This window comes from Sceloporus occidentalis, unplaced genomic scaffold, assembly GCF_023333645.1.
Source record: "Sceloporus occidentalis isolate IW3139 unplaced genomic scaffold, rSceOcc1.0.p SCAF_13, whole genome shotgun sequence".
Classification (NCBI taxonomy): domain Eukaryota; kingdom Metazoa; phylum Chordata; class Lepidosauria; order Squamata; family Phrynosomatidae; genus Sceloporus; species Sceloporus occidentalis.
The window spans coordinates 7,011,451-7,072,398 of NW_028316993.1; the positions used below are offsets into that span (position 1 = coordinate 7,011,451).

The window sequence follows — 60,948 nt, forward strand, 5'->3', positions numbered from 1 at the left end:
TTGGTTGAGGCTTAATTTGAAGTCATAAATTCATTATTGCATTTGAAGATTCTTGAAGATGAACAACAGCAGAGGAGATTAGTTGTTTTGAAAGGTCAGCTGGAGTAGCTGTTAAATCTTCACTGGATGCAAGGGCTGGATGGACATTATTAGCACCGGGTGTAATTTCCTCAATGATTTCCAAAGTTGGATGAACACAGCTAACATTTGAATAAATGGGACCGTATATGTTTAGTGATCACTTGCTTTGAATTTTTGTTGTTGTTGTATCAAACTATTTTCTTTATCTTCTAAATACCCCATTTCTGACCATGACAGCAGATTTGTCTCTGCTACAGTCATATTTTTAATTTCCATCCTTTCATAGATATGGTTAGTAATTTCTTCAATGGTTTCTAAAGCTGGTTGGTCACAGTCAGCATTGAAAAGTGTCAAAACTCGTGAATTTATGGATGTGAGGGCGATCTGGCTGCGACATCTATCACCCCATAGATTGCCAGGGTTGATTCAGCTGATCTGGCTGGCTAGCAGGGACGTAGCCAAGGGGGGGTTCTTGGGGTCCGGACCCCCCCTTCCATTAGAAAAATGAATGGTGCGTGCTGCTGCGCCGCCGTGCCCAAGCCCCATTATAATGGTGGCACTTAGTCTGGACTTCCTAAAATCCTGGCTACGTCCCTGTGTCTCCTTCCCCCCTCACCGCCCCATGTGCGTCCCTCCTGAAGCTGTGCGTTCGGTGGAAGAGGACGGCCATCCCAGATAGAAGGAGTGCACCGTTCTTCGGTCAAGGGTATATGATATAGCTTACAGCACCTGATATTCATTAGCAGTCTCCCATCCAAGTACTAACCAGTGCTCACCCTGTTTAACTTAAGAGATCAGAAGGGATCTGGTACGTTTTGGGTAATTAGGCAATTCTGCTGAAGATAAAACCCACATTTTACTCCACAATAGGAATTTAAATCCAGCCACAGATGCTGGTGAAACGTCAGGAAGAATCTCTTCTAGAACATGGCCACATAGCCTGAAAACCCTACTAAAAAAAGTTTGGATGCTGGCTATGAAAGCCTTCGACTCTACATGCAGTTTGTTTCTTTGTCTTCTTCTTCTTTATGCTATATGGTTTAATAAAGATCATGTAAGCCCTGCCCTCCATAAGACAAAAGCCAATCTGCCCTTAGAGATGCATCATCTGTGGCTGGGATCTTGTTAATAACATACTTTTGCCCAATTTGGGGTTATTCCGATGTATCCCGATCCTGCTGGAAAAGTGCTTTCCCTCTGCCAAGTCTGCTATATTAGGCATGTGTCCATTTCTTTGGCCATTTAACTGCTGGGGGATCAGATGGGTATTTACCAATCTAGGGCACAGGGTACTTGACCGGGATCTGGCTACAGCTGGAAGCAAACAGAAAAAATTGCCTTCCCAGTTGCTCTTTTCTCCCAGCTGCTGAATGTTCCCTGGGACCCTTGCAGCCACCCACAGCCACTAAAAGGGTACGAATGGCAGCCCAATGCAACTCCAGAGGAGCCTTACACTGATAGCAAAGAGCAGCACTTTCTAGCTCTGAATCTCATTACCAGCTACTTGATTGTTTCAATAATTAAAGGAAGCTGCTTTAATCTGACTCAGAGCTATCTTCCATCCAGCTCTATACCATCTGTGCCCCTGTATAGGAATCTATGGCCCATGGGCCACATGTGGCACTCCCAGCCAGATTATTAGGTACCCCAATTTCCCTTCCCCTTTTCTCCTTGATTCCCAAGCCTTCTCTTCTATTTGAGTCCCAAAATAAATTCTAAAGCAACATTTCTTCATTTCCTTATAGAATATTTTTTTCTCTCAAAAAGATGAGGATCAGAGAAAGTGACACATCACTTCCTGGCACTTCGTAGCCAGGCAAGTCCAGGACTCTTTATATAGGACTCTCAGCCCACCAGCAACCAAGAACTTGTAGGGTGCCAGGTGCTCTGAAGGTTGTGCCAGCTTCTTAAAGGGCTGCCCGCTCAAAGTATTCAAGAAAGCCTCAATGGCCAGTAATAGTGAACCAGAGCATTCACATACAGTACCATTGTCACTAATGTATTGCATGTTACAATTATTATGGCATTATAATGCATTACAATTTTATAAGGAACTAACACTGTTTGGGGGGAAATTCAACAGAATGTAATTAATGAAACTAATGAAATAAAAAAATAAGTGTATTGAAGGACTAACAACTCTTTAAGGAGCTCTTTAAGGAGCTTATTGCATAAGAGATAACAGTGCATTCTATTTCATCCTCCTCTGTGACTTTGTCACCATTCTGTGGGAGGCTGAAGTAAATGTGAGCTCCCTTTAGTGCTGCTGTCGCATATGATTTGCAATGCAAGAGTTCCATAGCATTTTTGTGCCAATTTTGCTTGGGTGGTTGGGGAAGCTATTTTATGAGGAAATCATAGTGAGATTCAGCCTCCTTCCAGATTCTTCATTTCCCCCCATATAAATTTGAGTTTAGATTGCTATCTATCAAATACAGTAGACCCTTGTTATATGGTGGGGTTTGGTTCCAAGATCCCCCGTGGATAACAAAATCTGTGGATGCTGAAGTCCCATTAAATATAATGGCATAGCAAAATGGTGTCCCTTATAAAAAATGGAAAATCAAGGTTAGATATTTGTAATTTATACTTGTGTTGAACATTTTCAAACCGTGGATGCTTGAATCAGTGTATAAAAAATCCATGTATAAGAAGGGCTGACTGTATACATTTTTATATACAGTAGAGTCTCGATTATCCAACCTTCGATTATCCAACATTCTGGATTATCCAACGTCACTGCTCAGTGACTTCTTTACATTTTCAGAGGACTGAACTGTTTATACAGTACATATTGTACATCACAATGTTGATCAGTGATTTCTTTACATTTTTAGAGGACTGTTTATACATTACAATGTTATTCCTATAACGTTACTGCAACGTTACTTTTACTGTTACTGAAATAAAACTTCAATACGTTTGCAATTCATAGTGATTTTAAGGCTTTTCTTGGACCCTCCGGATTATCCAACATTTTTGGCTATCCAACTATCAGCCCACCCATTTATGTCGGATAATCGAGGCTCTACTGTACAATGTATTCAGTTCTTATTCCTCTGTCCCATCTACACTTTGTTCTCCCCATACATGAGTCAAATATATTTGCAAACTCGTTTATAGTTTTCCATGGAGGCATTTTGAACCAAACAGGTCAACTGATGCTTTTTGCAGCACAGTTTGCAGGTAGGATGGGACCGGAAGCACTTTCCTCAATGCTCCCCACTTGTCAGTGCCTCTAAACACCTTCGTAGGTGCAGCTGCCTGGCTTTTGAGGAGGGTTGCAGCTGTGGCACCGATGCCACAATTTTAAATATGGATAGCTAACTTAATGAGCTTGTATATCTAGCTTAGAATCTCATAAACACTGAACAAGATGCCCACTCATTTATTTCTTTATTGGATTCAGATCACGTTTTCCTATAAATGCAGGTCAGGAGGACATCCAATAAAGTGCAGGTGTTTTTTTTTGTTTTGTTTTCCTTTGATCTATGGCTGGCTGGTGACGTATGTGTGAATATCCTTCCAAAATTGGAGAAATTAATGTTTGGAGAAGAGGATAAAATATAATAGGAGTTGAAGGCTTTCATGGCTGGCATGCATAATTTTTTGTGGGTTGATGCCAACCACAGATGCTGGCGAAACATCAGGAATAAACTCTTCTAGAACGTTGCCATATAGCCTGAAAAACCCACAGAAAACTATAATAGGAGTTATTTACAAAGCAGAGGTGGTCCATTGGTTCCCCACCTCCACCATCTGAAGAGATATGGCACCTCATCTCAGTTTCTGAGTTCTGTGACATATAGGAATTCAAATGGGGACTGAATGCCACTTTGGCACTCTTATAGGCAGTGTATGTTCCAAAAAGGATGTGAACAAGACAGATTACAAAGCATAGGCATGATAAAGAGGATCCTTGTTCTCATTGCCTCCTCACATACATTTTGTACTTGCACATATGGCCATTGCTATTAATATAATATACCTCTACATATGTTACTGTTAGTTATTTCCTTGAAATCCATGCTTCGTGGTGAATAATATTATGATTGTTGTTTTGTCCTTTTTCAATGTATTCCATAGGAAAGTATAATTTTTGTCACCTGCTACTTGCTCCTTTGCTTTTCCCCCCTATTATGTTTTCTCCCTCCCACTTTGTTCTTGGAAACCCACAAAAGGACTACATGTCCCCTAGGTCTGGGTGAGCAAGTTAAGCCCATGCTTTGTTCAGGATGTACAAAACACTTGCTTTGTATCTGTAGATCTGAAAATCAGGCTTAAAGATCTAACCACCTGTCTCTCACCATTTTGGCCAAGGTCCAATGCCACCACTGGGAATGTGTGCCTTTCTGCCAATGTAGTTTTCACAATGGTTCAAGGGGTGACTCATTTCTTCATCGTCCCAAAGGCAGAAGGCCATGAGGGTGCAGCCAGGAGCTATTCGACTGCCCTAACAGAAGAACCAGCCATCCGCTTTCTTGGGGAAAGGATGGAAGCTCTTTCTTCATTCCTGGATGCCAGAAGGACAAGTGGAGAACTCTCAAGGGCATCCACAAAGCCAACCACTGTCTTGGAGGAGAAGCTGTGCCCATGAGCCCCTGGCTGCCCAGCTTGATCTCAAGAAAGGTTAATTTTCTGTTGCAGAAGTTGAAATTGTATTACTAGCCTTTTATTGTTCTTTGTCCCTAGTCTTCCCATGGCCAATAAGGAAAGAGGCTCTGCTAACATTGAAAGCCTTCATTTCCATCTTAACTGACCACATCTCAGACAGAACATAGACCTGTAACTCCAATATCATCACCACTTTTCTCCCGTATGACTTAAACGTCTTTGCCTAATAAAGAAGCCAGTGAAGCTTTGAAAGCTTGCATAATGTATCTTTTTTTGCTTTGGAGTTGGCCCAATAAAGGTACTATTGCTTGTGGGTTCTGGATTTTGTTGTATTTTACATTGGATGTTAATATTTCCTTGCATTTGAACTTCATTAAGGATATTATTACAATCGCTCTTTAGATCAGATCAATTTTGAATACAATAAGTAAAGTCCATTTCCTCCTTGCCTAAGTGATATCTAGATAGGCAAAAGGTTTTGCAGGTTGTCATTGTGTGTGAAAAGCATGTGTGAAGTTTTTGGGGGAGAAGTGCACAAAAAAGAGAATTTTTGGCAAAGAAATATCTGCACAGAAACCAAGTTTCTGCCTGGAATATGTAGATAGATAGATAGATAGATAGATAGATAGATAGAGAGAGAGAGAGAGAGAGAGAGATTTTCTAGACAGAGGATCCTGCTTCTGACTCTGCAGAAAACATGTCCACACAGAAAATGATGTTCTCTCTGCAACAAACTCACATATCATTTTTTGGGGGGCAGAATAGACCCTGAACAATGAAAAGAGTACACAAATAATTAAATTATAGAATCATAGAATCATAGACTCATAGAATCCAGTCTAAACCTCTGCCATGCAGGAACTCTCCATTCCGAAAAAACTGGAAAGTTCAGGAAAGCTTTAGAAAAATTTGAAAGTTGCAGAAAGTTCAGGGAAAATTCAAAAATCTGGAAAGTTCCAGAAAATTTTGTAAAAGCTGGAAAGTTCAGGAAAAAAAATCATATATTATTTCCCTTCCCATCGTGTAAAATTACCCATTATACAGCCCAAAGTCCTATACATTGGTGACAATTCTGTATCATGAAAAGGGATTATAATGTCTGGCTGCGCTGTCCCTGCCAATTCAGGACAGTTGGAGGATATTGGTATGTATTTGCAGAAGAGAACTGAACTTTCCTTTATTAAACCAAGAATGATAATTGGAGAAAGACATTTTTGTTGGCTTTTAAACTATTTTTATTGGTCATCATAGGACAGAACCAACTGGAAATGAAAGCTCTAGACACAAACAAGTTTCTCCTAACAGAAGTTGTCTTACTATCAGCAACATGCAGTGATTGAGGAAAAATTCAAGCTGCAACGGAAGCTAGGGTACAAGTAGCTTTAACAATATCAGTATGACCTCCTGGAGAAGCTACTTCCCCATCTTTTGTAGCGCACAGAGCTTCTGTAACACAACCCTTCATGGTGACATCGATGACAAATTTACCTGGAAACGAAATTCATGGAAGATGGTTAAAAAAAGAAGAGTGGACACTGACCTCACATTCATTCCTCATTCAAGTCAGCAGATGTGAGATTTGCAACCTCACAACAACTTGAAAAGCCCACGTCCCAATCTGTATGAAAGTAATCTCTAGTTCATCAAAGTAAGAAAAGGAAATAAACCGAAATTTTCTGTTTTTCACCACCATCTTGCTATCAAAATTTGGCGATGCAACGGCAGCAATCCATGGCTACAACAGTGGATGCAAAGTTGGACTAGAGGCATGTGACCTCTAATATGTGTTACTGTGATGTTCTGGACATATGCAGCAATCCAGTTTGAAACCGCTTTAACTGCCCTGGCTCAGTGCTAGTACATCCTGGGAACTGCAGTTTTGTGAGACGTTTAGTTGTCTCTGTCGGAGAGCTCTGATGCCACAATAAATTACAGTTCCCAGGATTCCCTAGCACTGAGCCATGGAAGTTAAAGTGGCCTCAAACTAGATTATTTCTGCAATATGTTTTGGACCAAAGATTAGTTAAGAGTCAGGGTCAGAGTTAGGATATGACTGAGGGTCAGTGTGAGAGATATTGGAATATAAGTGAGAAATGTGAGAGATATTGAGGTTAGGAACAGAAGGGAAAGATGTGATTTAGTGTCAGCATCAATCAGGATTTAGATTGATGACAAACCAAATTTACATAAATGATTCATGGCTGGTGCCATCTGTAAAATGCTATATCTAAACTTTCTCACCATAGCAAGGCAAGATATTAGTTAACATTTGTGATAAGCTCAGTCTCTTAGTAACTAAAAAAACCTCCTGGGGTGCATCTACACTGTATAATAATGAAGTCTGACACCACTTTACGTGTCATGGCTATATCCCACAGAATTATGGGATTTATAGTTTTATGCGCCACCAGAACTCCTTGGCAGAGAAGGCGAAAAGTCTTGCAAAACTGCAACTCCCAGGATTCCATTGGATGGAGGTCCAGCTCTTAAAGCTGTTCATGCGGAGTAGATCCATTCTCTGATACCAGCCACATTTTTCTCTTACAGATCTTCAATTCTGTAATTACCGTATGTTACTTTTTCCACCATGTCAAGGCAGTAGTTCTCAGGTCCAACACAATCCACCATCTCTGTTTCACACCCATTGAGAGAGAAGGAATAGCAGACTGGGCATTGCTTCCCGTTGGGTTTACTCATGACCGGTGGAACTGAAATCAAAGAGGAGGAACTAATGAGCTGTCCAGGCAGACACAAAAGTGACGGTCGATACAATAAAGCTAGGCTGCCAAGAGCAGTGAAATGGCCAGTTCAAGCAACACAGCCTTGTCTTGTTGGGTGGTGGAAAGAGGAGAGATCTCAGCTATCTCAAGGGTCCTATCTGCACTGGCAGGGGCAGCCCACAGTATTCTGGCCCCAGAGCCCCCCAACCCTCTTCTATTGCAAAGCTCCTCCATTCTGGCACCAGGTAGCTGTTTGAAATCTGTCCCACTGCTGCTGGTCATTTTACTCTAAGGTCAGAATGAGGTGCCAAGCCTCAATTACATGGCTAGGCACATCATTCTGACCTCAGAGCAAGTGACTGGCAGCTGCAATGGATACACCAGGCTCAGTGGCATGTGTTTCAAAAAGCTGCCCACTGTCAGAAGAGAAGGCTCTGTAATATATTCCCAGAAGATCCAGAGCAACGGGTGAAGTATTTTAATTCATTTTCATTCATTTTAAGGGGTTGTACCCCAGTTCTAGTGCTGAGTGGGCTGACCATCATCTGGTCTGTTCTCACTAGAACTGGGGTCCCAACCCTCCTTTAGCTTCAAAAATACTTACATTTTGGATAAGCTGTTTTACAGAGATCTCCCACACAGCAGGCCACACTTGACTGTACATATCTCCCTCTTCCTAAATTCATGTAAGTCGGGGGCTGGTTGCACACGTAGGAGGACTCACAGGCCTTTGTCACTGTCAAAGTCGGCTCCCCAGCTTTAAAAGAAGTGGGAAGAGGTCTGCATAGTGGAACTAGGCCTGTGCAAATCTAGTGCCATTACTCCCACCCTGGAACCAGTCAATTGCAAACAAAATGTCACTCTGTATATCTTTTCTTATCCAGTCTTGTATTCCACCCCCACACGTGAGGGGAATACACACTGATTTCCATGCGCCAGACAATGCCAGATCAAAAGCTATGCAGCAGTGACATCTGTGCACCTCTGCAGGCCAAAAAGGAAAAAGAGAGTAATACACACACATCTAAATATGGATAGGTGCCTATCTGATACTTATCGAGTGCCCCATTCTTTTTATTATAATAGACTTTACCTGTCCATCTGCTCACTCTCGGTCTACTCCCTAAAGAGAAGCACTTTGTGAAGTGAATACTTGAACCTGATCCCAGATTTTTAAGAATTCATAATGGGAACTGCAGTCCAATGAAATCTGTCGAGTTGCACAATTCTTCTTCCCCTTTCTCAAGCATGAGCACTAACCATTCTCCCACCACATCTCACCTCCTCCATGTCAAGGCCAGTCTTTACCAAAGAACTGTCTTTTTTCTAACAACCTTCCCTTCCTGAATCTTTTCCCAGATCCATCGCTAGCATAAAGCTCCCTTCTTCTTCTCCTTTCCTCCTCAAGCAGAAATACAATCCTTACTGCAGGTTACCCAGGAATTAATGAGTTCTAGCATTAAGTCCTATACACAGTTTTCAGTGCATATGGACTTAATGCTAGAGCTCAAGATACACAAGTCCAACTTCCCATGTAAAGAATATTGCAGCTGTTTGAACTCTGCCAGGTTACCTCCCCTTTCTGATCAATAAATGCTTTCCTCTGCCTCCTTGCAAATCTTTGAACTTGCCTCTCCCTTGAAGGATAAAGAGAATCCTGTTTTTACAGAGAAAGCTGATCCCAGCCTGCAAAAGTTCAGGCACGTATTCAAATAAGAGAGAAAAGTATTTAAGATTGGAGAAAGTGCATATCCATTTGGGTTCATTCCAAGAGATACTTTGTGTGCTACTCTGGCCTAGGAAAGAAAGAAAGAAAGAAAGAAAGAAAGAAAGCAAGCTTGTGTTGCCTTTCTTATTGCTGCCTCATTTTCACATTTATGTAATCAATGGTTGAGGATCGGGATTATGTATAGCCATAGCATGAGATCTATGTGCCATACCTCTTCCCATCCCAGCAGCTGCTTAGCCAGTGCTGCTGCTAAAACTGTTAAAAGGTTGAAGGGGGAAAGGAGAACAGAAGTGATTGGTGAGCAGGGACTGTTGATGTTGTTTCTCTCCCTCTCTCTCTAGCAAACTGCAGAAGAATGGGACCATGTCCTCAGTGCTAGTCTCCTTTTCTAACATAGCTGCAGCCCCACTACGCTTAGAAGCCATATGGCAGTGCAAGGTTTGAATGTATCACCCAGATTTAGAGAATAGCTCCCTGCTTCATGTTCAATAAAAGGCTTCACACACATGTGAGTCACACATAGATACTAACAGGATTCCAGCTAAGAGAATGCCTTCCTGTTGCCTCCACGACCCTGTTGCTTTTCAGCAAATTCTCAGATCTTGAGTGGTGCATATCTCTCAACTCAGCACATCTGTTACGGCCTGACTTTAACAGTCATACAAAAGATTCTGCAGTGCAGGGACGTAGCCAGGATTTTAGGAAAGGGGGGGGGGGTCCAGACTAAGTGCCACCATTATAATGAGACTTAGACGCAGTGGCGCAGTAGCACATACCATTCATTTTTTCTAATGGAAGGGGGGTCTGGACCCCAAGGACACCCCCCCTTGGCTACATCCCTGTGCAGTGTCATCTGATTCCTATATAAAGTTTTGATCTCTCTCTCTGTGTGTGTATCAGATGAAAAACAGTCGGGAGAAATTTACTGCTTCCCCCCCCTCTTTATCTCAGTCTATTTGTATATTGGGATCCCCTCAAAAATATACTCCTATACCATTTTCCAGTGCCATGCTTGAATGAAGAGGCTATCTGTATGGCTTCCAATACTACTCATGCATCCAGAGCCATCCCTACCATTACACAGAGCAATCAGATCTTTAAAAGATGATGTTCTGGTCTAGCATGACCAGAATTCCCATGTTGGCTGGCGAATGCTGAGTACTGTAGCCCCCCAAAGTCACTTTCCTAAGCTTTGAAAGCGATGCTGGGAGGCAGAGGTGGGAGCTCAACCCCATGAATTCTTCAGCTCTCTTCTTCAGTTCTCCTCTGTTGGAGAACAGAGCTCTATATATCATACAGTTTTGCTATTCCTCTAAACTAGTTTGTCCATTCCCAGACTTGAAAGTAAGATTCAAGTGCCAGGCCAGCTTTTCCATGTAGACTAGAGAAGGTACATCATTTTTTAAAAATCTACTATGGGTAGCAAAACGTCTTGAACCAGCTCTGCACCAACCTAGTGAATTTGCAGCCAATATAACTGCACAGGTATCTTGGCCATCTTCACACGTCTTCATTTCGCCAGTACAACTGCTGCCTTGGCCAGTGCAAACTTCACATTCCAGAGAACTACCTGAAAAGGAAACCAGATCGGTATCAATTTGTGCTGATGCATATAGCTTTCTTGCATCCTAAGAGTGCTTCATTCAGCTCCAGAATCCTTAACTGACATGATCAGTTGTTGCTGTATTAATGGAACTTCTGAAATTGATACCAAATTGATTATATTCTTATGCTTTCCAGACAGAATCCTAGGAAAACTGAGACTAACAACAAGCACAACAATAATTGTTATTATCATCATGATCATCGTCATTGTCATCATCCTGCTTTTTTCCCATTTCAGGACTCAATGGCATACAACAGAATGAAACCATAAAACTCACCTAAACCATCAAAAGACTTTTGAAACAGAAAGGAACTTTTTATAGAATGTTACTAGGATCCTACCAACATTGAACAGTTAATTTCACAGTGCTTAGGTTCTCAACATGAGTCTGAAGAAAAGGAATGATTGTTGGTTCAGTTTAAGTCTGCAAATGAATGTTCTTAAACTAATGCTCTTAAACTAGATGGAGAACCGGCTTCTCCTGAAAAGGGAACAATTTTCTTTTATGGTTAGATCATGATGCCTTTTCTTACCCATTGGTAGAAACACAGAGATGAGGAAGATTCCCAAAACAATCTGCATGTTGATGAGAAATGATAACAAGGAGCAAGTTACTGAAGTATCTGTAATGACATTATAATTCAAGTTAAACATTGTGCATGAAAACCCATCTAGTAAGTCCTGAGTCTATCAACCACAAAAAAATTGGTTGGATCCAGACTTTATGGTTTCTAGGCTTGTTCATATTTAGAGGAGACGTTCTGGGTAAAATAGGGCTAAAGCTAGCCATGACGTTCTATCGATTTTATTGCATCTACTTTAAATATGGGACCAAATCTTTCTCTTTCTTTTTTCCCAAAGTGAAAATTTGTTTGCAGTTGGAGAAGATGCACAATGCAAAATGAAAGGGGTTTTTAGAAACATGGCAAAATTCAACACGAAAAGCTAGGACTGGAAAAGGACTGGAATATTCTAGGATTGTGAAAAGTGAACACGCAAAAGTTGTCTTGACACCAAACCATTTAGTGAGATCGAGAGGTGTGTGTGTGTGTGTGTGTGTGTTAGAGAGAGGGGTCATTGCCTATCTCTTGTAGACTCACAATCTAGGAAAGAGCTCAGTCCTGTCCAATTTAACTTTATTTCTATGGAAAACTTAGTATCCCAATGGAACCCTGGTATAGCATAATGCACACTTTCTGTTTAAGCAAGCAAGCTTCCAGCAAGATACACAAGTCCAGCTTGCCATGTAAGCAATCTTGCAGCTGTTTGAACATTGCCAAGTTACTTCACCTTTCAACAATTGCTTTCCCCTGCCTCATTGCAAGTCTTAGTACCTTACTCTCCTTTGAAGGATAAAGAAGATCCTGTCTCTACAACTATATGTAATCCTAGCCTACAAATATTCAGGTGCTTACTAGAAAAAGGGAGAACACAAGATGGTGTAGGCTATACTTCAGAGGAAGGCGAAACATCTCTGAGTCTTCCTTATCTGTGGCTGTTGCCACACTGCAGTTAATACAGTGTTGCAGACTTGCATCCCTGCATTATTCCAAGACAAGAAATACAAATCTTGGCATCATGCAAGAAAACTACCATCTCTAGTTTTCACTTCTTAGGTATGGTTTCAAAGCATAAGGTGCCCAAACTGTCATGATCATAACAGGTGATTAGAAATATGCATAAAGGAGTTACGTTTCTTTATTGAACTCATTGAAAAAATTGAGGAAATTTAAAGACAGAGGGCTTTGCTGAAAGTATTTCAATGGCAGAATTGGACTTACCAAGAGTTTCAGCCTATTACAGACAAGCTGTTTTTCGTCTGCCAGGAACAGCAGCTCTGAGCATCTCTATATTCCAAGTCTTTCCTGCCTTGGCTCTGCCTTATAAAGAGGGAGTGTGATTTAAAAGGTTCTTGGGTTTTGTTCTGACACCTTAACGATGACGATTGTGATATATATATTTTTCTCCCTTGGCCCCTTTTGTTTTACAATTGTACTGCCCTTTTCCATTCTTGCAAACAAAGAGAGTCAGCCAATGTCATGACACAATGAAGGTGCACAGCAACAGCCCTGGGGTCATTCTCATGACTTGTTATCAGCTTGTGATAAGAGAGAAGGAAGAGGAGGAGGATGTAAAGGTTTGGATGCGATTATGGATTTGCAAGAACTCTTTCTGAGTAACAGGTGATATATTAAACAATGTTGCATCCATCACTGATGTTAGAAGGTTTTTTTCCCTTTTCCAAGATTCATTTTTCTCACATTCGTATCAACCTGTGTACTAGACAAACAACTTTGGTGTGTTGCACTTGAACTGAGTCTATTCAGATGTCAACTGATGAACCTCAAAGTCAAGAGGAGCTGCCTTACATTAGATCATATCAATAACTTTAATAACTTTATTACGGCCAATTGGCCAGCACTTAGATCATATCAATGGTCCTTTTAGGTGAGACAATCCATATCATGGGTGGGGAAAGTATCCCCCATGGACTGAATATGGCTACCATCCCCATTTTTTATAAGACTCAATCTTCCCTTTTCCAGAGTAGTTAAGCTACTCTGAAGTCCGAAAACTGAAACCAGACATTAAATGGTTTCATGGGGAAGTGATTTAATTGTAGGATGGTGGGGAGTCCAAGGAGGCTGGAAAGAACAGAGTTATGTTTGGTGAAACTTTACACTCTGCCAGTGCTATTTCAGTGCCCTAAATCTGATGTCAATATTTTCTGGAGTGAAATTTCTGCATCAGTATTTTAGAATATGAAATTAACCGTTCCCCATTTCCATCCTTTGCTTAATTTCCCCCACAAGCTTATATATGTCAAACCACCATCTTAATTTCCTTGATTTCCCCATGTATGAGTCCATGCAATGAATCAGTTCTCACATTCCTTGGTTTTTAGTAGAGTTGTTCAACAAAGAGGGAAGGCGATAAGCTTTTACATACACTTTAAACATGTGGTTTATTGTCTGTGACCTACTTTTCTGAAAGCTGGTTCCTGTGGCAACTCAACACTCCCTCTGTCCTTACCATGCAATAAAGAATTTACTTTGGCACTCGTTTGGTTTCTCATTCCCAAGTGGAAGATTGAAACAAATGGCTTTTCCCAACCTGGTGGTCTGGTGGTGTTTTGGACTATAACTCTCAAAATCCCAGTGCCAACATATTTTGTGGGGAAGGTAGCCAAAGTTGTCAGAGAATGACCATGAAGATAGGCAAGCTGGTGCTACCTGGGTCCTCAGGTAGTATAAGCTAAACTTTAGTTGCACTGTCTGCCTTTTTAATTATCTATCTATCTATCTATCTATCTATCTATCTATCTATCTATCTATGTCTATTTCATGTTAGCTTTGTCAATTCCTGTAATTTTCTTGACTTTGAAATAAGTTCCACCCAGTTGAACCTTAATCCTGTTACATGTGGATAAGGTCACAATAGCAATGTCATTTGCTCCTCTTGAGTATCACACAATGACTTAAGCGGTATGAGGTAGACAGTAGGGATCAAATTTAATCAATCAATTAATTAATTAATCTTTTTGAAGGAAGCAATTAATTTTAGCAAAATTGCAAGAAAATCTTTTCAAAGCCTACTCGCAATTAAGGACTTATTCTGTGATAAATTCACCCTTTGGTGTGTGTGTGTGTGTGCAGAAAACAGCATTTTCTGCACTTGAAACAGCATTTTTGCAGGGGGGAATAATATTGTATATCACATGCAGTAGTGTGTGTGTGTGTGTGTGTGTGTGTGTGTGTGTGTGCAAATCAACCATGTGAAAATGTTCTGCAGAATAAGTCCCTACACTATAGCCAAAATCTATGCAGGGGAATTTTACTTAGCTGAATCGGAGATGGGTTGGCTACAAGGACCCTACAAAATGTCTCCCACCTCTATACTTAAGGGCTGGTGGATCTAAGAAATGGTGCAGAGGCAGGAGTCTCCAATTAACTGTTTTTTATTTAAAAGAGAACAATCACGCAGCAATTCACTATCACACACTCATTCATTCAAGGTTCAGGAATTCAGGGGTTAGCTTGGAATAGTTTGAGGCAGAACTGTGGGAAATACTTACTATAGATGAGGCTTACTTCTGGAATCCAGCTGGGTGAAGTAGGTACTGGATAGTGGCTAATCTATTGCAAAATGGCTAAGCTTTTGAAACATTACAGCTCGACAATCTTATCAGTGTCGGTTATGCTTGCTTTTCTCCTTGGGGTATTTTAAATCCATCAGTAACCTTCACAGGTTGCTTTAGCACTGACTTTGTGCCAGAGCTTCATATCTCTCCCTGAGGTCCTTATTGCCACACACTCCAGTGACATCGCTCCCTGCCACATCCTTCTGTTTATCAACCTGATAACGTCCTAAGTTGCTAACCATGGAAATGTTTTGCCAGCTATGGCAGGGGTTGAAAATAATGACAACAGAAAGAGCTGTTGAAAAGCTTGTGGAATATTTGCCATTTCTACTGAAAGAGAAAGACGTTTAAAGAAATCTTGTAGCGCCATTGAGACTAACTGAAAGAAAGAAGTTGGCAGCAGGAGCTTCCATAGACTGAAGTCTACTTCCTCCACCAGATGCATTTGAAGAAGTAGACTTAAGTCTATGGAAGCTCATGCTGCCAACTTCTTTAGTCTCAAAAGTGCTACAAGAGAGTTCTCCATCCTTTCTTTCAGATTGATCCAAAACAAACTGCAGAAACAATCCAGTTTGAGACTGCTTTAACTTCTGTTTCCTGCATAGAAACTCTGGAATGTTAACTATTGATTCTGAATGAGTTCTATGTAATTCGCAGGCAACTTTTCTCCCCTTTCCCCATAGTAGGCAATCCTTCTACTACAGTTCAACCAAATTTGAAGGTTTCAGGTGCTAGAGGCTAACTGCTATCTGTTGCAGAACCACCTCTTCTGTCAGTGCATCCTTGCTCCAAAGGTAGCTTTCCAAGCTACTCTGGCTAAATCGATCTATATATCATTTTGATTCCTCAGTGCAATTCTAGGCATAGTGGTCACTGGTGCTTCCCATCCAAATTTTATTCTCAGTTTCAAAGGAACTTCCCAAGGTCCAAAATCTATTGTGAAAATAGGTTCCAGCAGTTTGGCTGGCTACTTTAAAGTTCAAGTACAACTTTAGAGTGGATTCTTAGTAGAACGTAACCTCTGTTTTGTTCCATCAGTCCAAAGTTACAAAAGGAAACCTTTTCCTTATATGTCATTTGATTTTTATTCATTTTACTCAGAGTTCAAAGAAGACATCCAAGAGGTTGGAACGACTTTGGGAAAGGTCACTGGTGAATTATACGTAAACCTGGACACATAGCATAATGCAAGTGGATTACATGAGGATTGTTTCCAGAAGGAGGCAAGTGATATTGAGCTTGTGGTTGATCGTGTCCACCTTTCAGGATGAGCCGGAGGGTGCTTTGCATTCAGCCTTTTTGACAACTGTATGCACCCCTTGCATTTCTGTTTCACCTGTTTTTAGTTCATCGCAAGCCGACTTGCTGACGCAGCCCCTCTGAAAAGTGTTGAGGACATGAGTTCCTGGATATGAAAGATCATACAAAGTAGTTAAAAGGAGACACATGTTTTTATAACAGCTGCCTTCTAAAGAAGACCCAGAGAACATTCCCCATTCTCCTATCAGCAAATAGTGATTTCTGGTAGAATAGTTTCCCTTTCCAGCTTAGAATTTTGAAAGAACAATGTGAGCATCTAAACAATGACATGTTTCAAAGACTCCCAATTATCTAGATGCTCTTCATGGCAAACTAAAGTCAAGGGGAACTTTATCTTCCTACTCTAGCTGTTTCTCTCAACTGTGGGTCTGAACAGACAGGCCAAAATAAAGCTGCTTCGAGCCACTGTGGAAGTATGCTGTTTAAATGCTGCATGTATCCTAAGGGGCCAGAAAGCATGCCAAAGGACTGGAGCGCAGCTTTAGTGCAGCTTCTAGCCTCTTAAGATGTGTGTATGTTTTGGCTGTGCATGGAATGAAAGTGGTATAAGACATGAAGTGGCACTCAAAGCGCTGTGCAGAAATGGTAGTGTGTAGTGCCATGGGTAAAAGGACTTCCATAAAACAGCAATTCCATCAGAGAAGCATGACACTTCAAGCCCACTCCCCTTGCCCCCAACCACAACAGAAGAGTAACAGATACATTGCACATGGACCATGAAATCTGAGTTACCGTAAGTTATGGTCATAGCCAAATCAAGACAACTGTTCTCTGGTCCAACACAATTGACTCTCTCCCGATCATTGCAGCCACTGTCTGACAAAGCATAGCAGGCTGGGCATTGTTTCCCATTGGTCTGGATGATGGGAGGAACTGTAATGAATCAAGAAAAGCCCATTATGGGGGATGAAGCAAAGGAAGAGGTTAATGTAACAGATAAAGATATGTAACAGATAAAGTTGTCTCCCTGCTAAGGAGGGCTTGCACAAGGTTTTGTACACTTTTGGATGATATTTCATATTTGGCAACTCTTCCCCCCCCCCTTTTTTTTTTTTTTTTTTGCAAAAAAGTAACTTGCCTGAAAACTTGCAGAGAAAATGGTATATTTTGTGTGTTTATTGCCCAAAGGATTTTGATTTTATTTCATGAAAAAATGTTGTTTTTGAATTTTTGTGAAGGTTTCCCAAAAGTTCAAAGTGTGAAAACTCTCATAAAGTGTATTTTTGTGTGAGTGTTTTTAAAATAACAGGTGTCCTAGGAAATCATATACTCTTAATGGACATCTCACTTCTCACTTTCCCCCACAAAGACTCCATTGATCACTAAACACACAAAAATATATGAATATTTCTTATATTACTGTCAGTAACACAGCTAACATTTCAATTTCGCAGTTCTCAGAATGTTATGATGCCATTCTCAGCTAAATCCAGCACAACCTGAAGTCAAATGTGCATTTTAGGAGGAACATGCTTAAAGGTCCATCGTTGGTAAGACAGATGCAATCTTTTAATTTTCATATTTTTATAAGTAACTTATTAAAATATTTAAAATGTCTACATTAAATGAACATATTTAAGTGACATTTTTTCTGTGCTTTCCATGAACAAACATACTTAAAATGGACATGAGCATGGAAAGGATTGTTCCATCCAACCCCAAATAAGGTACGTAGAAATGGCTATAAAGAAACATGAACGTTATGGCATGATAAATATGCATTAGACAGGAATTAGAACTTACTCTGAGGCACTGCAGTTCTGCAGGCATCCCCCACACAACAAATCATGCTTGATCTTATTATCTTTCCTTGTCCTAAATTCATATACTTTGGCTCCTGTTTACACAAACTGGAATTGGCACAGCTTTTAGCAATGGTGTGAATTATGTCTCCAGCTGCAAAGGAAAAGGTGAGAAATGGGGTTATTGGATATAGAAGAGGAGCCGATCTTGACTGTGAAGGTTTCTTCCCCTCTCTCTGACAATATATGATGCTCAAAGCCGGGTAGTGGAGACCCAACCCATGGCAGTATTCACTCACCTATCTTCTCATGCATCCATATTTCTTCTAAGACAAGGTTGGAAATCTCTCCTAGAATCCAGTTCTGACCTATCCCCAGGGCTTCTCTAAATGCCCATGCTTCTTTGCCCATGACACAATCATTGTGTGTGTTTCTGTGTCTGTGTGTGGTTCCTCCTACCCTTCATTTTTAAAGCCTCTTTCATGGTTTAGTTACTGGCAATTAAAATGAGTTAAACATTTGGTTTTGGTCCTGTCCTTTTGATGTTGGATTCACTCACTATTTGAGCTGAAAAGGTTTTCCGAAACTTGCATGAGAGATGTTAGTGTCTTCAGGCAGACAACTTGTATAGCATTCTGCCCCCAACAATACACCTTATCAGGGAAAACATAAAATGCATTAGACTCCATAACTGTTTATTGGTTGTTTTTTTAGGGTGTTTCAGGCTACGTGGCCATGTTCTCGAGGAGTTTATTCCTGACGTTTCGCCAGCATCTGTGGCTAGCATCTTCAGAGTGTCTTTCTCTTCAGAGCATCATTCTCTGAAGATGCCAGCCACAGATGCTGGCAAAACGTCAGGAATAAACTCCTATGGCCACATAGCCTGGAAAACCCACAAAAAACTATGGATGCCGGCCATGAAAGCCTTCGACTTCACATATTCATTTGTTGTCTCTTCCTGGCATGAAACGAACAGGTGAGCGCGTTAGGTCCAGATCTTGCACCCAAGAGTAGCCTGTCCTATCCTGCCTAAAGAGAGAGCAAAAAACAACTGTTTCCAGGATTAGCATTAGTGTGGTCCTTCTCACCAACCTAGTGAATTTTCAGACACAGCGATGACACAGGTATCTTCATCCGCTTCACAGATCTGGAGGCTACCCGTGCAGCTGGTGCCAATGCTTGAGCAGACTTCACACACCAATGCATTGCCTGGAGAAGAGGCAGTAAAACAGCTCATGTTGTTGTTGTTGTTATGCACCTTTGAGTTGACTACAACTTATGGCAATTCTGTTATAGGGTTTTCTTGGAAAGATCTGTTCAAAAGAGATTTGCTGTTGCCTCTTTGTCAGTCCGAGAAAGTGTGATTTCCCTAAGGTTACCTAATCTGGTTCCATGACTGAGTGAGGATGAAAACTCTGGTCTCCTAGACTCCTAACCCTAACGCAAAACATGACACCATGCTGACTCTAGAAAAGATCATACACAATTTTATTTGTGAGCCTCTCCCAATTTCATAAATGTAATACAGTGGGCCCTTGGCACCTGCTGAGGTTTGGTTCCAGGATCTCCCTCGGATATCAACATCTGTGGATGCTCCATTCTAGGAAATGGTCTACTAAAATGGTGTCCCTTATATAAAATGACAAAATCAAGGTTTGCTTTTGGGAATTTTTTGAACATTTCTTTCAAGCCCTAAATGGTTGAATCTGTGGATGCAGAGTCAGTGCTTATGTCAGGCTGACTGTATTTCAATCACAACTTGAAAAGACAACTTTTTTGGACTGTGTCTTCCAGAGATATTGTATCACATATCCTTTGGAGTACGGATTAAAACTCAGAGCAGGTTTGCCATCCCACTAACATGGAAGCTACCAGCTGTCGAAATAAACATAAGAAAGAACAAGAATGTTGGATAAGACCAAAGCCCCGTCTTCAGATTCCCATAAGTTAATACGTTTTCCACGAATAGCTATAAGTCCCTTATTACCTGAAGCAGCAAGAAGAAGGCAGACTATGCTTCCAAAGAGGAACTGCATGATGATGTCCAAAGCAGAAGATTAAGTTTGGAAGCAAACTGTACCTGTGACATAAATGAACGCTATTTATTTATTTATATTAAATTCTTTATTCAACTCAAAGAAACAAGAATAACATAACATAGGATCTTAACTTTTGTGGTATCTCTCCACATTGAGATTCTTGCTATTTTAAACCTATTTTCCTAAGCTGTGCATACATTTGTACAATTTACCCAAGTTACACGAAATCTCTCTGTTAACAAAAATATCTCCCTGCTCAATTTATGTAGGCTTTTAAAACATGTGCACACTATTGTGTACACTTTCTCTTTCTGAAAAGCCCAGTAGAGTCTGGCAAACATGGGAATGTTTGAGATGAGGTGCTCATTCCCTTCAGCAGTAGCCAAATAATACTTCCATCCAGCTTTTTCTTCTTCCACAAAGCCTTTTTACAGCTCAGCATCCTAATAAGGTGGTAGACTTTTTGTTCTCTATTAAAAAGGATCAGAAAGCCTTTGCGGTGATCTACTGCAAAGCAAAGATTTATCCACAAGTCCTCTTCTGCCTTTGGTTCACCTCTATAGTATATAAGAGACATTGCAGATTAATGGTAGTGACAGACTTACCAAAAGTTCTCAGCTGTTTCAAGGATACTATAGGAAGATACAAATCCAACCGAAGCTTTAGAATGTCCTCTCTGCTTCTTTAGCTTACTTCTTCTTCTTCCTTTATATAGAAGAAATGTGAGCACGTTTTCCTAAGCTCACAGGTTGCCACACCCATTGCAGAACTTTCATCAGCCTTATCTCTTTAGTAACTATAGTAAAAGGGATTCATTTCTCTCTTTGAAATGCTGGGGCTGAAACATGGAGTTGTCACAATCCCATCCGCTTACTTAAATGTAGGTAGCATCACTATCCATTGCTATGTTAAGAAGCAGATGACACCAAATTAGGAGGTGCAGCTAATACCCCAGACAATTGGATCAAAATTCAAAATGATCTTAATAGATTAGAAAGCAAATACTAGCATAATGAATTTCAACTAGGAGTAATGTAAGGTACTACACTTAGGGATACAAAATTAAATGCACAGATGATAGGATAGGGGATACCTGACTTGACAACAGTATGTGTGGAAGGGACCTAGGAGCCTTAGTTTTTCCGATGTTCCCACCAGCTGAACTGGTAAATGGAGGTGGGATAGAAACAAAGGGCTTCCAATCAAAATATCAAAAAATAGACAGGTTCACATATGGGGAAATACAGTTGTTTAAATAACCTGGGTATGAGCCATGTAGAGATTTATAACCAACATTTTGAAGTGTGTCCAGAAATGGACCAACAGCCAGTGGACCTGTTGCAACAAGAGAGTTGTGAGCTCACTGTATCCAGCCCAGTTTAACAGTCTGACTGCAGTTTTTTGGTCAAACTGAATTTTCCAAATGCTCTTCAAAGGAAGCCCAGCAAAGAGCTTGTTACAATTATCTAAATGTAACTAAAGCATGTGTCATAATGGCCAGATCTAATGTCTCAAGGAACAGGTAAATCTGCTGCCCAAACCTTAAGCTCAGCAAGCTGAGGATCAGAGTTGGAAAGAACATGCAATGTCATTTGTGACAGGGGACCAACCAGCTTACATTTAAAAACAACTAACAAAGGTCAGTCTGTCCATTACTTTCAGCAGCTATCTGTTCCATTAATCCACGTTCTATTCTCTGGAGCAGCAGAAAACAAGCTTGCTCCCTCCTCAATATGACACCCTTCAAATACTTAAACAGGGCTATCATATCACCTCTTGACCTTCTCTTCTCCAGGCTAAACATACCCAGCTCCCTATGTCTCTCCTTGTAGGGCATGGTTTCCAGACCCTTCACCATTTTGGTTGCCCTCCTCTGTACATGCTCCAGCTTATCAACATCCTTTTTGAATTGCAGTGTCCACAACTGGACACAGTATTCAAAGTGAGGCCTGGCCAAAGTAGAACAGAGTGGCACTATTACTTCCCTTGATCTATGCTTCTATTAATGCAACCTAGTGAGCAGTGTGAAACATGGTAACTCACCATTAGAGGGGGGGGGGGGAAACAGGAGGAAGGAACAGGAAGAGGAAGTAAGGCGATTACATATAAGAAAGTACAAATGGGTTGTCATCAGAGGAACTTGGGAAATAAAGAACAGCAAATACACTTTTCTTGAGGACAACAGGTTCTGAAACTGTATCTGGGTGAGGCAGAGCACATGGGCAGGAAATGGCTTTCCACATCCTTCTTCCTCGAGGATGCCATAGACCTCATTATGCAACATTGAGGTCCTCACTTCAGTTCCGTCACCAAGTGGTAAAAGCATGTATCTAAGCAAACAAGACCACATTTGCAGGATTGCTTCCATTTTACTGTATATGATTGATTCTATTGAGTCATTAGGTTAGTCCCTAATTCAAGAAAAGTCTTGAGAGAACATACCAGCTCTAGGGTTGAATCTGCACTGCAGAAATCATGCAGTTTGACATTGCTTTAACATTGCTTTAACTGCCATGGTTCAATACTAAGGAATTTTAGTTTTCTGTTTTTGAGAGCTCTAGTGCCACCACAAACCCATAATTGATCAAGATTCCATGGGATGGATCCATGGCAGTTAAAGTGAGGTCAGATTGCATTATTTCTGCAGTGCAGGTTCATCTCCCTCAACTCCCATCCATCTGAATTAGTCCAGTCCAAGGCCATAGTCAAGCGCACCTGTATTCTCCAGGTCTGGGTTCCAAGAGATGTATTGCCTGTATATGACAGGCAGCATGGCAGCTGGTTATAATAAATATAACTATGTAAATAATGACCACAGAGGAGCATCAAAAATTCAATATAGACAAAGAAGTTGAAATATACTTTGAATAAACCATTGATCAGAATGGGAATCGCAAGCCAGATGCCAGAAGAAGACTAGGATTGAAAAGGGTAGCTATGAAAGGACTAGACAAGATCTTATAGTGCACTGAGTCAACCTAGAACCCTCTGGGATCAAACTCACAAAGTTGTAGTTGTAGTAGTAGTAAAATTATATTTGGTCATTGACCAATACAAAATACCAATACTACAAATTGTAGCTGTAGTTTAACCACCGTGCCACCAGGCCTTGAATTTGGGATGAGTGTAGAAAAGAAAGGAAAGGAAAAGAAAAGAACGGAGACAGAAAACTGACCGATATTCTTATTTTGACCAGTGAGCCAAATGTGAAAGTATTGCACAAGAAATTATAGGATATATCCTTCTGCAATGTCTTTTAAAGTAAATTATTATTATTATTATTATTATTATTATTATTATTATTAGTATGTATGTATAGCCCGCCTGTCCCTGAAGGACTGAGTAAGTTAATCTGTGCAAGCCATGTGCAAGCTGAGCAAAATGCATACAAATTCCCATGCGCTCCCCCTGTACACTCAAAAAAGATTGAAAAGAAATGAAGATGTGGAATCATAGTACTGTACTATTTGAAAGGGTCCTAACAGACAAGCATTGGAAAATCTAATCAGCTGCTCCTGCAGAGTCTGTGAATCCATTCTCTGCTTTACAATAACTTATTTCACTGTTACTCTGGATTGTACAGGAACTTTCCCAAAGCTGGTCAGGGATCAGATGAGCCACCTGGATCGCTTCCATACAATCCAGAGCAGCCAGAGAAAGAAAAGCCATAACTCCAGCAACATATCTACTAGCTGCTCCTTGGTTTTGGAAGCAAAACAGAAGTGGCACTTTTGTCTTACCATGATATTCAAGGACTTCAGGCAAGGTGCTCCTAAGTGATAGACCTGAGAGAAAGGAAACCTCTCCTGGCTGTAGAGGTGTACACGAAGTTTGACTATGAATAGATTCATACTGCTTTTAAGAAACAGGGAGAGCAATGTAGGCAACAGTCTGTAAAGATTTATACTTTCACCCATGCAACTCCAAGCATCACCTAAACCTAGTAAATGTCTTATCTTTACATTGCTTATCATAAAATCTATAGGGCTGGTCACTGTCATGGCTTATTCTCACGGGTTCTGCAAAGAACACTCAGCCTTGATTCATAACTGACTTATGAAGACTCAGAGTTGCTGGATGGGGTGGGGAGCTATGTACACACACCACATACAGAAAGTACATAAGTGAACACATACAAAGAATGTGCCCAAAGATCAGGCCTGACCTTCCCTGTTCGGAGTGGCGCTTGCAATTTTTGATCTATAAGTCAAACATAATACACTTGGCACATGTTTCAAAGCCACTTACACACCTTTCCATATGCAAAAAAAGTACTTCTTTTCCTATCTGTTTGCATTTCTTTCATCACTTCCCTCACTTCCAAAAGTGACACAATGGCTGCCATTTTATTCAGTGATTAAGATGTTGTGGGTCTGCCTTCTTAGGCCATTATAGTAGCTCCACAAAGGATGGGAGGCAGTTTAGACCTCAAGAGGAGCATCTCTTTCTATCTTGGAAATGGAACTTTAAAATTCTTTATGTCCTGGAGTACCTCCATGGTCAGAAGATGGATTTTCCTACAGAACCATCTGAACTGAGAACAGCCACATCTTGACAAAATTCAGGCTTGGGACTAACATCATCTTATTTCTTTTTCTCCTGTTTTATTTTTAACATCTTTGCCTAATGAAGTAGCAAATGAAGTTTCAAAACCTTGCAACATGTATTTTTTTGCATTTGGTTGGCCCAGTAAAGGTGTCACTGTTTTGTGGGGTTTGGATGTTACTGTACACTCATCCCTCCATATTTGCGGCTTTGATATTTGCAGCTTTGATTATTCACAGATTTGACTAACATGTTCTCTCTAGGAATATCTAGTTCCTCCACCGCAACTCTATGGTCATCTTTAACCAAGAGTCGCACCGAAAGACCTAGATTCCTAGAGAGGACACTCCACTAGGCATTTGTAGCTCCTCCAATGCAATTCTATGGTCAGTGTCTGTTGGAGGTTGATCACAGAGCTGCGCCGGAAGACCTAGAGATTCCTAGAGAGGTGTCCTCTCAGGTAAAAACATGGTGTTTTTATTATTTGAAGTTTCCCATATTCACGGTGGTCTTGCGCCTCTAATCCTAATAAATATGGAGTGACAAGTGTACTTTGCTGCATGATCAACATTGTCAAACTAACAATATGTAAGCCACTCTGAGAGCCTTTGTGGCTGAAAAGCAGGGTATAAATATTCTGAATGCATAGATAAATAAAATATTGCCCCTCCTCCCTAATTTTCTTTTAATATCCCCCGAAGAAGGCTGAAATTTTTTAGGCTTCTCTCTTTCTTTAATTCTGGAAGATTTAAACACAGGGAGGGTTTGTCTCTGATGCAAATCCTTTGCCTCCATTCCTTTGGGCAGTCAGTGGTGATATATTGCTTGGGGGAGGATGGTGACAAAAGGAAACCCTGGCCACACCTTTTTGCAGAACAAAACAACCTGGTAGATCTATGACATGACAAGCCACAGAGGCAGGAAGAATTGCTACAAGGCATGCAACAGAGGAACAGGATGTGTGTGTGTGTGTGCGTGCCTGTCCACTTATGGTGACCCCATGAATTTCATATGATTTTCTTAGGCAAGGAACACTCAGAGGTGTTTTTTCCAGTTCCTTCTTCTGAAATACAGCTTGGAGCAATTGGTATTCATTGGCAGCCTCCCATCTAAGTACTAAACAGTGCTGACCCTGCATAACTTCCAAGATCAGATGGGATCTGGTGCCTTTAGAGTATTTAGACTGTCTGAACAGGTTGTCTTTTCATGTGGTTGTTTGCTGTCTAAAGAAGCCTTTAGAGACAGGCCAAAATAAAGCTGCTTCGGGTCACTTTGGAGGTATGCTGTTTAAATGACACACGCATCTTAAGAGTCCAGAAGCTGCACCAAAGCTGTGCTCCAGTCCTTAGGCCTGGCTTTGGCATGGCTTCCAGCCTCTTGGGACACATGCATCATTTAAACAGCATACCTCCAAAGTGACTCGAAACAGCTTTATTTTGGCATGTCTGTTCAGGCCCTTAGTCTCTCTTTTATTCCTGATTCATTGGATATTTCCAGTGTTCTTTTGCTTAGCCTGATCTGGATATTTTCCTATCAATAAGGTAATACCAATTTCTAGATGAAGGCCGCAGGGAAAGAGCCTATTGTCTGTGTGTGTTCACGCCCAACAGTCCACTGGGTTTCTGAAATATCTTTTATCAATTGGGGTGGATGATAGGATTTGAGATTCATATCACACCCATGCTCAACTCTTTGAGCCTTCTACCATATCAGAGTATAGCTCTGATTTCAACTCGGTCTTATCCAAGAAACTACCAAACCACCTTGGACAGTTTTCCCTTAGTGAGAAGCTTGCAAGATCAGATGATCAGATCAAATCAAGTACAAATACATCAGGTACAAATACAAGTCTTGGAAGTATGTTGTAGCTTCTTCACCCGGTCCATACTCCCCAGTTAAGTTTGACTAACAATCAAATTTATTTCCACCTCAAACTAATCATAGTGGTGAGAATGATCCTTCCAAGGCTAGAGTCTATGATTTTATGAAATGCCTGCTTCTCCTGTCAACTATTCCCAAGTGAATTGCAGCAAAAGAAAAAAAAAATGAAAACAGTTGAATTCTCATTATTGTTGTTGTTGTCCAGCTGGTTTTTAATTTGTTTCCATTCAGAGGTAGGGATATTCAATGGAAAAAGAGGTAAAGGATCACCTTTAGAGATGGCTGTATGTATGTCAGTAATGAGGAGTCCTTCCAGGCAGGCATACTTCCAAGAGGGTGCATTAGAAGAAGAACTTCATCACCAAAAGGCCAAAGAGACCCAGCAAGAATGAAGCAGAAGATCTAGAGAAGGAAGGAGAAGATCCAGGCTGGGAAGGGGAAGAATCGCTTCCAGGTGAGCCAGGTGAGGTGGGTTCAGGAAGGTCTACAGTCTTGCTACATGCCACTTCCTTAATAACAGACCCTTCTGGAAAGCTTCCATATTCTTCACTTACAACTTGCCCCGTGTCTCGTTTTAATTTTGCACACATAATTGCTGACATGCAGCCCTTTATGAAATAATGAGAAGGTGTTCCTATATACAACAAGCAAAGAGAAGAGATCTGTTGTTCAGAGTCATTGTAAACAAATTCAACTCCAAGTTGCATCCTACCTGTCTGTGGGCATGCTCACAGTGACTAACTTAGGCCTGTTACACATGGGTGCTTTGTGACAACCTGAGGCCAAAATTAGGGCTTGATAGGGCTGGTTGTCCAGACATGCCCAGCCCTAGTGATGTCACAGGTGCGCGCACCCATCCACATGGCAGGCACCGCAGCTGCGCAACTGTGCGGCAGCATATAAACACCTCTCCACAGAAGTGGTGTCATAGGGCTGCACTGACCTTATGACACTGCAAAAAAAAAAAAAAAAAAGCCGCTCTAGGCGGCTCCTTTTTTTTAGTGTGCATCTGTGCAGCATTTCTCCACCTGTGTGTACCAGGCCAAAATCTTAATTAAAAAAACCTTTAAGAATAGCAATATTCCTGCCATTGTAAGTATTGCTATTACTATCATTTACATTGTTTTACATTTGTCAGATTGGTTTTATTGTATGCCACCCTACAGCCTCTAAATAGTGGGCATGATCTAAGCATCTTAATGTGTAATCAATTCCTGGGGCTTTGTCCATGTTAAGTCCAGAAATGAGCCTGCCAATTTCAGATGATGAAGCAAGGGGCCAGTCAGGAAGGCCTTCAAGGTCTTGTGAAGTTAATGGATCCCTAGCTTGCCTGCCTTCATAGAGAGTACTAAAAATGTTTCCCAGATCTTCACAGGGATCTGTCCATATAGGTTGTTTTGCCCTCCACTGGACACTATTTTCCAGAAAGTGGCTGAATCATGAGTCCATGGTGCAGCAAAGAATTTCTGACAAGTCATTCTCAGTACAGTGTGCTCTTGCTTTACGTACGGGATCCATTCCGAACTCCCCAGCATAAAGCAAATTACGCATATGCTCAAGCCCCATTTAAATTAATGGGGCTCGTGCACATGGTGGTGTGGTGGTGCAGCAGTGTGCGCATGCAACAGGCGCATTCCCCATTAATCCCTATGGGATGTGCCACCCCTTCCTCCCCACGCATCCTCGCGTGGCTTTCAGCATTCCCCATTAATCCCTATGGGATGCGCCACCCCTTCCTCCCCGCGCATCCTCGCGTGGCTTTCAGCATATGCTGAAAGCCATGTGGGGACACGCAGGGAGGAAGGGGTGGCACATCCCATAGGGATTAATGGGGAATGCACCTGTGGCATGCGCATGCCACCGTGGCTTCATAAGGGCTGCAACGCAGCCCTATGATGACATGGGCACACTGTATTCCTTTCTTTTTCCCCTCTGATATATATATATATATATATATATATATATATATAATTTAGCAACAGTCATTCTGTAGGTAAAGGAAGCCATTTCCAACTTCCTGTATAATTTATATTTTTCAACAAGGGATTTCTTCTTCTGAACACTTTTAGTCCAACCAATGTTGAAAGGACGGTTGTGTTGTCTGGGAAAGTTATTACATAACAGTTTTGCAGATGTACAATTAGATTCTGATATGAGCGTAAAGCATCTTCTGGCGATCTTACAGACAGGAGAGAGTCTCTTAATCGAAGGCAGTTTTCTGAGTGTAAGAAATCGGTTGAGGCTTGCTCAGATTTAACAGTCCATTTGGCATGAGAAAAATCTTAAATCAGCCTCCAGAGTTAACCCAGGATCAAACTCAGCATAGAAACCTTGTGCCTCAAGGTTTAAGATTGCAATCAAAGGAAGATGATTACATTCAGTATGTACAGATACTCTGAAACCTGAGACAAGATTTAACAGATTTAATCTTCTTAGAAATAAAACAAAATCAGATGGGCCATCCATCTGACGCACAATTATAAAGCACTGGGCTTGTGTAAAACTAAAGTTTTACACAACTTCTTTCGCTCACCTTGATCCAGAAGCAATGAGTAACAGCTATCTACACCAGGACTACAAACTTGTGTTGAGCCAGAACAGGTATTTCCCTCAGCAGCACAGCTTTCACATTCCATTGGTACAGGAGGAGTGGGTAAAGTAAAGTCTGCCACAATGTATATGGGACAGGAAGATGTCTGTGTTAGTATTTCCCTTCATTTCACTCAGTTAGACCCTGCTTTTCAAACTATGTGTTCATAGAAAGCCAAAGCCAATAGTTACACCATTTCTGCCACTGAATCCGTAAAAGGTGGAAACATGCATTCCCCCCCCCCAATAAAAGCTGCAGCCTCCCATTTGCAGTCTTTAAAAGTGGTGAGTATAGTGGTGGGATTGTTGTGCACCTTCAACTTGTTTCCAACTTACAACAAGCCTATCACTACTTCTTTCATGTATATATAATATGCACTTTATATACCTTTCAATACCTTTTTCCATATTGAAGCTCACTGTCTTTGTTTGGTATTGTTTCTGACTTGCATTGACCCTACAGCAAACTTATCATGGGGTTGTATTCACAAGATTTACTTGGGGTGTGTGTATGTATGCACTTGACATCCTCTGAGGCCGAAAGAGTGTGACTCATTCAAGGGGTTTCCATGGCTGACCAGGGATTTGGTCCTTGGTCTAGGCCACCACTCAAACCACTACACCATCCTGGCTTTCTTACACCATGCTGGTATGATAGATCCTCACAAAATGTTAATGCCTATTTTTCAACATTAGGCACCTCTGGCTATATGGGAAATCTGTTTAAAGATATGCTCCTAATACTACAAGACCTAATGGACTCCAGAAGACCAAGGTTCAAATCCCCACTTGGCTATGGAAACCCACTGGGTGATCTTGAGTAAGTCACCTTCTTCCAGCCTCAGAGGAAGGCAAACATACCTGTAGGTAACCTGGACTCAAACTATGTAAGGGATTTAAAGGTAAGAACTAACACATTGTACCTTACCTGGAAACTAATAGGCAGGTGAGCATTGGCCTCCTCCAGTTCTGTATTTGCCTCTGAGAAACCAGGGGGTCTTTCTCATTGCACAACTATAGAGCATTGATTTCACTGCAATGGTGGGAATTATTCCATTCTATGAAATCCTTGACTCTGCAGTTTAGACAGGGCTATTGAGAATTCTCAGCCAGAGAAATCAAAATGCCTCCATAGCCTGGTGGCATGGTAGTTAAACTAGAAACATAGGCCCGGTACATATGGGCGGGAAGCAGCGTGCTGGTGCTGATTCTAGGGTTCGGGAGCATGCAGCAAATGCATGCTCCTGAACCCTAGTCTGTACGGATGCTGCCATCATGGCAACCTCCCATCCATACAGGGGCCGCCATGATGATGCCACCGCCATATAGCAACTAGATGTTGCTTGCAGGAAGTGGTATCATGAAGGCGCCCTTTCCTGTTTGCAGCACCAAATAGGCAGCTTCTTTTTGGAGGCATGCCAGTTCTGTAGCGTGCAGCTGCTGCAGCCCCAACTCAGGGCAAAGACGGGTGGCACGGAGCCACCCATCTGTTGAGCCCCATATAGTTATAATTGTTTAGTGTGAAGGGAACCTCAGGTTCTTCAATATCTGAAGAACCACAGCAACTTCTCATGACAATCAAGCAGCACATAATCACTTCATTGTAGATTTCCTTTGACTTCATTGAACCTAATAAAACAAGCCCTGCCCCTCCATAGTAATGGTCACTAATCTATACCTGCAGATATCATCAGCGAGAACAGGAGTAGCCCCAGGAGTGACTTCATGGTGATCCGAAAGCACAGAGTAATGGACAGTGCAAAAGAGTTCTTGCTTTAAGGAAGGAAATCTTGTTGCTTGAATAACCTGCAAAATCAATCAATCAATCAATCAATCAATCAATCAATCAATTCCATTTGTATGCTGCCTTTCTCCCAGAAGGGACCCAAAGTGGCTCACAGATAAAACATTTTAAAAGAATTACAATAAAATTTAAAACAATTAAAATCATTGAAGAACAGTATAAAATCATGTTAAAATATAGAAAAGTTAAACACATGACTAAAATGAATGAATGAATGAATGAATGAATGAATGAATGGCAAGTGCAATGCAATGCAACTGGAGAAAGAAAATATACATAGAAGAGTTCAAAGAGGGAACCAATGTTAAATTAACCCAGCAATTCAAAATTGCTCCTGATTTGATATGTGTTTATTTAACAACAGGAGAAAGATACAGCGATTTGGTGATACACGTCCTAGCATTGATACATGCTGGAGACATACACAGATGTGCATTGTAGCCTGTGCATGTCACCTATAGCATGCCAGCCCATATTTACCAACACCACATTTGATTTTAGTTCCTGTCTGGTCAGTTTGGTACCTAGTTTGTCTCCTTCACAATCAGCCAACCATTTCCTTACTTCAAAAAGTATTTGGAAAACTCACATTCCCCCCTACGTTGTTCAATGGTTAAATTCCATGGCTAGGCTTTTATGAGCTGGTTTGATTCATTCAGAGGCAGTGCTGGAAACCCTCTGCGCATGCTGTTTCTTTTCAACTGTGCCAGATGAACACAGGGGAGCAGGCAGAGAGCACCATGCAGTGGACATCTGTGGACATCACAATTAACCAGAATTCTTGCGCTTTCTGAAGAGTTCCTGAGAACTCCTGGAAATTCTAATAATGAATACGGCAGGATATTGGGGCACAGTATTTATAAAAAGTAAGATAGAGTTCATCTACATTGTAGATGTAATGCAGTTTGACGCCACTTTAAGTGTTGTAGCTCCATCCTATGGAATCTTAGGATGTGTCGTTTTACAAGTTCTTTAGCTTTCTCTGCCCAAGAGTTCTGGTGCTTCACAAAACTACAGACTTTAGGATTCTGTAGGATGGGGCCATGCCAGTTAAAGTGGTGTCAAAATACATAGTATCTACAGTGTATCAGTGGCCCTAAATACCCAATCTTCTCAGATAAGTAGCATCAGCTCTGGTTAGTACTTGGATGGGAGACCACTAATAAATCCCAGGTGCTGTCAGCTATTTTTCAGTAGAATGAGCTGGAAAAACCACTTCTGAGTATTCCTTGCCTAAGTAAACCGTATGAAATTTATAGGATCTCCATACGTCAACAGACAACTTCAAGGCACATAGACACACACAGGCTACCCCAAGAATCCTATTTCATTGCAATATGCAAACTAGGCTAGCATTGTTCTATAAAACAAAATCCCTTCTAGGGATACCCTCGACTCATGTCAATACTTTTCTCTCTGCTAGTTGAGATGGTGAGAGATATTACACATTTCTTGAAAGAGATGTCCACATGGATACTCCTTTTTGAGGGGTACAAGTCAAACAAATGTTATCCAAAATCCTTTTGCATTATATCATAGAACCATAGACCATTGTTGTTTAGGTGAGCATGGCTGCTGCCTTGTTGCATGGCCTCTCTAGAATTCTAAAGGTCTTACCAAAGTACGCAACCAGGGTTCCATGGGACAGAACAATGACAGTTAAAAGTGATATCAAACTGCTATAACTGAGTAGTATGGACATGCCCCAGGAGACTGGATCTCAGATAGTGTCTCGACTGTCAGTAGGAGGGGAACATGAAGCATGAGGGGGTGGTCTGCATCCTTTCAATAAATAATGCTCCATTCTTTGTTGTTGTTGGTGTTGGTGTGTGTGTGTGTGTTTTAGTAAACAATGAGGAGAGAGACTCATTTCATTTAGAGGCTTCTTATGCAAAGCAGGGAGAGAGAGAGAGAGAGAGATGGGGGCCTGCCAAGGTTTTCTTTAGTGCAGGATTTTTCTCATGAGAATTTCTTGACACTCAAAAACATGGAGGTTTTTTTTTAACCATTGAAAACATTCTTTCTGCCCCTAAGTATGTATAAGAGGGATAAAAGCATCCATCCCATCTCCATTCTTAAGATCCCTGTGTCACAGTCTACTTGCCCACAGATGTCTATATCTGCACACATGTAAACACAGAGCATTCTGTTAATAGCAGTTGTTGGCTTTCAATTGGTGAATCTATTCTTTTAGTCCAAATATTCAAGGTTCAGCATCCAAACTTCCACACCAAAGAGACGAAACCTATCAGCACCTTGGACAGTTCCTCCACAATCTCCAAAAATCCAAAAAGGATTTGCCACCTTATTCATATGAAAGCCGCTGGTCTTCACTGCAGTCTACATAGTTGAGAACTCCATGAAACAGGGGATCAACCATGCGCAGGGAGGGATGCCTTTTCACATGTACCTCTGAACATTGAAAACATCCAAAGGTGTTCCAGAACAGTGAAGCAGTGTTGGAGTAAGGCTGTCGGACATGTCCTTCTGTCTTGCATTTTCTCTACAGTACATAAAGAAGGAGTATATGGAAGATGCTAACCATTTTGTGCTTTGTTGAAATATTTGCTTTATTTACAAACATATACAGGCAAAGCACAAGCAGAGACAAAAGGTAAGTGTGCATATATCAACGGTGGGCATAATATGGCCCTGAACCCCACTTTCGTGGTTGCTGAAGCTCTCCACCAAAGTCCACAACAGCTCCAAATGTGTGGGTGGGTGTGTTTTAAAGTGCATGGCTTTGATACAGGTTTGGCCCCCAAATTGCACAGAGGTTCCCCAAATACAAAATGAATAATCTATACAATCACCAGAAGCATTCCAGGAACTCTGTACTATGCCCAGATATCTCCATTTTCTTCTGTAGCCCCTCTCAAAATGGCAACAGGAAGTGCTGCAACAAGCCATGCAGTGTTGGATTGTCACCATTTTGAGAGGGATTCCAGACAAAAACTGAGGTATTTGGTTAGCTATGGAGGATGTGGTTCACAGGGGGGCTGGGGGAAATGGGTCCCTGACCCCATGGAGTTGCCCACCCTTGGAATATACGTTTTTATGATTGGATGTGGGGAAGAGAGAGAAAATGTGCACAGTGCCCCATGTTCTAGTGGATAAATCCTTCAAACTGACAGAGTCCAAATGATCTGCTGTTTGCTCTCATTCAAGAAATATTAACCGGCCACATCAAGGTACAGTGCACCTGTGTTATACATGGGTGCACCTTACGCACCAGAAGAAGCCTCGGCATGCCAAGAAGAAGTAATGTGGTGCACACCCATGGCATGTGTATCATTGCTTCTAATGGGGATCAAGCATACACATTTTTCCCTTGCGCAAGGGGGTCCAGAAAGGATCCCCGCGTAAGGGAAGGGTGCACTGTATTACACATCTGCTTAAGAAAGCATAATCTGCCTATGATTAACAGTCCAGCCTGAATATCTTAACTGTATGGGTCTTACTAAAGAATGAAAACTGACAGTTTCTGCTATTCTCTGGAGTGCAAGCATTTCCAGGACTGACTTCACAAAGCATCAAGAAAAGGAAATGCCCATTTCATTTGGGTAGCTATTTTTAATGAGTTGTTTGTTGGACTACTAGGCACTGCTAAAGCCTGTAAGACTGAAAGGCTTGTTTATGGGAAGAGGAAAGCATGTTTCATTAAACCTCTTTCCTGGATCAAATTCAAGGACTGATCACATTTATTTAGGCATTACAGTGTTATCCTGCATCCTCCCCCAGAAGCCTAGAATCCTTGGAAAGGTTACCCAACACTCATTTAATACATAGTTTAGTTTCACCGCTAGTATTGAGCCAATTAGAACAGCAAGAGAAATTCCTTTGCCACCTGCCTCCCATCCCCAAATCGACAGTAGCAGATGATGGCTGAATGTCAGTCCTGTTCCCCATCTGGTTTTAATTTATTTCCGTTCAGTAAATCATAGAGGAAGAGCAAGACCACGGAAAAAGCGTCAGAGAAGACTGCATGCACACAGATGAGAAAGAGCCCTTTTCTTGGCTGACTCGGATGCAAGAGCTTTGTTAGAAGACGAACTTCATCAGCAGGATCCCAGAAAGGGTCAGCAGGAGGGAGGCAGAAGAGACGGGGGCCTTGCTACATTCCACACTTTGGACAATGGCATCTTTTGGAAAGCTTCCATAATCTTGGGCTATCACCTTCCCTTTGTCTCCTTTTAATTTTTCACATAAAACCTTCGTCATGCATCCCTTAGAGAGGTACGGTGTCTCTGGAAAGAAGAAACAAAGAGAAATGACCAACATAGCCATGGTTGAGTCTCCACAACCAAATCAAATCCATCCACCCAATTCACATCCTCTTTAGTCATTGGCATGTTCATGGTGACTAACAAGTCAAAATTGCACAAAGTAATTACAGGTTGAGTTACTTTCATTTCAAAATCTTATTATATTAACATCTGAAACACTCCAAAAATCTAAAAAATGACCTCATAGATGGCTGAAATAATGACACCTTTGCTTTCTGAATGTCCAGTGTTCGCATGTATCATGTTTAAAATTACCTTCCATCTCTGTTTATAAGGTGTGTACAAACAATAAATGAATTTCATCTTTAGATTTGGGTTTCATCTGCAAAACATTTCATTATGTTTATGCCAATAATCCAAAATCTGGGAGGAGGGGGCAAAATCTAAAACCAAAGCTTCTGATCCCATGCATTTCAGATAAGACATATTCTAAAGATGGAAGCATACTATGTCTGTATATAAAGGGGCAAGTTATGGATGCCGTTGTGTTAATCCCATATATAAATATAAATCCACTTATACTTCTTAATAAGAGAATTCTGAACAACCAAAATTAATCAACAGTATAACTAAAACACATGTAGAATATAACATGCAATTATATGGTAAACCTGAATGTAATTTATAGAACAGTACAAAGACAGCAAACAAACTCAAAACAAATATGTGGATTGCAGTCCATGATAGAAAAAATAGTCATCTGGAAATTATTGTCCAGAAATCTTCATGGCTGAAATCCTACAGAAAAAAGAACAGCCTTCTGTATAACATATGTCCTTTAATAAATGGAATAAGAAGCTGCAAGAGCTTGCCTGAAGGGCTGTAAGTGTAATTTAGCTGAAAAACTGTAGTAGTCATGAGACGGCCTCCGGAACTATAAAATCATTTGGAAAAGATCTCCAACAGTAATGATAGATTATATTATATTATATTATATTATATTATATTATATTATATTAGTAGGTTTGCCTCAACATTTGAACAAATAAATTTCTCTTCCATCTCTAATAATGGATTATGTGGATATGTGACCTAGTGAGGGAGAATCATGGCCACAGGCGAAGGGGAGATCTGCAGTTAATTCAAACGCTTGCAAAGTTTTATAGACTTTCTGACTCACTTTCTTTGGTTTCCAGCAACAAAGTATAACAGCCATCTATGTTAGGAGCACAAGTGTCATTTCTAGGAGTACAAGTTTTGGCTTCCACGTTGCATGATTCACACTGCAAAGAGAAAGCTGGAGAAAGGAAGAAAAGGCTTATAAAAATCAGTGTTGTAGTGAGGCCAAGGCTCCCAGGGCCAAACCCCAGGCCACTTTGATAAGTATGGACTATAGCATCATTTGGCACATACACAAACACACACACCTTAGAATAACCTGTTCCTTCTGAGCTGAGTTAAAATCTTCACAATAGCTGGAGGGGAAATAGGTTTTTCCCTGAAAGGAATCAGAATGCTGGACCAAGGTTGCAGAAATAATCCAGGTTGACACCACTTTAACTGCCGTGGCTCAATGCTATGGGATCCTGGGATTTGTAGTGTGTTGTGGCTCCAGAGCTCTGACAGAAAAAGGCTAAATATCTCACAAAACTACAATTCCAAGAATTCAATAGGACTGAGCCCTGGCAGTTATAGTCATATCAACCTGGATAATTTCTGCAGTACAACTCCATCTGAAGACTCCAGGAAACCAGAATTCATATCCTCACTCAGTCATGCAAAGTCACTGAATGATCTAGACAAAAACAGTCTCTCAAAGTAAGTAGTGCCAAACCCCTTCTGAACAAATCATTTTAAATTCGTTGAAATATGCCCCCCACACACATCTAACATGGTGGTCCACCTCTACTCCTCATCAAGTTCAAATGCCTCCATTTTTATGGAGCATGTCTCCTGATGGATGGAAACAGGGGTGTAGTTATGGGGGGGGGAGTGGAAAGAAATGAAGGCTCAGGCTGAACAGACCACCCCTTTCAGTGCCAGGCTGCGGTAACTACATGCCATGGCCCTGATCTGGACTTTCTGTGGGGCAAAAAGGAGCTGCAAAAAGTGGCTCCGTTCTGCACCGTGGAAAGGGCACCATAGCTGCCAGTGCCATGGCTTTACTGTGCTTCTTTGGCACTGTGTCATCTAGATGCAGTGTCAGAGGAGGACCATGACGCCACCCACCATGTGGTGGCATGTGTGCCATCATGGTGGCATGGGGCAGAGTCAGGGCATGCATCAAGGGGACACCACACCCATGCCAGCCTTTACGGCCGGTCTGTCGAGGCCCTCGGCCTCCAAATAAGAATTCTGCTCTCCTACATTTCTTTCACTACCCCCATTTCTAACACTAGTAATCTAAAACTTTAGTCAAGCATTTGGGAAATAAAGTTTAGGCATCCAAGGAAAAGAGGCAAGCAGTGACCAAGGGAATGAAAGGCACAGCTATGCAGATAGAAGAGATTTCAGACTGGCTGGTTTTCAAGGGCGTAACTCTCTGCAGTGCTAGAAATTTGGGGAAAGAAGGAAAATTTCATTGAGGTGCAACCTTCTTCTTTGGGGAGCAGTGCTCTCATTTTGCCCATCCCTGATCAGATAGAGACGTTCTTTCTGCCACATGTTTCATTATTAAGGTTTGTTTAACTTAATGGTCCTCTGGCACTGAAACAATCCAAATGGGTTGCAAAAGACATCAAGGAATCAAAGTAGCTGAGAAAAATTAAAACAGATCCCAATCCAAGGATCAATCAATCTAGGCTCACCAGGCCCAAAAAAACCCTGCTTTTCATAGCCTGCCTCTATTATGTGTTTTCCCTCTTGTTTCAGGTGTAACTCCATTTCTTCTCAAAGGAAGCAATGGGTAATTTTAGCAATTTTCTACCCACTGAAAGATTTTGGAAACAACACAGTTTTCAAAACCTATTCACAGTTTGGGATTTATGCTGCACAAAATTCTCACATGGTTGGTTTGAACAGAAAACAGCATTTTCTGGGCAGGACAAACACATGCAAAATGTGCACATGATAAGTCCTGACCCACAAAGATTCCCATCATTGAAAGAGTCTTCTCATCAGAGTTGCTTGATATCTGAAAAAGCATGTCTTGTAATCATTTTTAAACATTCTTGCCATCCCTATTCAGATGATCTTAATGATTTTTTGTCCTTTGCAGCTTGGTGCCTGCCTTTAGAAAACCAATCTTCTCCACCTTTGAGGAGTTGCAGTGAATTCTCACATTGATCAAACCATGCCAAATGATTTCAGTGTGGATCTCAATTGGCTCCACTGACCCAAAGAGAAGAAAAGCGGGGAATCATCATTCTGTACCTTTAGTCAGAAGTACAGAGAAAAAGAAGAGTCCCAGGAGAGTCTGCATGGTGACGAAGATGCACAGTAAGCTTGCAGAAGCCAAAAAAGGATCTCTTTATAATGAAGGATATTCCTTGGGTTGGGGTGTCTGAAAGAAAGAAACAAACATATGTAGACCGTACACACATATATAATAAATATAGCATATAGCCGTGGAAGAGGTTAGACAGGTAATCGCTGTTACATTACCCCAACAATTCAAAATCCCCTCTGAGTATGGTAGCAGACTTTTACAGACAAATCACAAATACCCTTCTTATGTTTAGGATGAGGTGGTTAGGACTTTCCATTGAAAGGGATTAATAGGACATGACAAACCTCCACTGGATAACCTTTACCAAGAAAACCCTAGAAAAGCATCGTGAAAAATGTAGGATATTACAAAATACAAGCTATAAAATAAATGTACATTCATGCTTCTTCGTCATACTCAAAATGGAGGACATTTTGAAGTGCCTCCTGGACAGAATGTTGAAATGGAGAACATGTCCTAGAAATGGAAAACCTCTGGTCACCCTGATCTCATGGTACATTGAGTCTCCTTCATGCGACAAAGGTGGAACATCTATCAGTCCATCAAATAAACAACACTCCAACCCATCCAAAATGACTTGAATTTAGTGGCGAAGTAGGCAGACATCACACCAGTGTATATCTTCTAGGGTTGTTTAATTTTTGATATTAATATAGTTAGTATTTAATTACTGGCTCATTTCAGTTCTCTTTTTTTCCCAATAGAATAATAGTATATCACAGACAAAGAAGGACACGTTACTTGCTCCAAAGACTTTTGGAGGTGGCATTGGAGTTTATCACATGGGAGGAATTTCTCTTAATTTCAAATGAAAAGAAAGTGGGCCCAGAACGCATTCACCTGAATTCGCTAATTCAGCTAATTTATGTGAATTCAAATTGCATTCAAACTGACTTCCCATTGCCTGAAAATAGCTTGCCATTGCCCGAAATTGCGTGTGATCACCTCTCACGCAATAACGTGAAACACCATGATTGCGTTCGGACTGACTTCCCATTGTCCGAAATTGCGTATGGCAGTCTATCACGCAATAACGTTAAACCCCATGATTGCATTCAGATTGCCATTGGAATATACTTCCAATTTCCCTTGCCTGATAACATCCATTGTGAGAACTGGTTGAGATATGCCACTTGCCCAAGGTCACCCAATGGGTTTCCATGGCCAAGTGGAGATTCAAACTCTGGTTTTCATAGCCCAATGCTCAAACCACTACACCATGGTGACTCTCATGGTCACATTGGCAAATGTTATTACTGAAGAAGAACCAAGTATGAGAGGCTGCAGCAGTTTGCTTTTGCCTGGGCCTACTCAAAAGGGCAAGATTCCACCTGGTTAATTTCCTGCCATCACATTCTTTCAGCTGCTTTCTCTTTCCTCCTTCCACTTTCTCCTTTGTTCTCAACTTACTCCAGCTGTAGCAATGTAAGTTCAAAGTGCAAAAGGAATTTGCCATTATTTGAGAACCAGTGTGGCATTGCAGTTAGATTATTAATTTATGGCACTGTCTGTGTGAGCCAAATAAAACATCCTCCCCTGTTTCCACAAAGGCCAATCCAGATAATGCAGGGTCCAAATCACAGTTCTGATGCAAACTGTCTGGATGATGCTACAGTGCCACAAGGCACCCCAAAGATGCTCATTTCTTTTCTGAATATAGACTCCAATGTTCCACTAAGAGACGGCACTGAAGGTGGCCAGCAGTGGCAAAACAAAACTAAAAACAAGCACAGTTAAAACGTTAAAAAGATAATTCAACACTAGGCAATGAGCAGAAGATAGCAACATTTACTCTCTCAATGACAACTCAACGTCCGGGCAAGAACCCTCCTTTAATAAACAAAGGTCATCCTGATTCAAAAGGACATTGCATAGAAGGAATGGGTTGATCTAGCTTTCCTTACCGGGAACTTGGAAAGAAACTGGGTGTGACTGTTATGACGTTCATGTTCAGAGAACATTTCCTGATATGCAGTTTCTGTTAGACGTCTTGGCTCAGTGCCTGGTCAGCCACCCATGACAGACAAGCTCAGATAAATGCAGTTATAAAAGAAAATTTAAAGAGACATTTCACATCTGGAAAGTCTTCCTTCAAGACAAGGTTGAAATGAATCTTTTGCCTCTCCCGAGAGCTGCAACCAAGGGGCAGGGCAAAATGAAAGCATTGCCTCTCTAAGTAAGAATGTTGCCCCCCATGAATTTCTCCTTCACGCCTCAAATTTCTAGCGAGGGTTGGGAAATAGTAATAACAGCAAAACACACACACACACACACACACACACACACACACATATATATGAACAATCAATTTTTTTAAAAAACAGGAGTGGTTAGGGGTTTATTTGTTTGCTTTTGCTTTTATTTTAAACCCATTCAGTTTAAACCAGCCACCAAAACCATTCACATCCAGAACTCTTAACATTTGCTGTGTTCACATCCCCTTGGTCACTTTGCCTGCCTTGTTTCTTTGGATGCCTAAACTCAATTCCTGAAGCTTGAAATTGCTGCAATGCTAGAAATCTGGGAACTGGAAGAAAATTTCATTGGGGCGGTATTTTTATTTGCGGGTCAATGCCCTCATTTTGCCTCCCCATATTTGGACTACACACACACTGACACACACAAATGTTTGTACCCCAAGCCATTAATACATGTTCTGTCCCCAAAACCCACCTGTCCTTTCAAAAGCTCTTTCCTCTCTCACATCTGCACAAAGACGCAACTTTCTGGTCTTCCTAATACAGGAGAAATTTCAGAATTTCGGAGAAACTTCTCCAAATACAAGGCTGTATCGCCCGGCTTATCTTGCTCTGATGAGTCAGGCAAAGGGAGTGCCTACTTAAATTTGTGTTAAAGCCTATGAGACTTTCCTCATGCTCTGCAGCCGCATTGTTTGCTCTGACTTCCTGGAAAAATGCTTCAAAGCCATCTCACAATATGACGCCTTCCCTTGGGGCTTACAAATGCTGCTGTCACCTCAGTGTCTGAAAGCCAAACAAGGCTTTCATAGGGAGGAGATTCATCATAGGAAAACAAAGGTCCATAGGAACAGCCAAGGCGTTGCTCAATCTTCAGGCAGCCAGCAACCAACTGAGAAAAACAAACCTGGCCCATGATTGTACTTTTGCATTTATGCGGATGAGAAAATATTAACAAAGTGGCCTCCAATTTTGCTGTGTTTCCCCATCATTATGTGGTGAAAATGGGGCAGGGGGTGAATGAGAAATAATAGGGCAAGCTAGGAGAGGATGCAGCAGTTTGCTTTTGCCTGAGTCTACTGGGAAGGGCATGCTTCTGCCCCATCCTCTCCCCTCTGCTAGGTTTACTAAGTACAAACTACTTTGGCACTTTGAACTCAATTTGCAGCAATTATGATAAGCTGGAGACAAATGGGGGAAAGAAAACAAACTGGGGCATGTTAATAGCAGCAGAAAAAGTGAACTGGCAGAGGGTTAATAAGGACTATCCTTGCCAAACAATGGGAAGATACTGTTATTGCCAGCATCACATTTGTCCCTTTTCTTTGGCCACTCTGCTTGGTATTTGGCTTTTCTCAGCAACCCAACCATTTGCTGTCCTTCTTGCCAGCCAATAGCAAAACCTCCAGATGGGTTTTTGTTGTTGTTGTTGTCGCTTGTTTATCGCACAGTCTTCAAGTATCTTGATTTGGGAGGGACAGTCCTGATTAATTCTGTTCTCCTGCTTTTTCAGCTGCTTTCAAAACGTCCCGGTGTCTCTCTCCTCATCCCACTTTCCCCCTTTGTCCTCAGGACACTTGAATTCCTGCAAACTGAATTCAAAGTGCAAAAGTAGATTGATCTCTATGTACTCAATGGGGAATGGGGCAGAAAGGAGAGTGCGTTCCCAGTAGGCCCAGGCAAAAGCAAACTGCTGCAGCCTCTTGTAGTGTCCATGTTCTTCCTGATTAAAATCTTTTGTCATCTTGACCACACACTGATGGTGCTTGGCCTCATGTGTCCCAGTTTCATCTGTGAAATGTTGGAGAATGTGATAGCACTGGTAGGACTACACTTTTCACAATGATAACATGGTTCCTAATTTAATATACTTGCAAAGTTTATTTCAATTAGCAGTCGGACTTCCCAGCACACCTCCATCAGGTGTAAGACTTAGGGAGTTCCTTCCCCAGATATGCTACAGCCTCCATGGACCATATTAGGCCTAGGAGAGCAAAGTTTCCTCTCCCCTGACATCTCAAATCATAGCAAAATGATAGCAATGCCTTTAGATAAAAGGTATATCCACACCGCAGGATTATAGTAGTTTCGTACTAGTTTAACTGCCCCGGCTGCTTCCCACAAAATCCTGGGATTTGTAGTTAAGTAAGTCATCAAAGTTCTCTGACAGAATTCGGAATACCATAGAAAACAACATATCTCAGGATTCTATAGGACAGGATCATGCCAGTTAATGGATTTCAAAGTGCTATAACCTTGTACTGTGGACACACTCAAAGATAACTACAAAACTACAAATTCCAGGATTCTATAGGAAGGATTCTGTAGGAAGTGATCTCCTATACCTCTATACTGTGGATACATCCACAGATTCCATCATATTTTAGCCTTTCATTCATACCCTACCTCATTCCCACAGCTGAAACAGAAGGTACTTACAAGAGGAAAAGACATACAGGTAAAAACACATGTAGCTAAAACCGTGCAAAAAGTTATACCTAAAACAGGGTTGGACTTTCGAGAGCTTTCAAGCCATACAAAAATTGAATGACAAAAGCCATCTAAGTAAGTGCCCCTCTTTTCTTGTGAAACAATCCGTTCAACGCGATTGTGAAAGGCTGCTGTCTTCTGCTGCCATTAAAAGACAGCAAAGAGGAAGCCTGGGTTTGAAAAAAAGAACAAAGGCCTATAATAAGTCCACTCATTCAGAAGTGCCTTCTGGCTTTCTTGCAGGGGACGACAGAATAAGTCAGGGAAACCCATCTGTTCCGTGGCAACCTGCAATGAATATGAATTGACAATGGAAGAGTGACACCATCAGCCAACAGTAACTCCCATGAGTAGCTCCCGGTACTCACCAGTTAGCTGTTCATATGGAGAAGAGGCTAAGAGGAATCGATTCCAGATGCTGTCTGCTCCTGGGGTATGACCTTGTTTGGAACCGTTGATTATGAAGATGTCTCTTCCTCTCTTTAATGTAACCGGGGGTGTTTCATAGAAGCAAAGAGGGAAATGATGTACCATACAGAAAGGGGTGGAGCACTATAAAAAGCCTCTCCTTCTTTCCACCTTACTACCAGTCATAGGGACTTGGAGTAGTAGACAAAGGTGGTGCCTTATCACCTCTCGAAAGAAGAATGTGCTGAGAACGCCTGGATTCCTTGCTCTGAATCCCTGCAGGGCTTGCTGTATTTTTGCGCTGCTGTTCCTGAGAAAATGTGGAAGAGAGCCAAGCCTTGCTGCAAAATTGTACTGGCTGGCGTTCACAGGAGCTGCAGCTGACTTGGAAATGATGTCAGGCTCGCCGGGCAGAGCATCAAGCAGGCCAGTTCAATTTGCTTTAAAACCGCAGATTGATATAAGAGCCTGGCTTTGCCCGTCTTGCTGTCCTGTCTGGCGGGAGACTGGTCCCATCAAGCTGTGTAAGAAAAAGGGGACTCAAGGTTTCAGGAACAATAGAGGCTGCCCCTCCCTTTCTCGGACTGGTTTTGTGTGCAAGGAAAAATTGCTTGATCATCTACACAGGCCTCCCTTGCTTTTGACTGCAGTAACCTGAGTTAAGAACGCAGGCTGCTGCAAAGCAAACTGGCAAAATTTAAACAGTGTGTCTGCTAAGGACATATCTCATGTTTCAGTGGCATTCACCAAAGAGGAACAAGGCAAAACTTTTGCAGTAGCAAAACTCCCAAGCTCTGAAGATGACAGCCACAGATGCTGGTGAAATGTCAGGAATGAACTCATTGTAGAAACCCACAAAAAAACTCTCAAGCTAGACTTTTTGAAAAACCAGTTAGGTGCACCATCTCCCGCTTTTGAATTTTATAAATTCCCAGGTTCTTACCAGCCAGGCACCTTGTCACTCCAGGGTCTGTCTCTCTATCTGCATGTCCTCTTTCCTTCCTTCACTCTTATCAGATGTTGTTGTTGTTTGCCTTCAAGTCATTTCCAACTTCAGGGGACCCTAAGGTGAATGTGTCATGGAGTTGTCTTGGCAAGATTTGTTCATAGGAGGTTTACCATTGCCTTCCCCTGAGGCTGAGAGTATGTGACTTGCCCGATGTCACTCAGTGGGTTTCAGTGGCCCAGCTGGAATTTGAACTACGGTCTTCAGAGTCATAGTCCAACATTCAAACCACTACGTCACACTCACTCTCTATCAGATATTCCAACTACACAAATAACCCTACAGGGAAGAGAGGAAGAGGAGGGGGATATGCACCCTCTATCAGTGGCACGATGTCCATAGGAAGCAGTCACTCTTATCAGCGAAACAGCAGCAGTTCATTTGTTGTTCAATGTTAGATCATTAACTAATATAATAATCCAATGGCTCATGCTCCTATGTGAATTCCAACTCAGTCACCAATGAAAGTCATGATGCTTGTCAAGTTTGTATTACTGAAAAACTAGTGTTGCATTTAAACTAGGATCCTCCTGTTTTCACCAAGATTGCCTGAAAACATTTAGTAAACACGCCAGCATCCTGTTAGTGATGTAGCCAAACCTTGCGTCTGGGTTGTTGTTGTTGCTTTTTGGTTGTTCCTGAGGTAGATATTCTCTTCCTCCAGTTGCATGATCCACCAAAGCCCCCTTCAGACTCACTGTTGTGCTGTGATGGCTTTCCCCATAGCCATCCTGGTGTAGAGCATGGGGATCAGAGAGATATCTTAATGGAAGATGTCCTCAGTTGGTGTCAGGGTCTCCTTGAGGTCCCCTGTCATGGGTTACAAATTGCTCCGAGTTTGAGAGGGCCTCCTAGGGCCTCTTGAGCCGATTTATTTATTGTTATTGTGGTGTTGCCTGTTTTAATTGAGGTTTTAATGATGATGATGATGATGATGGTGATGGTGATGGTGATGATGATGGTGATGATGATGATGATGTAAATGAATTAATTTAGTGTGTACAATTGAGCCAGTATGATATAGTGGTTTGAGTATTGGACTAGGACTCTTAAGACCAGGTTTGAATCCCCTGATCAGCCCTGGAAACTCATAAGGTTAGCCTGGTGGCCTTCATAAATTGGAAACAACTTGAAGGCACACAGCAAGAACATCAGTGCCTATTTTATGGGCTGGAATCCTGTTGGTAACATCCTCTGGATGAGTTACATCCATGTATGTTTTCTTTAGGACAGAATACAAGGAGATATTCACTAGCACCTTGCATACTGTCCTATGCTTATGGACTGGGAGTGAGAGTAGGAAGAGGAGAAGTGACCAGAAGATCAAGAAGGGGCCAGTCTTTATACTGATGGGAAAAGAAAAAAGGGCATACTCCATCTGAGAAACCATCCCTATTTGTTTTACTCGTGCAGCTGAGACCAGCTGCTTCTCCATCACTTGAATAACTTCTCATCTCTAACACCAGGCCAGCAAACGACCCACCATGGCTTCCCTGAGAATGATGGCTGTCCAGAAAAGAAAGATGAAAGCCCTTCATGCAAAGCAGACGTAATCAATAAGTTCTTATTGGATGTTCTTACTGGAACCTGTTTAACTATATTGGATGATACCTTGCATCCCATCCCTGGGAGACAGGTAGGATATAAATCCAATACATGTATGGACCTGTACACACTTCTGCTTTAATCTTCACCTCTAGTATCAAGCTAATTGGAATGTGTGAAGTAAATTCTTTCCACATATGGGAATCCATAAATCAAGAGTAGCAGACAACAATTGGATTTCAATTCTTTTTTTAATTATTATTTGGTTTTAATTCCCTCCCCGTCCCCAATGGTAAGCAATATATTGAAATCTTCAGGGAAGAGTGCATATATGCAGATGACAAAGAGCCCTTTTCTAGGCTGACTCAGGTGCAAGAGCTGTGTTAGAAGAGGAACTTCATCAGAAGGAGCCCAGAGACGGTCAGCAGGAGGGAAGCAGAAGAGATGGGGGCCTTGCTGCAGTCCACATTTTTAATGACCGCTCCAACTTGAATGCCCATAACTTGAGAGGTAATAGTTTTCCCCACCTCGCCTTTCAATTTTTTACACTCAGACATTATGGAGCATGACTTTATTGCAACGTTCATTTCTTTGTCTCCTGTATGTAACAACAACAACAAAGAACATGTGATCAACAGAGCCAGGCTTTACAATTGTTGCGATCCAAATCTGTTCATTCAGGCCATTTCCATGCCACCTTTCCACTGCTGTGGAAGATGTCTAGCAAGTCTAATGCAATATACAATAATCACAACAGAACAGCAGTGTTCCTGTCATTGTGGTGAGGGGAGGGCTTCTGATTGATAAAGACCTCATAGAAGTACAATATGTGTCAATTTAGAGTTAGATACAGTCTGCCCTCCCCATACATGGATCCCCACATATCGGGGAAAGAATGTATGCTCAAGCCCCATAGGAAATAATGGGGCGTGTGCTCACGGTGGCGCATGGGCCACATGGTGCAAGTACGCTCCTCATTATTTCTGCCTGGGCTTGCCTTCCACGTGAGCTCAAAGCCACGGAAGGCAAGCGCACCTATAAGGAGGGCTGACCGTATGATGATCTGACTCCCCTCCATCCCTACCAAATTCTCTTGAGGTACTGAAGGTTCAGAATAAATCCACAATGTTCTATCATGTCTTTGACTATTCCCATGCACTGTACAGGGCTAGACCTGAGAACTACTCTGAAGCTTTGGTTGCTATTGGCACATGGTGCCAAGATCATAGTATTCCAATATGGATGCCAGATGTTTCCACCCATCAAATGTCTCACAAACTCTGGTATTCTACATAATAAATCCCATTGTCCCTTTCAATTCTCATCTTGGGCCTTGGCCATTCCTCTCCTGGCATACTCAAATCACAGGTATGATACACCTGTACCAAAAAGATCCCTGGAAACAAAACATGAGATTTTGCTTTTCTTATGCCTAAGAGGAATTTTATCAAGTGTTCTCTAGGTGTCTGATTCTGAAACAGCCAGAATATTAACAGGGTAGCTCTGTTTTTATACATTTGTGTTTCTCTTTTGTTGTGAGATGTCTCTTCCTTTCCTGAACCCTACTTGGACCTTTGGGATTTCTCTCTCCATATATGTTTATCCTTAATCTAGGTGCCAAGGCTTTTAGGGCTGCCTTGAATGGACACAAGGCAAGCAGTTTTTCCCCAAACACAATATATTTTTTCTCATAAATTTATATAAGAGGTGCATTTTTGTACACACTTTTCCTTAATAGTTGCATTTTTGCCTTGTACATTTGCTGTGGTTGGAAAGCACAATGGAAAATCCCAGAGAGTGATGATTTGGATGCCCCCACTTCCTTTACTATTCAGTCTTTCCATGGATAGTCTTCAGAGAGAAGACTGCTGAGCAGAAAGAAATGGGGGCAGCAGTTGTGGGGCGGCTTTGAGGAAGGAGATGCAAGTGGAAAGGGAGCCACTGCATTTCTCAAGAAAAAAAATGTACATTGTTATTTTTAAGTGAATTTGTCAAAATAAAAAAAGAAAAGAAAAGAAAAAAAGGGGGAAGAGGTCAGGAATCCATATGGAGGAGTGGCCATCTCTCTCCCAAGGACCTGATGGACTTCTTCTCCTGTTCAGTGGACTCCTTCCAGAGCAGCATGGATTAATGGGCCCACAATCTGGCTGGCAATAATAAATTTGTTTTATACTTGATAGGGAAATTGCAAACATCACCTAATTTGGGATGAAATCCTTCATCAGAGTGTTTTAGCATAACTCTCTGCATGCAAAATTATGTGTTCATTGTGCTGCTATACAACCCTTGTGTCGAAGGGCAAGGTTGCGCAATCAAATGTACAACTGATTGTGCAGCTGAAAGCACAATGGAAAGCATAATCAAATGCTCATCCTCAGAAGGATAAACATCAGCACTGAACGCGCCCTTTCCGTTCCCTATCTGCAAACTGAATAGGGATGTTGGATATTGGCCAAAAAATATCAAGCTATTTTCATAAGGGAACTTATGGGTATTTGAAACACCAATACAATTGTGTATGTGCCCTAGGAAGAATTAGAAACCATCTCACTCACCCATTTTGCTTGCAGACACCATACTAATACAGGCATCTGCATTAGAAGGACATGTAACTGTATTGCCAGAACATGTGTCGCCCATAGTACTGCATGTTTCACACTGTAATCCAGTGCCTGGAGGAGGAGAAAAATAACATACCATCATTAACATGAGATGAAATAAATCACTATCTTTGGTACATTTTATTTTATTTTATTTTAAATAGTCATTTATATCTTGCTTTTCAGCTAACACCTCTTTCTAGAAATGCTCACAGAACTGAAGAATAACAGCAGAACAATGCAATAATAGAAAGACAGCTAAAAGAGACAGTTAGCCATCGTAGAAAGGGATGAATCACACTTTTTCTTTATACTGTTTGTGCTTGTTTTTCACTAAACATCTGTTGGAATTTGTGCTAGCTAAATAATAATGCAACACAGCATACTGGCAACCTCAAGTTCTCTTCCAAGAAGACCTGATGTTTCTGAGAATTATATTTGTTACGCCCATTGAATAGATTTGCGCAGTCTCTTATTTGCATCATTTGTTCAGCAAATGAACAACTTATGGGTTTGTTTGTTGGTTTGGGTTTGCTTTGAGTTAGCTTTATTCCTTTGCAGAATTACTGGTGGCTAGGGATGGTAGGTTTAGCCAGTGATAAGAAAGAGCAATGAATTGTGCAGTGCATTATAGGGCAACCTCATCCACTGGAAACCTACCTGAGGCACTCATATGGGTTCCTAGATTTCAACAGGCATTGCCTTAGCCTTCTCAAGTCAATTTTGGCATCCCTAAGAGCAAGTACCTTCTCATTTCTTAAAGAAAAGTTGAGATTATTTGGATGTTTTTTCATCAGCTCCTCATTCGTGAAACTGCAGCATCTACCCCAGAAGATGTTTGACTGCAACTCCCATCGGCTCAAGCCAGCACAAATCATAACAAAGTATGATGAGATGTGATCTGGAGATCACATATTGGCTACACTTTCAAGTATATCTTTGCATTCAAAGAGATTAGAAACTTGCTCTTTCCCAAATGAAATCTGAGACTCCCCAGCAGTTGAATTCTGCCTTCGTCTTCATTCCTGCATGGAACTGAAGCCCAGGTCTTCTTTGGAGGCTACGGGAAGCCATGGTTGCTTTTCCTAAGATCAAGAATAAGTGTTTCATCTGTCCTAGGATCTATTTAAACTCTGTTGTCGCTGTTGTTGTGTGCCTTCAAGTTATTTCTGATGGTGTTCCTAAGGCAACCTTGTCCTAGAGTTTTCTTGGCACAATTTATTCAAAGGGGGTTTGACTCTTAGACTGAGAGAGTGTGAGTTGCCTAAAGCTATCCAGTGGATTTCCATTGCTGAGCAGTGGGACTTTGAACTCTGGTCTCCAGAGTCATAGTCCAGCTCACAAACCACTACACCATGCTGGCTCTCACCTATTTAAATTCATGACCTCTTAACATTACCAGGCCACTACCTTAATCTTCCATCATAACCTTCTACTAGGGTTTTCAGGTGTCCTATTTTGGATGGGACACCCCATATTAGGGGATGACAACCAGCCCTTTATTGGGGTCATGCATAAGGTTGCCAGATGGGAGACAGCTCCTGCATCTTTAATGGTGTGGAGAAGAGAGCATTTCACAGGAGTTTTTTCTCATACTACCAGGTAGCAAAGCAACACCAGTTGAAATGCCCTCTTTGCCACAACCTTAGAAGGTTCAGGAGAGCTTTCCAGATTACCCTAATCTTGTATTCCTTGAATTGCTTGTGAGCAGCTGCCACTTTGTTGTAATTCACACAGATGAAAGAGAGAAAGAAATCCTGTGGTTTATTACAGTCTAGAGATCAATGAATGCAGGAATCAATCCATAGTCAGGGAAATCAAGACAGAGGGATGCGCAGAAGAGCCATTAAGATCCAGTTCCAAGCTTCCAGAAAACAAAGCAGAGTGGCGGGGCTGATTTGAGCATCTTTCCTCCCAGTCCCTGAAGAGTATTTCATTTCTGCCTTGTCTAGGAAGGATGAGAACAGCTGGAGCGGCTCAATTGCCCTGCAGGTCTTCCAAGCACACTTGCTCTGCTGATATCTCAGAGGGGGGCAAGACCAACATCCAAGCATCTGGCACGCAGCGAAATAGCCATATGCACTAAACACATGCATGTGCATTTGGGGGTGAGGGGTTTGTGTCTAGATCATGGGTGGAGTGGTGATGCTCTTCTTTTTCTTCCTCCCCAGCTGGCCAGGCAGAACAACCTCAGATTGTGCCTCAGGTGCTTCTCTGTGTGTCCTTTCTCATGCTGAGACTAGGCACAAGCTTTACTCGTAACTAGGGCTGCCTGAAACCAGGAGAGGTCTCTCATAACTTTAATGACTGTGTAGAAGAGGGAAGTTCAGCAGGTGTTGCCTGTCCTACAACCAGATAATGAGCAAACATGCCCAAATTCCCTCTTCTACACAGCTGTTAAAGGTGTAAGAGTCATCTCCAGTTTTCACTCTGGCAATCTTACTAACATCAGGCCCTGGGGCATTTGGCACATAGCAAAATGGCCACAGGGCAAGGGGAGATTGTCTTTCTGTTGTGAGCATATGTGATGGTCATTCTTCCCATATACTGACCACCTCAAGTCTCATAAAAAGAGGTGTCTAATCTCTCTAATCCTCCTTGAAGTCTGCCTCACATGTACCAAGCAATCTTGGCAACCCTGGTTCTACAATGTCTTTTGTCCAAATGGAGTGAAATAGCAGGCGTGGTTAATTTGAGCTGGTCAGAGACCCAAACGATTCAGACCTGACACATGCATTCAGTAAACTGCTCAGAAAATACGAATGGAGCAAGAGGACAAGAAGTTTTTTTTTGGCTCAGATGTGACTAACTCAGGGATCAGAAACTGTTGCCCTTCAATGTTTATAGCCCACAAGTCCCATCAACCCTAGGCTATATAGTCAATGGCAAAGGATCATGGCTGTTACAGAATACTTGGAGGGCCACAGTTGCCCACTACTGTGCTAGATTATCTTTGATCCATCTTAACATTGTGCCTGCCTTCGGTAAAACATGTGTCTCCATCTTCGAGAAACTCTGGTGGCTTCTCCAGCAATCATCCAATGCCAAATGATTTAAGAGTTCATTTGCCGTAAACAGTTATAGTAGTTTAATACCCTTTTAACTGTCCTGGCTCCATCCCAGGGAGTCTTGGGATCTGTGGTTTGGTAAAGTACACCTCTTCTAGATAGCTCTAATGCACCCTCAGAACAACAGGTCCAAGAATCCTAAGTGCCTCATTAAAATCTCCCAGGGTTCTATAAAATGGGGACATGCCAATTGAAGTTGTATCAAAATGCTGTAACTCTGCAGTGTAGATGGCTTTTGTTTGATCTTACTGACCCCAGGAGACCAAAAGTGCTCTCCTCCCCAGTGAGAGACACCATTCAGTACCTGTAGTCAGGAGTAAAGAAAAGAAGACGAGTCCCAGAATTGATTGCATGGTGACTGGAAAGTACAGGATGATCGCTACTGAAGGGAAGGGACCACCTTTCAACCAAGGAAATCCTGTGGAGTGAAGTCTCTGCAAGAAACAAGTATATAAATATACATAAATACACAGAAAGTGTGCATGCACCATAAAACAGGAGCCTGCAGTTTAACTACTCCTGCAATTCAAAATCCCCTTTGAACATGTGCGAATCTTGATAAGATAAACACCCACATTTTCAAGCAAGCTCTTATTCCTATTTGTTTGTTTCTGCAATTTCAAAAACTGATTGAAGAATTACTGCATGCAACGCAGCCAAATGCTCCAAAGGCAGTGACCTGCTGGCTCTTCTTAGAGAACTGAAAACAAAATAGATGAGAGCCAGATCATTTTTAAAGCAACAGAGAGAAAAGTTGGGTAGGAGATGAGGGAGACGGACACACCACATTTTGGTTGTGAGCAAAACACCAAAAAACCATGCACTCAGCATGGGATTCGTGTGGTACATTATGCACGGAAAAGGGACCGTCGGATATCTGTGATAGGTTCAAATTGCTCATTTATTCCTGAATGAAAACAGCGCTAGGTGTTATGGGAGTTGACACTGGAAATGTCAGAAGAAAGCACAAGCAACTGTGTATGATCAACCCCTTGAAGCACTACAGGTCTCCAGTCTGACAGTTGCATAATAATCTCTCCGCTGTATCGCTTCCATTTATGGGAAAATGTGCTATTGGCATGAGATCAGTTCTTGAAAGGCTGTTGCAGGAAACCAAAACTATAGTTGCACAAACTTGGCTCCTCATACAATAAGACCTAAGGGGGTTATTAAAAAAAGTATTTGATATGTTTTCTTTTAACAAAACAACAGAGAAGGATTGAGAGGGAAAGAGAGAGTGTGTGTGTACATGTGTCTAGTCTGGATATAACCTCCGTGCGGAATTATTTACAAAAGATAATAATGTACATCTGCCTAATTTCAGATTCCTGTCAAGAAGAGATAATAGATGGAGCCTTGAGGGTTTGGGTTTGTTAAATTGTGCCTTTAACCCATATTTCATTGGCATTTTAAACAAGAGGAAGTGGTGCACTGGAGTCTCAAAAACGTGGACCTCTTTTGCTTTAGATTGCAAGACAGGTAGCATAACAACAAAAACGTATTTTCCTTGCATGTAGTAGAGCAGCACAGGAGCCTTTAATGAAAAACTATAAATGTAATGATCAGAGCAGCAGCAAATCTATGTCCAAACAGGTAAACAGAACTGAAGACCAGGTCCTCCATGTTATTTCTAGTCCCAGCAAAACTACTCCTGTTGACTCACCATTCCATAATAAAATCAGTGGATTTACTCAAGTTTGGATTACTATTCTCAGGGGAATTTATCACACGGGAGGAATTTCTCTTAATGTCCAATGGTAATCTGAATGCAATCATGGGGTTTAATGTTATTGCGTGATAACCCACTACACGCAAATTTTGGCAATGGGAAGTCAGTCCGAACGCAATCATGGGATTTCACGTTATTGCGTGATAGACTGCCACACGCAAATTTGGGCAATGGCATGCTATTTTCAGGCAATGGAGAGCCAGTTCAAATGCAATGCATATTCACGTAATTGCACTAAACTAGCGACTTTAAGTGAATGCATTCTGGCCCCACTTTCTTTTCATTCGAATTTAAGAGAAAATCCTCCCGTTTGATAAACTCCTATGATGAAACATTTCCAAGACACTCTGCCCTCAATAACCCTATTGAGGTCTTGCAGGCCAACTGTGACTTACGTCGCTTGTTTTATTTTATTGCACTTTATTGCATTTCATTTTATTGTATTCTCTATATATTTTTATTGTTGTAACCCGACCAAATTCCTTGTGATTTATTATTATTATTATTATTATTATTATTATTATTATTATTATTATTATGGCTTCTTAGATTGATTCTACCCAACTGTAATGCAGTCTTCCTCTTCACCTGCTGTCCTCTATCTTAACTAGCATTATTGCCATGTCTTCTCATGATGTGGCCAAACAGCTTCAACTTTTGTCATTTTGGCTTCTAGAAGAGAGTTCGGGTTCGATTGGTGCAAGGACCCATTTACTTGTCTTTTTTACAGTCAATGTATCTACAGAACGCTTCTTGAACACCACATCTCAAATGAGTTGATTTTCTTCCTATCAGCTTTCTTCACCATCTAGCCCTCGCGTCCATGCATAATGATGGGAAATACAATGGCATGGACAGTCCTAAATTTAGTATTCAATGATAAGACAAACGTGTTGCTGTTGATACTTCAAGATCTTGTCTAATTCTTTCATAGTTGCCCTCCCAAGTCTTAGTTTTCTGATTTCTTGACGGCAGTCTCTATTCCTATTAATGACTGAGCCAGGGTATGAAAAGACATGAACTACCTCAATGTCTTCAACAACGGCTTTAAAGTTATGTAAATCATTCATAGTCATTATTTTTTCTTTTCTTGAACCTGCCTTGGCACTTTCATCCTTGACTTTCTTCCATAATTCCAGGCCTTTGCTCTTTTTTGTTAGTAGTATAGTATCATCTGCATATCTTAAAATGCTGATGTTCAAATCTAATCTTGTTTGGCATATTATATCTTTGGCATAGAATGCAGCCTTTCCTGACCTCCTTTCTGATCGGAAACCTTTCTGTTTCTCTATATCCAGTTCTAATAGTAGACTCTTGTTCTGAGTACAGGTTAAACGTCAAGACAGTAATGTGTAGTGGTTCACCCATTTCTTTAAGAGCAGTCTACTCTGAGACTGGATCTACATCACAGAATTAATGCAGTTTGATGCTGCTTTAACTACTATGGTTCAATGCTATGGCATTTTAGGATTTGAAGTCTTATGAGATAGTTAGTTTTCTCTTATCAGAGAGCTCTGGTGCCACAACAAACTATAAACCCCAGGACCCCATAGGATGGAGCCAGGGCAGTTAAATAGTGTCAAACTGCATTAATTCTGCAGCTTCAGAGAAGACACCACTCTTACATGAATAATGTTATCAGTAAAAGGTAAAGCGATTCTTCACATCTAGAAATTCTACATGTTTTTATCTGGTCTCCAAAGATATAGGGGCAGGTAGTCAGATTCCAGAGATAGAGAGAGAAAGTCTTTCCATGTTTCCTACATAGTCTCCAAGACTGTTGTCCACAGCAAATGCTCCTTCCCCTTCCTTCACTTGGCTAGTCTGTTTCATACTTGGCTTCCCTGCCTTTTTCTCCACCAGCCAACACTTTACTCTCTTTAATGAATATTTGGGAAACTAGCAATTTGTCTTACTTCCCGGTTTTTTCTGTGCACTTGGGAGTTTCAAGGGCAGATGTTTGCAAAGTCATTACCCTTGGACACAACCAGTCCTGGAAACCTACAGCATTTTTGTCTTTTCTCTTTATGTCCAAATAAACACAACCAGCAAAGAGGCGCTAGTTGACAGAACCCTCCGGAGGCCAAAATCCAACTGCTAGACCCAACTGCTAGAGTCAGATCATTGCTAAATGACAAGTCAACGCTTATGTAAAAACAAGTATGCTAGTTGGTCTACTCTAGTTGGAACTCACAACTGAAATTAAACCATCAGTAGTCTGTAAAATGCCAACAGTCCTCCCCCTCAACACGCACATACAAAACCCCCCAACAACCCTAAGAAACAGCATATTCTTGGCACCAACACAGGCTCCGTTTCTCGACCCAATGGCAGCCGTCCCAAACTATTTCTTCTATGGGCTTCCTTCAAAGGGGCATGTTCACACACACATATATACACACAAACGTGTGTGAAACATGTTCACACACGTTCACACACAACCCCAATAGTTTTGGACAGTGTATTATTTTTATTTTTTAATACCCAAGCTTTCCATCCATGTTCATCATAAGTACTCAAGACCTACTAGTTAATCATTTAATCATTCCCAGTCATCAAGATACTTAAGAGATCAATATCTGTTCAATTAACATACGCCATGAATATTGTGGACAGGGGAAAGTTTGGGCATCATTAAGCCACAAAGACTCCCAATCTTGGGTATCATTAATCCATAAAGATTCCCCCCTCAAACAGCCAAAGATACTCACCTGTAACTATGAAACTGTGGCAAGGGCTAAAAAGAACCGATTCCAGATGTTCCCTGCTGTTGAGAAACAAGTTTGTTTGGAACGATAGACTGCAGCAAAACCTCTGCCTCTGACCAATTTATCTGGGTGTGTTTTATCAAGAGAAAGGAAAAACAATTTTCCTAGCCAGAGGAGGAGCATCTGAATAATATGTAAGTCGTAGGTACTGGGGCTAAGGGTGGTGCCTTACTTTTCCATACAACAGCATATTGAAAAAGCTGTGATTCTCTCTGTTTTACCGTGATGTCCAGCAAGTGAATTACACCAGGTTTGGATGCAGATGAAAAAACATCTGTCACAGATGGAAAACATATAGAAGCAACAGATATTCTTCAAGCCACCCTCTACTTTGGATCACTTGCTAAATTCAGTGCAGAACTGCTCTGGTTTTGTTCTGCAGTTCATAAGAAAACATTCTCACTTTGCTGCTAGCTGTAGCAGCTGATCTACAGTGAAGCAGGAGCTGGAGCCTGTTTGGGAATAGTCATTCACAACATTTGCAGGGGAAGGGGAGACATCATAAGAAGGAAACACCAAGATACACAGTTGGAAGGAAAAGGCCACAATGAGTACAGTAGACAGGAAGGGTTGGCCCAATTGCATTGGGTCTGGATCTGGCATCAACCATCCCAGGCACCTTTTAGGATGGTGCCATCACCCAGGCCAGGCAGAGAAGCTGCTGCAGACCCAATGCCTCCCTCCCACAGCAACTGGGTCGGCCTGGCAAGTCGGGCGGCCCTATTTGTGCCAGTTCAATTTGCTTAAACTCCTTTATTGATCCAAGCAACTGCTCTATCTGCCAGTCCTCTTCTGTAGGAGAATGGCCTGGCCCAGAATCCATTAACAACACAACATAAAGAGGAACAAATATTAATAGATATACACACAATGCTTTCTGACCCTCCCTTTCCCAAATCTGTTTTGTAGCTTGAGTGAAGGTAACTTTATCAACAGTTGCTTCCTGTCAATCCTGAGCCAAAAATGCAAGCAGCCAGATGGGAGGCTAACAGGTCTTTACAACTACTTGAAACTGCATTTCCCAATAAGGAACTGAGAAAGATTTCGATGTAAGATTTCACCAAAGGAAAACATTGTGATGATTTTGAAGCAATGAATGGTGACTCCCATATTGCTGCAGAAGTAAATCAACTCTGGATTTTCCAAGGTGCCTATCATGGAAAAGGCCCAAGATCTTGGACAGCTCTGTCTAACACTAAGATTCAAACCCAGACCAGTTTAACTACCCACTGACATGGAAGCCACTATTGTTGGGCCCTTGAAAGACTTGTCTTTTGGAGAACTGACATTGTGGATACAAAACACATGCTTGTTGTATATGTGTGAGAGATTTAGAGGAGGAGGAAGAATGGAAGGGGAATGGATGAGAAAGTGGCAAAGCTACTATTCCTTCTCTTCACGTCACTTCAAGTTTTAATAGTTTTCTGCCACCTTTGTGTCCGTTTCAGAGCTTGAAGAAGGAATCCGCACAAATCAAGACCAACAAAAGCATGACTCTGGATACTTTAGAACAGGTAAAAGGAAGATGAAGACAGTTGGTAATAGTGATGGTGGTGCAGTATCCTTTTGGATTCTCATAGGCATTAAAAAATCCTTATTTCTGCCAAGGATATGAGGCAGCAGCTGATTTCTTAGTAGTAATGCACGGCCAATGACATTGGCAGAAGCTTTGAGAACAAGACCATGGTGTTAGTTGTAGGTCAAAAACTAATTTCAGTTCACTTTTGATCTGAGGAGTCTATCACACCACCTCTGTTCTTGCGGTGACTACATTAATGAAAGCCATTGCATATGTACTGGCTTGGGAACACTTCCTACTGCAAATCCCACCATTAGTGTGACTGTGCCCCTTGTGCTCTCTTCTGCCCCCATCCTCAACCCATCCACCTTGCCTTATGCCATACCCAGCGTGCATTGCATAATGAAATTGCAGAGTACTGCACCTGAAGACTAGCACTATATCAATGTTATTGGGATCTTATTGATGGGTTATTTTGGCAATGGCTAATCACGCTTCAAAGACAAGGCGGTGATGAGAAGGAAACTGCATTATGTATGGTCAAAGGTGCTATTATTCAACTTGCATGGTGGTTTAAAAGCCATGTGTGATAATGCCCTGCGTTTACCAGCATTCATGTGCAAGGTGAAGAAACGAAACTGCTAGCTTTGTCTCCTTTCCGTTGCATACCACGTCTTTGTGAGTCAGTGTCAGAGAGCTTCAGAGCTATTTTGTCTTAACTTTCTTTTTACACATCCTGTTAGTGACATACACATGGAGAAGTGTGGTTTATGTATGCATGTGCTTCTTTTTGGATGAGGTGCAGAGAACCACTCTTTAGCTTTCTGTTCTCTATCCAAAACCTCTCCCCTGTCATGCCCTTGGAGGAGACACTTCCATTACTGCTTAGCAATGAAGGCAGGGGAGGGGAGAGGAGGGGAAAACAATTCAATTGATGGAGATGTGCTCCCAGGGAAAGGGAAAGGATGGTGTGCTCCTTCTGTGGGAACAGTTTTGTTTCTGCCCTCTCTGAGGCCAGCCACATCTTCATCATCTGAATTTCCTTCCCCTCCTCTCTGATCCACACCAGTACGAAGGGGACACAGGGTTTGAAAGCTACTGAGATAAGAAAAGGATGTGTAACTGCATGTGCAGAGTGTTATATGGAACATCAAGGTAAATGTATACTTTTTTGGAACATTTTCAAACCGTGTATGCTTGAATCCGTGTATAAAAAGTCCGTGTATAAGAAGGGCCGACTGTACTCTGCCTACTTGGTGTAGGATCTCAACCATAGTCTTTCTTTTCAGCATTGGATCCAGTACCAGCAGGGCATGTAGGAGGAATAGAAGGCACTGCTCCTACTTTGGGACAGCCATCAAATTCAGGCCAGCATAGATACATAGCCAGTCCTGGTTTGTATCAGGAACCAGGGGATGTTCATTCATGCTCCTTTTAAAAGTCAAAGATCTCTGCTCTGTTTTTCAGAAGCTTTTCATGCATAACTGCTGGACTCAAAGTCATATCTTTCCCAAAGATACAAAACCCTGAGGGTCATTGAATTTGCACACTGTGAGAAAGCCTTGCCAATTTAGGAGTCTGGGATATGGAAGGAATAGTAAAGAAGACAGGGGGAAGAATCAGCTGGGTTCCAGGAATCTGTTCTGAGATGACAACCAGAGGCATGCTAGCAACCTTTAGTACAATCAACTTGTCCAACATGAAAATAATTCCTGATGGGGGGAATGACTCAGATCCATGTCTTTTCCTTTCAAAACAATCCTTGGTAAAGAAAAGAGACTGGTTTCCAACTGTTCTCCCTTTCATCAAGACTGGACAGGATTTGAGCAAATGTTGTAATCAATGTTCCGGGAAGAGTGGGAGGAATGGTTTGCATTAAAATGTGCATATTCTACAGGGCAAGTCACCCAAGGTTTGCAACAGGAGCTTCACATGCCAGCCCTTTTCTTGGCAAAGTACCAAATAAGTGTTTTTCTTCAGCTAGGAACATGCTGTTATAGTGGTTCTGTTTTTAAAAATAGAACACACTTCCTTCCAAAAGCTCAGGGAAAAGGTGTTTGGGGGCTCATGAAGGGAAAGCATGAATGTCAGAATCTGCTTGGTGATTTACGCTAGTGTAACCAGTCAAAGTTTCACCAGCATAAGTGCTTTCCTGGATGCAGAACAAGGAGGCATCCAGTACTTCATGAGTATTAACTTGTCGGTTGCAAATTTTGGTCACTGGCTGTTAAAATTGGAGAGAGCGCATTATTAAAAGGGAGCTTGACAAACGGATCTATGTCCTAGATCTAGAATTTTATAATCAAAACAATCTCCTATTATGTTGTAATCTAATATGGTCACTTAATTTTATTCTTCACTTTTTGTATTTTAATGCAATCCCCCAATTTTATATTGGTTTATATGTTATGCAACCTTTCCATTTAAATGATCTAAGTTATTGCATGCCTCAATGAGTTTACTAAATAAAGATTGATTGACTGATTGATTGGTTGATTGATTGATTGATTGATATACGCAACAATTGGTTCAATGGGCCTGCTCTAGTTGGGGTTAACCAACAAGATACCAGCCAAAGTGAGTTATCCATCTATTCCATCCCTGCATGAATGGTACAGAGTTACAAATGGGGTACTGAACTGTTTCCATTTTTTGGAGAGCTACCTCCATTTTCATTTGTCCTGAAACTGGAGTATTTCTCTTCATGGGATTGAGAGGCAATTACAAAAGGAGAGATTGGCCAGGGAGCTGGGAGTTGTTTAGATACTTGGATTGAAATGTAAATTTCTATTGCAGTTCACATTGGACTCCAAAGGGTCACTTGCAGTTCACTAGGGTCAGTTCCAGAACCATCCCACAATTATCACTAGCAATAAAAGAGACAGTAGTGCCTTGAGAATATATTTTCCCTCACAGTTTCGCATTAGTGCAATAATGACAAACCAAGAACCAATAACAGTATGATAGAGCTTTTGTGTTCTGCAACTTTCAGTTCCCAGATTGTGAATGTGACATTTTGTGCATGTGAAAACCGACGAAAGCTTAGGCAATAGTGCAATTGTATCATTATTAGCTTCTGCACTTTCACAATAGTATGAGTGAAGCATTATTGGCAAGCCATTCACAGAGTTT

General features: G+C 41.5%; 3 protein-coding genes and 1 long non-coding RNA gene across 5 annotated transcripts; all 4 read right to left on the bottom strand.

Annotated features, from left to right (window-relative positions):
* Positions 1-6,043: 6,043 nt before the first annotated feature.
* LOC149304761 (phospholipase A2 inhibitor gamma subunit B-like) lies at positions 6,044-11,359 on the bottom strand. Its single transcript, XM_089479551.1, has 5 exons — positions 11,284-11,359; positions 10,598-10,714; positions 8,020-8,172; positions 7,263-7,403; positions 6,044-6,183 (listed from the first exon to the last, which is right to left on the bottom strand). The coding sequence occupies exons 1-5, from the start codon at positions 11,330-11,332 to the stop codon at positions 6,044-6,046; spliced, it is 600 nt and encodes a 199-aa protein (XP_089335677.1). The 5' UTR covers positions 11,333-11,359.
* A 4,077-nt stretch (positions 11,360-15,436) lies between these two features.
* Positions 15,437-20,789, bottom strand: LOC149304762 (phospholipase A2 inhibitor gamma subunit B-like). Its single transcript, XM_089479012.1, has 6 exons — positions 20,598-20,789; positions 19,941-20,033; positions 19,046-19,162; positions 17,955-18,107; positions 16,944-17,084; positions 15,437-16,296 (listed from the first exon to the last, which is right to left on the bottom strand). Exons 2-6 carry the CDS (start codon positions 19,987-19,989, stop codon positions 16,154-16,156), a joined length of 603 nt encoding a protein of 200 aa, XP_089335138.1. The 5' UTR covers positions 19,990-20,033; positions 20,598-20,789; the 3' UTR covers positions 15,437-16,153.
* A 5,871-nt stretch (positions 20,790-26,660) lies between these two features.
* On the bottom strand, positions 26,661-33,352 carry LOC149304763 (uncharacterized). The gene is made up of 4 exons (XR_016271823.1): positions 33,222-33,352; positions 30,686-30,813; positions 28,952-29,083; positions 26,661-27,052 (listed from the first exon to the last, which is right to left on the bottom strand). It is a non-coding gene; the product is annotated as an uncharacterized LOC149304763 (long non-coding RNA).
* Positions 33,353-34,364: 1,012 nt separating this feature from the next.
* On the bottom strand, positions 34,365-44,034 carry LOC149304764 (uncharacterized). Of its 2 annotated transcripts, none has more exons than XM_089478343.1 (4): positions 43,542-44,034; positions 38,410-38,539; positions 36,218-36,334; positions 34,365-35,058 (listed from the first exon to the last, which is right to left on the bottom strand). In XM_089478343.1, exons 2-4 carry the CDS (start codon positions 38,456-38,458, stop codon positions 34,853-34,855), a joined length of 372 nt encoding a protein of 123 aa, XP_089334469.1. In that variant the 5' UTR covers positions 38,459-38,539; positions 43,542-44,034; the 3' UTR covers positions 34,365-34,852. The 2 variants fall into 2 exon arrangements, with proteins under 2 accessions (XP_089334469.1, XP_089334470.1); XM_089478344.1 differs by lacking the exon at positions 43,542-44,034 and adding an exon at positions 41,159-41,314.
* Between the last annotated feature and the right edge of the window lie 16,914 nt (positions 44,035-60,948).

What these genes read in the sequence shown, in the direction of transcription:
- LOC149304761 (XM_089479551.1), bottom strand. Translation starts at nt 11,332, where the DNA reads ATGCAGATTGTTTTGGGAATCTTCCTCATCTCTGTGTTTCTACCAATG. An exon ending in CTCTGTGTTTCTACCAATGG is followed by an intron (nt 10,715 to 11,283) that starts GTAAGAAAAGGC and finishes TTTCCTTTTCAG; the next exon opens with GTAGTTCTCTGGAATGTGAA. An exon ending in GGTGGAAAAAGTAACATACG is followed by an intron (nt 6,184 to 7,262) that starts GTAATTACAGAA and finishes TTTCGTTTCCAG; the next exon opens with GTAAATTTGTCATCGATGTC.
- LOC149304762 (XM_089479012.1), bottom strand. Translation starts at nt 19,989, where the DNA reads ATGCAGTTCCTCTTTGGAAGCATAGTCTGCCTTCTTCTTGCTGCTTCA. An exon ending in TGTGTCTGAAAATTCACTAG is followed by an intron (nt 18,108 to 19,045) that starts GTTGGTGAGAAG and finishes TTTCCTTTGCAG; the next exon opens with CTGGAGACATAATTCACACC. An exon ending in CAGAACTGCAGTGCCTCAGA is followed by an intron (nt 17,085 to 17,954) that starts GTAAGTTCTAAT and finishes GATTCATTACAG; the next exon opens with TTCCTCCCATCATCCAGACC.
- LOC149304764 (XM_089478343.1), bottom strand. Translation starts at nt 38,458, where the DNA reads ATGCAGACTCTCCTGGGACTCTTCTTTTTCTCTGTACTTCTGACTAAA. An exon ending in CTCTGTACTTCTGACTAAAG is followed by an intron (nt 36,335 to 38,409) that starts GTACAGAATGAT and finishes TCCTTTCTCCAG; the next exon opens with CTTTCTCTTTGCAGTGTGAA. An exon ending in GTTGCTGGAAACCAAAGAAA is followed by an intron (nt 35,059 to 36,217) that starts GTGAGTCAGAAA and finishes TCTTCTTTCCAG; the next exon opens with AGACACCGTACCTCTCTAAG.